Source organism: Panthera onca, chromosome E2, assembly GCF_046562875.1.
Source record: "Panthera onca isolate mPanOnc1 chromosome E2, mPanOnc1 haplotype 2, whole genome shotgun sequence".
NCBI lineage: Eukaryota > Metazoa > Chordata > Mammalia > Carnivora > Felidae > Panthera > Panthera onca.
Genome location: NC_138353.1, coordinates 4,280,121 through 4,341,068, shown reverse-complemented (window position 1 = coordinate 4,341,068; position 60,948 = coordinate 4,280,121). Strand labels below are relative to the sequence as shown.

Genomic DNA, 60,948 nt, shown 5'->3' with positions numbered 1-60,948 from the left:
GGCACAGTGTGGCTTTTGGGGGGGCTGGTAAATTCCTCCTGTGGGAAAGAGAGTCGATTTAATGCCGATGTAATTTCTGTCTCCGTGCTTTAATGTGTCTATTCTCCAGGGAAGAAGGGGAACTGGAAGAACTGGTCTGGGAACCTGTTCTTACTGCTGCCCACTCTGCTCTGAATTACTTCGGCCTGCTCTGACACGCCATAGTGTGCAGTCCCCTTGGGAACCCAAAGGGGGAGTGGTGGGCCCTGGGAGCCCGCACCGGGTCTCACTCCTCAGTTTCCCACGCTAGAACCTGGGACCCTAGACAACCGCTTGGGGTTACTACCCTCTTTAACTGGCTTGGGATTTAAACTGGCCTTCACTGTAACTGCCAGCTCTCTTTACCCAGGCTTTGGGACAATTTCTAGGTTGTTAGTTGGCATGAGAGACTGAGTCACTCAGCTCCGAAGAAATGGGACACTTGCTCCTTCCCACCAAAAAGGTGTTCATAGGTGACTAAGGAACCAAGGGAAAGTGTCTGAGGTTATTCCTTGATGCACAGGGAAATCCCCCCCCCGCCATGAAAATTAATTTCTGGATCACCAGTGGATGCACACGTAAGACGTGTTCGTTTTGTGCTCTGAGCCCTCACATCATGTCGGAGAAGTCACTGTCCCAATTTCTATTGGACAGAAAAAAAAAGAAGTTCAATAAGGAGAGGACTTGAACCGTAATATACAACAATTAGCTATAACAGACATAAACCGAGGACGCCACTAAACTACACTAGAATATATCATGTCCTCAATCAGACATGGAACAACATTCTCCAGTATAGATAACCTGTTTGTTCACAAAACAAGTTAGTTTTTGTTTGTTTGTTTGTTTGTTTTTGGTGCAAAAAGGTGATTTTATTAAAGCATGGGAACAGGACCCCAAGGCAGAAAAGAGCTGCCTACAGGGGCATCTGGGTGGCTCAGTTGGTTCGTTCAGCATCCGACTTTGGCTCAGGTCACGATCTCGAGGTTTGTAAGTTTGAGTCCTACATCGGGTTCTGTGCTGACAGCTTGGAGCCTGGAGCCTGCTTCAGAATCTGTGACTGCCTCTCCCTCTGCCCCTCTCCCACTCATACTCTGTCTCTGCCACTCAAAAAATAAATCTTAAAAAAAATTTTTTTTTTAAAAAGAAAGAGCTGCCTACAAAGCAAGTATTAACACATTTAAGAAGATTGAAATCATATACTTCTCTTTTATGGCCACAGTTGAATGAATCCAAAAATCAAGAGCAGATGGAAATCTAGAAACTCCCCAAATATGTGAAACCTGAACAACACATTCTTGCCCAATCAATGGGTCGAAAAAGAAATAAAAAAGGAGGGGCACCTAGGTGGCTCAGTTAGTTGAACATCTAACTTTTGATTTCAGCTCAGGTCATGATCCCAGGGTGGAGGGATCATGCTGGGTGTAGAGCCAGCTTGAGGTTCTCTCTCCCCTCCTCTCTCTGCCCCTCCCCTGCTTCATGTACATGTGCCCAGGTGCACGTTCTCCCTCTAAAAATAAATAAGAAATAAAAATAAATAAAATAGGATATAAATAAAAATAAATAAGAAATCAAAAAATATGTTGAGATGCTTGAAATGAAACACAATATACCAAAACTTATGGGATTCAGAGAAAGTAATAATAAGGGTGAAGTTTGAAGTAACATATGATGGGGTGTCTGGGTGGCTCAGTCGGTGCAGCGTCTGACTTCAGCTCAGGTCATGATCTCACAGTCTGTGAGTTCGAGCCCCGCGTCGGACTCTGTACTGACAGCTCAGAGCCTGGAGCCTGCTTTGGATTCTGTGACTCCCTTTCTCTCTGCCCCTGCCCCGCTCATACTCTGTCTCTCTCAAAAATAAACATTAAAAAAAAAATTAATAAAAAGTTTAAAAAATTATGGGGCGCCTGGGTGGCTCAGTCGGTTAAGCGGCCGACTTCGGCTCAGGTCATGATCTCGCGGTCCGTGAGTTCAAGCCCCGCGTCGGGCTCTGTGCTGACGGCTCAGAGCCTGGAGCCTGTTTCGGATTCTGTATCTCCCTCTCTCTGACCCTCCCCCATTCATGCTTTGTCTCTCTCTGTCTCAAAAATAAATAAACGTTAAAAAAAAAAAAATTAAAAAAAAAAAAAATTAAATGACATATGCTTACATCAAAAGATATCTCAAGTGAACAACATAAACTTTTATCTCAAGGGAGTAGAAAAATAAGAACAATCTAAGTCCAAAATTAGCAGGAAGAACATAATTTTAAAATACAGCAGAAAAAAAAAAATAAAATGGGGTATGGCAAAAATAGCAAAATAGCAATAAAAGTTTTTTTTTAAGATCAAAATTGACACACCCTCATCTAGATTAAGAATAAATGAGAGAAGACTCACCTAAAATCAAAAGTAAAAACAGACACGTTATAAATGATGCCATAGAAATAAAATAATTTTGAGGGAAGATGAACAATTATATGTCAACAAATGGATATTAAAAAAGTATGTAAAAATTTCTAGAAAGATACAACCTATCCTGGACTCTGTCTTGACGAAATTAAAACAAACAAAAAATCACAACAGATCTATATCTACTAGGAAGATTGAAAAAGTAATTAAAAAAAAAAAAACTTCCAACAAAGAAAAGTCCTGAGCCAGATGAATTCACTAGATAAGTCAAGCAAACAGTAAGTAATAATAACAATAAATAATAAGTAAATGATGTCACCTCTCATCAAAGACTTCCGGAAGTGGAGTGTAATTTTATAAGGCTAGTATCGGTTGATATCAAAGCCAAACAAAGACACTACAAAGAAAATTACAGACTACTACTCATGATGAATATTGATGCAAAAGTTCTCAAAAAATATATAACAAACTGAATTCAAAAGCACATTTTGAAATTATACACCACAAACATGTGGAAATTCTTTTTGGAATTCAAGGGGTGTGTTGATGTAGGGACATTAAGAAATCTAAGACTTAAGGGGTGCCTGGGTGGCTTAGTCAGTTAAGCATCCTACTTCAGCTCAGGTCATGATCTCATGGTTCATGAGTTCGAACCCCACGTGGAGCCTGCTTCAGATTCTGTGTCTCCCTCTCTCTCTGCCCTTACCTCCCTCTCTATCTCTTTCTCTCAAAAATAAACATTTAAAAAAAATTTTTTTTAAGAAATCTAAGACTTAACAGAATTAAGGTAAAAAAAAACCACGTGATCATATCAATGAATACAGAAAAGGAATTTGACAATATTCGACATCATTTAATGATACAAAAAAAACCACACACACACACACACTCCACAAATTAGAAATGGAAGGAAACCATATCAACATAGTAATGGCCATATATGGAGCACATGGGAAGACAGAGGAAAATCCTAGGCTCACCTCATCCCACAGGCACACCTAGATGACAGTCACATCAGTGTCAATAATCCAGAAAACAATCCTAAAACTGTTACAGCAGACTCTACAATTAATTAATTGTAGAGAGGAGGCCACATCAAAAAAGGTAGGAATGCAGGTGCCTGGGTGGCTCAGTCGGTTAAGCATCTGACATCAGCTCAGGACATGATTTCATGGCTTGTGGGTTGGAGCACTGCTTGGGATTCTGTCTCCCTCTCTCTCTCTGAGCCTCTTCCCCCCCAGCTCACACTCACTCTCTCTCTCAAAAATAAATAAACATTAAAAAAAAAAAAAAAGAAAGGGTAAGGAAGGGTGGAGTCCTGGGTGGTGGGTAACCAAACTAGCCAGCCAGATCAACAACAAAAGGGAGGAAGACCACACACATAGAGGAAGGAGAGGCACAGACCCCACACCGGGCACACCAGACACAGCGGACCTGCACTGAGAAGATGAGTCCCCTGACGTCTGGCTTTGAAAACCAGACGGGCATAACATCACAAGTTTTTACAGTCAGCGGGGCTTAACACTGGGAACTTTAAAAATTGGCAGGCTGGGCTCTGGGACAGCCGGAGGGCAAAACAACAAACAATCCTGCTGAAGCAGCATCGTAGGAACAGTTTGAAGAGCAACTAAGGTGTAAGGGAAGGAAGTTTATTTACTAAGCTCAGAATCTTTAGGAAACTTCTCCAAGATGTAAAGTATGATGTCATATACATAAAACATGGGGAGGTGGGTAAAAATTTAGTGCTTTTATTTTTTTTCATTTTTTTTTAACGTTTATTTACTTTTGAGAGAGCGAGAGAGAGACAGAGTGGGAATGGGGAGGGGGGAGACAGAGAGGGAGACACAGAATCCGAAGCAGGCTCCAGGCTCCGAGCTGTCAGCACAGAGCCTGATGTGGGACTGGAACCCATGAAACGTGAGATCATGACCTGGGCTGCAGTTGGACATTTAATCGACTGAGCCACCCGGGCGTCCCCAAAATTTAGTGCTTTTAGAATGGGGGGCGCCCGGGGGACTCAGTCGGGTAAGTGTCCGACTTCAGCTCAGGTCATGATCTCACAGTTCGTGAGTTCAAGCCCCACATCTGGCTCTGTGCTGACAGCTCAGAGCCTGGAGCCTGCTTCGGATTCTGTGTCTCCCTCTCTCTCTGCCCCTCCCCTGCTCATGCTCTGTCTCTCTCTCTCTGTCTCTCAAAAAATAAACATTAAAAAAAAAATTTAGAGGGGCACCTGGGTGGCTCAGTCGGTTAAGTGACCGACTTTGGCTCAGGTCATGATCTCACGGTTCATGAGTTCAAGCCCCACTTCAGGCTCTGTGCTGACAGCTCAGAGCCTGGAGCCTGTTTCAGATTCTGTGTCTCCTTCTCTCTGTGACCCTCCCCCGTTCATGCTCTGTCTCTCTCTGTCTCAAAAATAAATAAACGTTAAAAAAAAAAAAATTAAAAAAAAAAAAGACCTGGAATAGATATGTGAAAACTAAAGAGAAAGGAATTCAAGCATATGACTAAAGTCAATCAAGACACACAAATGCCGGGCGCCTGGGTGGCTCAGTCGGTTAAGCGTCTGACTTCGGTTCAGGTCGTGATCTCACACTCTGTGAGTTCAAGCCCCACGTCAGGCTTTGTGCTGACTGCTCAGAGCCTGGAGCCTGTTTCAGATTCTGTGTCTCCCTCTCTCTCTGACCCTCCCCCATTCATGCTCTGTCTCTCTGTCTCAAAAATAAATAAACGCTAAAAAAAATTTTTTTAATAAAAAAAAAATAAAAATAAAAAAAGACACACAAATGCCATAGCAATCCACTTATGTGAATAATCATATGTAGTCACCCTCATAGGTAGAGAAATAACAATGATACTTGCCAGGGGCTTAGAGTAGAGGGAAATGAAGAAGTGATTGTTTTGTTTGTTTGTTTGGTTGGTTGGTTGGTTGGTTGGTTGGTTTTTTAATGTTTATTTTAAGAAAGAGTGTGAGCAGGGGAGGGGCAGAGAGACTGGGAACAGAGGATCTGAAGGGGCCTCTGTGCTGACTGCAGAAAGCCCAATGTGGGGCTTGAACTCAGGAACCATGAGACCATGACCTAAGCTAAAGTTGAATGCTTAGCCAACTGAGCCACCCAGGCACCCCAGGAAGTGGTTGTTTAACAGGTTTTGGGTTTCCGGGCACCTGGGTGGCTCAGTGTGTTAAGCATCCAACTCTTAGCTCAGGTCATGATCTCATGGTTCAGGGGAATGGAGCTCGACATTGGGCTCTGCGCTGACAGCACGGAGCTTGCTTGGGATTCTCTCTCCCCCTCCCTCAGTCCCTCTCCTGTTCACATACATGTCCTCTCTCTCTCTCTTTCTCTCTCTCTCTCTCTCTCTCCATCCCTCCCTCCCTCCCTCTCAAAAATAAATAAACATTTGGGGCACTTGGGTGGCTCAGTTGGTGAAGCATCCAAGTTCGGCTCAGGTCATGATCTCATGGTTGGTGAGTTCAAGCCCTGTGTCAAGCAACTCTGTGCTAATAGCTCAGAGCCTAGAGCCCGCTTTGGATTCGAAGTCTCCCTCTCTCTCATTGCCAACCCCTGCTTGCACTCTCTCTCTCTCTCTCTCTCTCTCTCTCTCTCTCTCTCATAAATAAATACATAAATAAACAAAAATTTTTAAAATTAAAAAAAAAATAAACATTTAAAGAAAGAAAAAGACAATTTTCATGACTACTCACCTAAGCAGGATAAATAAAGCAACCTTTGACCATTAACCAAGAAGAGAAATAAGCAAGATAAGTCATGAACACAGTAGGGATAATACTTATACAGGCAGACACAGACATAGCTTTGTTTGCAACAGACACAGGACTGATACACATTTGAATTAATCCCCACATTGTCTTTAAGGATACCAAATTGGTGATCCAAAATCTTAATATATATGTAAAAACCTAAAGCGCAATTCTCTAAGGCTGGGGATCCTTCCACAAAACAAGGAAACACATTGTTAGGGAATTGCAAAACAAGAATAAGAAAATCTAACCATCAAAATTCTGAATACAACATAAATATATTATCTCGATATCGCTTCACACACTTCCAACATGAAAGAGAAAAAGGACATAAGACAAGGCTTAGCACAGTGTTCCTCAGAAATATGCAGACTTCCCCCAGACACCCAGGAGCAACAAAGAGCAGCCAGATCATGTAATCTCTCATGGCCCACAGGGAGACCCTGGTCCTCACTGTGGATGCGATGAAAAACTCTAGAGCTGAAGGAGAATCCTTAAAAAACTATACATACAAGGGGCGCCTGGGTGGCTCAGTCGGTTGGGCGTCCAACTTCGGCTCAGGTCACGATCTCGCGGTCTGTGAGTTCGAGCCCCGCATCAGGCTCTGGGCTGATGGCTCGGAGCCTGGAGCCTGCTTCCGATTCTGTGTCTCCTTCTCTCTCTGCCCCTCCCCCGTTCATGCTCTGTCTCTCTCTGTCTCAAAAATAAATAAATGTTAAAAAAAAAAAAAACTATATATACAAGCACAATAAGTGTTGGGCAGATGTCCCTCTGTGACAGCAAGAGACATGAACTTAGTGTTCTCAAAAATCATGTTACTGAAGCAAAGCTGCTCAAACCACATTTTAAGGTGGGGCTTTCTCCCTGACCTTGGACCTCACCTCCATCATCCACTTCATTCATGCCCAGCTACCTGGGTGTGTGGCTACTGTCTCCTTTCTCTTCCCATTCCAGGGCTCCTGCTTTTGCTCCAAAAAGATGACCAGGTCTGGCTTAGAGACAGCAAGTCCTGTTTCTAAGAAAACAAAGAAACAAACAAACAAACAAAAACAAAACATGACTCTCATGACTCTTGCTGGGGATTCTCCAGTTTCTAATCCAGTATTTTGCTCAGGAGAGAAGAGAGGATGTTGTAGAAGGTTCTCAAAAGTGATTCCCCAAAATACTGTTTTCTGACAGCATCTTTAGTACGTTAGAGGAACATTTAAAATTTTCATACCCTGAGTTCCACTTTTGAGTACTAATGAGTTAAAAAAAAAAAAAAAAGGTAAAAAACTAGTGAGTAAAAAACAAAACAAAACAAAACAAAACACTGGACTTTAAGAGGCGGACAACAATAGGGGCGCCTGGATGGCTCAGTCAGTTAAGCGGCCAACTTTGGCTCAGGTCATGATCTCACGGGTTTGAGCCCTGAATCAGGCTCTGCACTGCTGGTGTGGAGCCTGCTTGGGATTCTCTCTCTCTGCCCCTTCCTTGTGTGCACTCTCTCTCTCTCCCTCTCAAAAATAAACAAACTTTGGGGCGCCTGGGTGGCTCAGTCGGTTAAACGTCCGACTTCGGCTCAGGTCACGACCTCGCGGTCCGTGAGTTTGAGCCCCGCATCGGGCTCTGTGCTGACCACTCAGAGCCTGGAGCCTGTTTCAGATTCTGTGTCTCCCTCTCTCTCTGACCCTCCCCCGTTCATGCTCTGTCTCTCTCTGTCTCAAAAATAAATAAAACGTTAAAAAAAATTTTTTTTTTAATAAAATAAAAAAATAAAAAATAAATAAACAAACTTAAAAACAAAAAAGAGAATTTAACTTAGTATTACTCTCTATTATAGTTTCTAACTCTGAGGAAAGGTGATATAAGATCCACAGAAATACTGTAGATACTATATTTTTATGAAACATAAACTATAAAATTAAGGCACCAACACAGACATATACACTTTGAGTGCATGAAAAGTGTGTATGATTCTCAAGTGAGAAAGTCGTGAGGAGTTAGAAGTGTACTTCTCCAATGTTATATGTATAACAACGAACTGGAGACCTTGTTAATACTTATATTCTGATTCACAAATTTTGAGGTGGTTCCTGAGTTTCCACATTTTTTTTTGTATTTTTTTTTAATTTTAATGTTTTTATTTATTTTTGAGACAGAGAGAGACAGAGCATGAGCAGGGTAGGAGCAGAGAGAGAGGGAGACACAGAATCCGAAGCAGGCTCCAGGCTCTGAGCTGTCAGCACAGAGCCCGACGCGGGGCTCGAACTCACGAACGGTGAGATCGTGACCTGAGCCGAAGTCGGACGCCAAACCAACTGAGCCACCCAGGCGCCCCTAACATTTTTTTAAATCTTATTGAAGTAATCTCTACACCCAACATGGGGCTTGAACTCAGCACACTGAGACCAAGAGTCACATGCTCCACTGAGGCAACCAGGTGCCCCTCCACATTTCTACTTCTGGTCCAAGAGCCACACTTTTGAATAACAAAGAGATCAGAGAATCATGGATGACTTTCAAGTGAAAGGGTACTGTGAAAATTAAAAGTTCTTTTTTTTTTTAACGTTTTTATTTTATTTTTTGAGAGACAGCGTGAGCAGGGGTACAGGCAGAGAGAGAGGAAAACACAGACTTCAAAGCAGGCTCCAGGTTCTGACCTGTCAGCACTGAGCCCAACAAGGGCTGGAACCCACAAATGCAAGATCATGACGTGAGCTGAAGTCAGACCACTCAACCGAGCCACCCAGGTGTCCCCCCTTTTTTTTCTTTTAAAGTAGGCTCCACGCCCAACATGGAGCTTGAACTCACAACCCTGAGCTGAAGAGTCGCACACTCTACCAACTGAGCCAGTCAGGTGTCCTGGAAATTACAAGTTCTAATATCAAGAATGGAAACAACAATCCTTCTTGAACATGTACTATGTACTAGATATCGTTCTAACAGCTTTTCATAAATTAAGCCATAAAACCACAAAAATGATCTATGAGAGCAATAGTGGTATTATTCTTCATGACTCAAAAGAATATCTTGGCAAACTGTCAGTAATTGTAGAACCTGAGCATTACCCCAGATTATCTGACCTTGAATTTGTCTAAGTGGAGCATACAACTATAGAGGACGACCCTAAAATAATGTTCGTAACAGGTTTTGAAACTGAGTAAAGTATTGGAAAAAATTTAAGAAGGTACCAATACAGAATTGATCAATTAAAAAGAGATAAAAGACACTAAAAGTTAAATTTTTAAAGATTAAAAATGGCTGGCTGTCTCACTTGGTAGAGCATGCAATTCTTGATCTGGAGATCGTGACTTCCAGCCCCACATTGGGGGTAGAGATGACATAAAAAATAAAATATTCTTCAAAAATTAAAAAATATATATGGGCCTATGTGGCTTACTTGGTTAAGTGTCCAACTTTTGATTTTGGCTGAGGTCATGATCTCACTATCATGAGACTGAGCCCCACATCAGGCCCAGTGTGGAGCTCAGAGCCTGATTGGGATTCTCTCTCTCTCCCACTTTCTCTCTGCCCTTCCCCTGCTTGTGCACTCTCTCCCTCTCCAAATAAATAAATAAACCTTTTAAAAAATATATTAATTAAAAAATTTAAAATATATTAAAAAGGGATGGTGTCAAAAATTTTCATTGTCATTGAAATAAAGAATTTTTTTTAATTTTATTTTTTATTTTTTAAAATTTACATCCAAATTAGTTAGCATATAGTGCAACAATGATTTCAGGAGTAGATTCCTTAGTGCCCCTTACCCATTTAGCCCATTCCCCCACCCACAACCCCTCTCGTAACCCTCAGTTTGTTCTCCATATTTATGAGTCTCTTCTGTTTTGTCCCCCTCCCTGTTTTTATATTATTTTTGTTTTCTTTCCCTTATATTCATCTTTTTTGTCTCTTAAAGTCCTCATATGAATGAAGCCATATGATTTTTGTCTTTCTCTGACTAATTTCACTTAGCATAATACCCTCCAGTTCCATCCACATACTTGCAAATGGCAAGATTTCATTCTTTTTGATTGCCCAGTAATACTCTGTTGTATATATATGCCACACCTTCTTTATCCATTCATCCATCGATGGACATTTGGGCTCTTTCCATACTCTGGCTATTGTTGATAGTGCTGCTGTAAACATGGGGGTGCATGTGTCCCTACGAAACAGCACACCTGTATCCTGTGGATAAATGCTTAGTAGTGCAATTGCTGCGTCGTAGGGTAGTTCTATTTTTAGTTTTTTGAGGAACCTCCATACTGTTTTCCAGAGTGGCTGCACCAGCTTGCATTCCCAAAAGTAAAGAAATATTTTTAATTGCTTGAAACTTATACATCTATTTCTGGATGATGATTTTTTTTTTTTTTTTGGTCTAATAAACACACTCTGGAGACACACATTGATAGAACTAAAACAGCTATTGTTTCTGAGTCTTGTGTTTCTTTGAAAGTTTTTGTTTCATTTATCCTTTGTGCTAAGCTATATTTTACAGTTTTAAGACAGTAGAGCTTATATTAATTATACAATTCTTGTTTTTGTTTTCTGCAGCAAAGGAGAAGTGATAAAGAAGAGGAGGTCTCTGACATGAGTGCGGAATACAACGGAAACTTAGACCTGATTAAAGACCAAGACCTGATTAAAACCTTCACTTGTGGGATGGAGCACCTGGGTGGCTCAGTCGGTTAAGCGTCTGACTCCAGCTCAGGTCATGATCTCACGGTTTGTGGGTTGGAGCCCCATGTCAGGCTCTATGTTGACAGCTCAGAGCCTGGAGCCTTCTTCGGATTCTGTGTCTCCCTCTCTCTCTGCCCCTCTGCCACTCATGCTCTGTCTCTTTCTCAAAAACAACAACAACAACAACAAAAAAAAACCCTTCACTTGCAAAAGCCAGTATGTCTGGCCAACAGAGAAGGCATCCTTTATTAGCCAAAGCAAACTACAAGCAAGGTTTAACTGAGAAGAAATGGGAGTTTCCAGATTAAATGAGGTGATTTATGAGTACCTCATAGTATATCCCAAGATATTTATTTTTTAAATTTTTTTTTATTTATTTTGAGAGAAAGAGAGCAGAGGCGGGGCAGAGAGACAGAGAGAGACTGAGAATCCCAAGCAGTCTCTATGCTGTCAACACAGAACCTGAAGTGTCTCGACCTCATGAACCTCGAGATCATGACCTGAGCCAAAACCAAGAGTCAGACACTCAACTGAATGAGCTACCCAGGTGCCCCAGAAATGTTTAGTTTTAATGAAGTTTAGCTTATAAATTGGGGTGCCTCGGTAGTTCAGTCGGTTGAGCGTCTGTCTTCCGCTCAGGTCATGATCTCACAGTTTGTGAGTTCGAGCCCCACATCGAGCTGGCTGCTGTCAGACTGTCAGTGCAGAGCCTGCTTTGGATCCTCTGTTCCCCTCTCTCTCTCCCTCCCCCACTTGTGCTCTCCCAAAAATAAATAAATATTAATAAATAATTTCATTCATGCATTGTCTCTAGTGTTTTACTTAAAAAGCATTCATTATAGGGGCGCCTGGGTGGCTCAGTTGGTTAAGCGTCCGACTTCGGCTCAGGTCACGATCTCGCACTCTGTGAGTTCGGGCCCCGCATCGGGCTCTGGGCTGACAGCTCAGAGCCTGGAGCCTGTTTCGGATTCTGTGTCTTCCTCTCTCTCTGGCCCTCCCCTGCTCACACTCTGTCTCACTCTCTCTTAAAAATAAATAAACATTAAAAAAATTTAAAAAAAAAATAAATAAAAAAAATAAAAAGCATTCATTATATATCCAAGGTTATCAAGGTTTTCTCCAGTTATGTATGCAGAGTTTTGTTATTTTTCACTCTACATTTAGGTCTGTGTCCATTTTGAGTTAATTTTGGTTTTGCTATTGTTGTTGTTGTTTATTTATTTTGAGAAAGAAAGAGAGAGAGCAAGTAGGGGAGGGGCAGAGGAGGAGGGAGAGAGAATCCTAAGCAGCCTCCAAGCTGTCAGTGCTTGGAGCCAGCAGGACACGGGGCTCGAACTCACAAACTGTAAGATCATGACCTGAGCTGAAACCAAGAGTCAGATGCTTAACCAACTGAACCACCCAGGTGCCCTGTTGAATTCGTTTTTGTGAAGGGTGTAAGGTCAGTTTCTAGATTCATTTTCCTTCACACAGATATTCAGTTCTTTCAATACCATTTGCTCAAAAGACCATCTTTCCTCCACTGTTATTTTCTTTGCTTCATTGTGAAAGATGAGTTGACTGCATTTACAAGGGGTCTCTTTCTAGGTTCTCTATTCTGTTCCATTGATCTATCGGTCTATTCTTTTTTAAGTTTTTATTTTAGTTCCAGTTAGTTAACATACAGTGTTATGTTGGTTTCAGGTATACAATATTCAACACTTCCATACATCCCTGGGTACTCATCACAATAAGCTCATTCCTCTACCAGGTTGTTCTTCCACTAACATAGCCTTGTGTTGATTACTCCAGCTTTATAAGTCTTGAAGCCACATGGTGTCAGGCCTCCAACTTTGCTCTTCTCCTTCCATACTGCGTTGGCTATTCTGGGTCTGTTGTCTCCGCACCTGGGTGGCTCAGTCAGTTAAGCGGCCAACTTTAGCCCAGGTCATGATCTCACTGTTTGTGAGTTCAAGCCTCACGTTGGGCTCTGTGCTGACAGCTCAGAGCCTGGAGCGTGCTTCGGATTCTTTGTCTCCCTTTCTCTCTGCCCCTCCCCTGCTTGCACTCTGTCTCTGTTTCTCTCTCTCTCTCTCAAAAATAAAAATAAACATTAAATTTTTTTTTTTTTTTAAATGTGAGTATACTTAATGCCACCTAATTGCAAATTTGACAGGCTTTAGAATGGGGATTTGTGGTTTCCAGTTCCACATATAAGGATCTTCAAAGTTGCCATTTCATTCTAACAAAGGTAAAAAACTGAACAGATTAAAAATAACTCTTCTTGGACCCATAAAAGAAGGGAGGACATGGGGCAAACTGCTTTCCCCAAGACTGGATTGACAATTCCATATTTACATCATTTCTCTCTTCTCCCGTTCTATTAGAAGCAGCCAGGAGGAAACAGACTATTGTTTTGACACTTTGCTTACACCTTTCCTCGGCCAAAGATCCAATTCCATCGCTCCCAAGGTCTACCCTGTACAAAACACCAGGACAGGAACACAATTCAGCCAAGTGCTTTCCATATTGTAACAGCAACACCTCTCTTCCAGCTTCCAATAAAGCGTTCCTCATGTCTGTCTGGGACCCCGCCAGAACTGCCTCTGCTGTCTGTATTTCCACTGAGGTGTTCTCAAGAAGACTAAGGTCCCCTCTACAGTCTCCCCTTCTCTTTTGAGCTGTCACCAGAATCACCCTTCCTGGTCCTTTCGTGCTGATGCAGGCTTTTTCTACCCTGCTCTCCCACAGTCTTCCAGCCCCCATCCATCATGCTGTTCCCATGCCACAGGGTTAGGGATGTTTCACAGGTGTACCCCAATTCTCATTACCAATTTTTGTCTTAGTCTATTTCAGCTGCTAAAATGGAATGCCAGAGACTGGGTAGTTTATCAACAACAGACTTCTTTTTTTTTTTTGTCATAGGGGTAGAGGCCGGGAAGTCCGAGATCAAGACACCGGCAGATTCGGTGTCTGGTGAGAACCCATTTTCTGGTTTATAGACAGAATTTTCTGGCTAGGTACTCAAATGATGGAGGGGCAAGGGAGCTTCCCTAGGCCATTTTTATAAGGGTACTAATGCCACTCATGAGGTCTCTGCCCTCATGACCTAGTCACCTCCTAAAGGCTTCACCTCTTCATGTCATCAAGGTGGGAGTTAGGTTTTACCATATAAAATCAGGTGGGACACAAATATTCAGACCAGAGCAGGGTACCAAAGAGAAAATAGATTTTCCCTTTACTGCTGGAAGGTTCAAACACTGTAGGTTTTTACTTAGTCCCAATAACCTTTAATTGGTAACCAAGACTTTCAATTTTGCCATGTTTTACCGGCTACTCTACTGGCAGAGATGTCATAACATCCTAGACAGGGTATTGACTGAACCTCCAGAACTACCAACAAAGAGAAGATCATCTAAACAGTGAAAAATTTGCCTCTCAAAGGATGGAGGCACCCATGCTAAATTCTGCTGTGTCCATCACTGGCATGTGGCAGAAGATTTGGTCTTACCAACACTTCTCTCCTTGCACGTCTCTCTAATGAGAATACTTCCCTCTAAAACTTGTAAGACAGGGAAATATATAGTGCAACCCATCAATGTCTACTATAATTCTAAAGCAGGAACAGTAACAGGATGTTGAATGCATCCAAAGGATTCTGTCTATACTGTTATGGGAGCTTCCTTCCCAAACCCAATCACTCGAATTTGAGTTATTTTTTTCTAAGGGAGTGCGACGTATTTTAATGCACAGAGTCAGGTGCTGCAGCAATATTACACTTTCCCTTGGGCAAGTATTTGGGAGGGATTCAAGGGACTGTGTGAGGCTACCACAGGTCTGCCCAGGATGCTAGGGAGATTTCATTCTCCTTTGGCTCTTCACCCTAAGATCCCTGCTGCCTTCTTTATCTTACAGCTCCTCGTGTCTAGAGAGTAATCAGGACCACGGACTTTGCTCCATCCATGAAAGTAACCTGCAGACTTGGTGCTTCCAGACCCCCCTATACCTAATGTCCCCTCCCTCTGCAGCATCACAGAGAACAAGATGGTGACATGGGTACCTGTTGTGAAAAAAGAGACAAGAGGACCAAACTGGGGTCACTTATGCTCAGCCCCACATTCCCAAACCAAGGCTTAATCCCTAACTTAATTGCAGTTTCAGCCTCTCCCAGCAATGGGATCTGAAACCCGTCAGTGTGGAATCACTTGTTCGGCACTAGTGAAGTGCCCTACCGTTACTTAAAGAAAGGTGGCCTTGCCACACCAATCCACTCTGTGTTTGTACAACTTCCTTGTCCTGCTCTCTCCTGCCTAGAAGTCTTTTATTTTGTACAGCTCCTCAGCGCTCCTTTCTATTTGCTGGGTGATGATGCCCAATTCACGTACCATAAAATAATATCTTTTAAATTGTGTTTGAATGGTTGAATTGTGGTTTTTTTAAATTAATTTTGAGAGAGAGAGCGCGTGTGCACACGCACGAGCAAGGGAAGGACAGAAAGAGAGGGGCAGGGGAGAGAGCAAATCCCAAGCAGGCCCCATGCTGCCAGCACAGAGCCCGATGCAGGGCTTGAACTCATGAACCGTGAGATCATGACTTGAGCCGAAATCAAGAGTCAGACACGGGGCGCCTGGGTGGCTCAGTCAGTTAAGCGTCTGACTTCAGCTCAGGTCATGATCTCATGGTTTATGGGTTCCAGCCTCACATTGGGCTCTGTGCTGACAGCTCGGAGCCTGGAGCCTGCTTCGGATTGTGTCTCCCTCTCTCTGCCCCTCCCCCACTCGTGTGCCATCTCAAAAACAAATAAACATGAAAAAAAGAGAGAGAGAAGCTTAAACCAACTGAGTCACCCAGGTGCCCCTGAATTTTGTTTTTTAACAGTACAGATGGCAGTAATAGGACCATAGGAAAGTTCTGACAGCTTTGGGGACAATGAGAAACACAGGCATGGGTCCCTGCGAACCCTCTGACCTCTCTCTCTTCCTGACCATTTTCGAGGGCCGTAGATAAATTCTCTCGGTTCTGAGCTCCTCCCTCTGCATCAAGCTCTCATTCTAATTGGCTTCCTTGTTCAGGGAAGGCGAACTTGAGTTAGCAAATTGTTTCACCCAGAACCCAAGCCCCCAAGGCTTGGTTCAGTCCACAGTGTCCCATTTGATTGGAATCCTGGTCCACAAATATTTGGCAGTGTCTAAGAGAAATGAAAAGATGAAAATCTATGACCCAAAGATTTCACTACTATTCCTACTACTATGTACTGAATATAGATTCATACGTGTATCAATGTCTCACCAAAACACAAGTTCTAGGATTTACATACCAGCACTATTTCTAACAGCCACAAGCTGGAAACAACTCACTTGCCCATAAACGGTAGAATAATTACTTTTTTAATATTTATTTATTTTTGGGAGAGTGCAAGCCAGGGAGGGGCAGGGTGAGAGGGACAGAGGATCCAAAGCAGGCTCTGAACCGTCAGACCAGAGGCTGATGTGGGGCTCAAACTCACAAACTGCAAGATCATGACCTGAGCCAAAGTCGGATGCTCAACCGACTGAGCCACCCAGGCACCCCACAGAATAATTAAATCAATAGTTTAATGTTCACACAATGGAATACTACACAATAATGGCAATGCAAGGTCCATGCAATGGTATAGATAAATTCACAAACACCATATTGAATAAAAAAAGATAAATAGAAAAGAGTTCATGCTGTACCATACCATTTATATAAAATGAAACACAGGAGAAACTGATCTGTGTTTTTAGAGGCTAGAATAGTGTTCACCCTTGGGGTGGTGACTGAGAAGGAGAACCAGGGACTTCTGAGTGTTAACAATTTTCTGTATCTTTATCTGGGAGTTACATACAGAAGCATATGCAGATTCTGGAATTTCTTATATTTGCTGCGTACTTAGGACCTGTGCGCATGTCTTTGTTTTTTAACAGGTATCACAAATTCTAAAAAACGGGTCTGGGAGAAGTACCTGTGTGACTTAGTAGGTGGAGCATGTGACTCTTGATCTCAGAGTTGTGAGTTCAAGTCCCAGGTTGGATGTAGAAATTACTTAAAAATAAAATCTTAAAAAAAGAAAGAAATCAATGTAGAAGAGTTAAGATAGAAAAACAAGACGGGGTGCCTAGGCAGCTGAGTCTGTTAAGTGTCCAATGTTGGCTCAGGTCATGATCTCACAACTTGTGAGTTCAAGCCCTGTGTTGGAGCCTGGAGCCTGCTTTGGATTCTGTGTCTCCCTCTCTCTCTCTGTCCCTCCCCCACTCACTCTCTGTCTCTCTCTGTCTCTCTCTCTCTCTCTCAAAAATAAATAAATTTTTTAAAAAAGATAGAAAAACAAGACAATAGACTAGATTCAATGTAAAGCACACAATAAGAAGGTAATTCTAAACCTATACATGTATATCCATTACCATATGAAACACAGGAATTGCTCCTGTTAAAGTCAAACTTTTAAAAAAAAATTTTTTTTTAACGTTTATTTATTTTTGAGACAGAGAGAGACAGAGCATGAATGGGGGAGGGTCAGAGAGAGGGAGACACAGAATCTGAAACAGGCTCCAGGATCTGAGCTGTCAGCACAGACCCCAACGCGGGGCTCGAACTCACAAACTGCGAGATCATGACCTGAGCCGAAGTCGGCCGCTTAACCGACTGAGCCACCCAGGTGCCCCTAAACTTTTTAAAAATTATATGCAATTAGATTTTTTTCATGGATATAAATTATAAGAATTAAACTAGAGAAATGGAAAATAGGTTCTACATAATTTTAAACAGTGAAACAATTAGCATAGATTTTAAGATGAAAGCATTTTGCCATTATTGAAATCAGTATTATTTTTAAATTCCTTAATGAATAATACTGCAATACTATTGAGTGATAGGAAACAATTATATGCATACGTATATGTGTGTATGTATATACGTGTGTATATACACATGATTACATTTATATGAATACCATGTATATATATATTTATATATACATATACACAAAAACATATATATACTAACATAGTATATATGTATATATTTTCTCCCTTGTGATCTAATATATGGTAGGTATTTTGGTGCTCATGTGAGCTGAAAATATCTTTATTTTGTAGCACAAAGTTCACTATCTATAAGGTCAAATTAACCCTACTGCTTTTAAAAGTGTAGAATCCTTGATACTTTGCATCAGTTTCATAATGTAAAGAGAAGTATATGAAAATATTTCCAAAATTAGAAATATCCATTTTTGAAATCTGCAAGCCACACACTCCCCATTTAAAAAACAAAAAACAAAAAAACAGAGGGGTGCCTGGGTGGCTCAGTTGGTTAGGTGTCCGAATTCAGCTCAGGTCATGATCTCATGGTTCATGGTTTCGAGCCCCACATTGGGCTCTGTGCTGACAGCTCGGAGCCTGGAGCCTGCTTCAGATTCTGTGTCACCCTCTCTCTCTCCCCCTCCCCTGCTCCCACTCTGTCTCTCTCTCTCTCTAAAAAATAAATAAACATTAAAATTAATTTTTAAAAATTAAAAAATTCTAAAAAGAAAACAATAGATTCATGGGGTGCCTGTCAGTTAAGCATCTGATTCTTGACTTCAGCTCAGGTCATGATCTCACCATTTGTGAGGGCTCCATGAGTTCAAGCCCTGAGTTAGGCTCTACATTGATAGTGCACAGTCTGCTTAGGATTCTCTCTCTCCTGGGGCGCCTGGGTGGCTCAGTCGGTTAAGTGTCCAACCTCGGCTCAGGTCATGATCTCACATTTCGTGGGTTGGAACCTTGCATTGGGCTCTGTGCTGACAGCTCAGAGCCTGGAGCCTGCTTCAAATTCTGTGTCTCCCTCTTTCTCTGCCTCTCTCCTGCTCATAATCTGTCTCTCAAAAATAAATAAATGTTAAAAAATGTTTAAAAAAAGAAAAAGGATTTTCTCTCTCTCCTTCTCTCTCTGCCCCTCCCCTGCTCATGCACACATGCCCTCCCTCTCCCTCTCAAAATAAACAAATAAACTATATATTAAAAAATAGTGCCTTGCCAGGATTTCTCACACCTGTCAAGGTCCTGAAAACCAAGGAAAGACTCAGAGAGTGTCATAGAGAAGACTGGGGAGACACAATGACAAAGTCTACTGTGATATTCCACACTGGACCTTGGAAGAGAAAAAAGACCAAATGCACCACGGTAACATCCAATGGTAACATTACAGGAGACTGGATAGAAGGCATTTGAGACATCTCTGTATTATCTTCACAACTTTTCTGCAAATCTAAAAGTAAATAAATAAATAAATTAGGGGGGCCCTGGGTGGTTCAGTCAGTTAAGTGTCTGACTTCGTCTTGGGTCATGATCTCATTGTTCATGAATTCGAGCCCCGCATCGGGTTCTGTGCTGACAGCTCAGAGCCTGGAGCCTGCTTTGGATTCTGTGTCTCCCTCTCTCTGCCCCTCCCCCACTCAGGCACTGTTCTCTCCCTCTCTCTCTCTCTCTCTCTTTCAAAAATAAATGAACCTAAAAAACTTTTTTAGTGAAAATAAATAAATAAATAAATACTTTTTTTTTTTTTAGAGTAAGCTCTGTGCCCAGCATGGGGCTTGAGCTCACGACCCCAAGATCAAGAGGCACACGCTCTACCAACTAAGCCAGCCGAGCCCCTACAAATGTAAAATTATAAAAAAAAATTTTTTTAACGTTTATTTATTTTTGAGAAAGAGAGAGACAGAGCATGAACAGGGGAGGATCAGAGAGAGAAGGAGACACAGAATCTGAAGCAGGCTCCAGGTTCCAAGCTGTCAGCACAGAGCTTGACGCAGGGCTCGAACTCACGGACCTCCAACTCACGGAGCATGAGATCATGACCTGAGCCAAAGTTGGACGCTTAACTGACTGAGCCACCCAGGCACCCCTAAAATTATTTTAAAATAGAACATTTACTTTAAAACTTTGCAGCTTATAATTACAGATAGCTACATTACAATATTTCCCATGTTTGAGACCATAGCCATTTTTTCCTTGAAGGTATTTTAATGCCCTTTGTGATTTCAAAAACAAAATTCATCCTTAACCAGACTCATATCTTTTGCCTCCTCTATTTCTTCAAGCTTAATAGAAAATTCCTCCACAAATGTGTTTCCTCAGGTTGAAAATTCAGGAGTCCATCTTGAAACCTTTTTCTTGTCAACACAGCCAATTGGCATCAAGGTTTTACAGGGCAATCTTCCTTCTACAGACCCTAGAAATGCCTTTATTTTCCCCATGTACCAAATCTCTATTTAATTGTTGCTTCCCACCTGCTGTTCTTTTAAACTTCAGCATCTTTCTGTCTCTTCTTAGTGACCCTATTGCTCATTCTTCCACTGTTTACCTGAAAACATTTTCATATGCTAATCTACACCATAACCACGACTGTGTTTCAAACCACCATGTACCTTAGGAGGTGAGGGACAGAATTTAAAACAAGGCTTTTAATTTCTGCAAGAGCTGAAATGTAACGTTTCTCCTGCTTCACACCCGGCCATTGGCATTAACATCCAGGCCTCTCTTCCTTCTGGATGGATCACCCCACATGCAATTCCTTTTTTAGGGAACTGTCCTTACAATTCCATGCCCAGTTAAGTTTTAGGAAAATTTAATACATCAGATTGAAACTGACACTCAAAAACATTTTCAGTATCTCACATACCTTCACGACTATTTTATCATTGCACGGACTCTGAATTTCTCCACAGCAGTTTTCGATGAACCGCACTTATGTAAGTAAGTACATAACACTTTATTTACTACCACTACTAACATTTACTTCTTATTATTAGGACAGAGTCACAGTCTGTCTTATTTACTAGTCTATCTACGATGACACTGGTTTATAATTGTGCTTGAGGGTTTGGGTGAGAGGATTTCATCAATGACTAAACACAGCCCCAAACAAACCATTTTATATTTTTCTGATGAGATCAGGGAATTCTGTCTTTCTTCCACAGCAGAAAGAGCAGAGCCTGTACACAGTGGGATTACGGCTCATGAGAACAAAGGGCGTGACGGTCGGGAATCCTGTGGTGATTAGTATAGAGGTGGTCACCACCCACCAATTGGGATTATCACAAAGAGCCAGATAAACATAAAACATGAAGGAGAGGGTGTAAAAAGATACAAAGGCGCTTACCAGAACAAGGACAGTGTGGATGCCTCTGGTCTTGGAGGAGGATCTTGGGGAGGCCTTGGTCCTATGAATGTGTTGGACCCGCTGCCTGTGCCTGTTCAGGATGAACACCATTGAGCCGCTGGCCCAGGACATGAGCCCCAAACATAAAACATCATGAAAGGCTATCAATGCTGTATACGTGGAGTCTGAGACTTTGTCGTGAAGCGGAGTAGGACAAAACATCATTGTGATGGTTTTGTTACTCTATCTGCCAGTCGCAAACACTGGAAAAATAAAATTTACCAGCATGTGGAGGACCCAGCAGAGGGTATTGAAGGACCCGATGTACTTCAGGGCTTTGGCTTTAAGCTCCGCCCACCTGGACTTTCTGGGGCTGATGGTGATGGCCTGGAAGACACTCAGGAGACAGATGGTGCCAATGGTCACACCACTGGCCACTCTGTGAATGTATAAAACAAGTTTGCATCCAAAATAATTGAGGAAATGTCTTAACCCAAAAGCTGCCATTGTCCTTGGGATTCCTCTGGAGAGAAGGACCAAGGAGTTGGCTACAGTCAGGTGCCTGAGAATTAAATCGGTTGACCTTGGTTTGCATCCACTGAAGGCAAGGGTCACAGAATGATATAAGAGCGAGAAATTTCCCCAAACTCCAACGACTATCTGGAACAGGAAGATCATTGCAAATTTCAAATCCGCGAAGGCCATTCTGTCATTTTCCAAGAATTTGACATCAAAATGCACACGCAGAGCTTTTCTGTAAAAACATGAGTTGTGGGCTACATTTTTCATGGAAACAGAAATCCCCAAATCTCCATGTCTAGTTATTCCTCCAAAAAATCCACATCTGTAATGTATTTTCTTGTGGAGAGATTTACCAACTTTGATTTGTATCTTGCCAGAGCACCTGCATGAGCCACTGTTATTAATGCTTCGCATAGCCTAATATTTAATACTCACAAATTTGTGAGCTAGAAACTAAAATTATTCTCCTTTTACAGACAAGGGGAATTTAGGTATGGGGAAGTTGTAGTGAGGGATCAAACCAAGGAAGCCTCATTACAGTGACATTGGTACTTAATATCATACCACACTCTGTCACAGCTACCTCATTTTGTTTTTTAATATTATGCCATCTATAATATTTCCACATTATTTTGTAGTTGTAGTTAAATACAGTCACATTTTAAATTTACTTTAAGAGTGCCTGGGTGGCTCAGTCAGTTAAGCATCCAACATTTGATTTTGGCTCAGATCATAATCTTGTGGTTCATGAGACTGAGCTCTATGTTGGGCTCTGCACTGACAGTACGGAGCCTGCTTGGAATTCTCTCTCTCCCTCTCTGCACCCCCCTTTTCAAAATAACTATATAAACATTAAAAAAATTGTTTTGTATAAACTTTGTTGTAATAATTTGCCATTTGGTTATGTATTTATTTTATATTCTAACACTTTTGAATGAAAATTCAGTACTCTTAATGAGAGTAGATGCATTGAATGATTTTCCACATTTTGATTGGATTTATTTATTTATTTTTGATGTTTATTTATTTATTTTTGAGAGAGAGACAATGCAAGAGCGAGGGAGGGGCAGAGAGACAGGGAGACAGAGGATCTGAAGCAGGCTCAGTGCTGAGAGTGCAGAGCCTGATGCAGGGCTCAAACTCATGAACAGTGAGATCATGACCTGAGCCAAAGTTGGATGCTTAACCAACTGAGCCACCCAGGCATCCCCTTTTTAAAAAAATATTGATAGATTGATTGATTGATTGATTGGATTTATTGAACATGGAAAAATATAAAGACATTAAGAGGAAAAACTTCATTTTTTGTCAGGGACTAAGTACAATGGCAGTAATCACAGAAATTATTGCACAAAATTATAGTGTGCCCTAAATCATAGAACATGATATTACTGTAAGTGACAAAACATGTTAGGGTAGAAAGTAATTTAATACTCATTAGAGTATAGACGACTATAACTTTATTACATTAGAAAAACTAATTGAGGGGCACCTGGGTGGCTCAGTCGGTTGGGCAACCAGCTTTGGCTCAGGTCATGATCTCGAGGTCTGTGAGTTCGAGCCCCGCGTCGGGCTCTGGGCTGACAGCTCAGAGCCTGGAGCCTGTTTCAGATTCTGTGTCTCCCTCTCTCTCTGACCTTCCCCCATTCATGCTCTGTCTCTAAAATGAATAAACGTTAAAAAAAAAATTAAAAAAAAAAAAAGAAAAACTAATTGAAACTTTAACATTTGATTTGGGAAAGATATTAAAATGCAAAAAAAATTATGTGAAATGTGATTTGGGGTCATGAAATCTTTTGCATTCAATAAATTGAAATGGATGAGAGATGAGCAGAGAGAGCCTGGTAATAATATGGAATGGTTTTAAGCCAGAAAAAAATAACACAAGAAATATTTATGCTTTAAAATTGCTGAAGCCCCAATTGTTTTCCTGCTGTCTGAAACCTTCAACTCTGGCATTAAAGGACCTTTCTTAATTTCAGGTGACAAAATCATCTCATCTTGATCAAAAGACCACAGATAGCTTCAGTAGACACACATTTTGCCATCTCCATTAAGGACATCACACACAAATTACAGAGAAAATAATTCTGTTTTAGCAATTGCAATTCAGCCACGCTGCTTCTGCTGGGAATTGAGCAAATAAACTAGCTCCATCATACTTATTATGAAGGTATTCTGAACAAGCCTCCCCAAAATGTGCTACTTTGGCATATGGATTAGTTGGAGCCAGAGTCTATAAAACCCAAAGACACAGAAGAGCTTTTACCTTCTCCTTAATGACCTGAAAGAATTTAGATAGGGAGCCTGGCCCAGTAAGGGAACTTTTGTCCAAGAGATCTTTTTTTCTGGAAATCCTATCTGTATGGCAGGGTGAACATCTGCTTACCGAACATCTGCTCTTGTCATTGTCCTATTACTCTCCTCCCTTTGGAAGCCTCAGGCTCCTATCTCATTCCTTGGCTCAGAGTGGTAAATAAACCTCCATTGCCTGACTTGTTCCCGGAGTCTCATATTCTTAGGGGGCCCGTGTCTGTAACTAAATTTGTTTTCCTTCGGGTGCCTGGGTGGCTCAGCCAGTTAAGCATCCCACTTTGGCTCAGGTCATGATTTCACAGTTTGTGAGTTCAAGCCCCACATCAGGCTCTCTGCTGTCAGCACAAGCCTGCTTTGGATCCTCTGACCTCCTCTCCCTCTGCCCCTCCCTCATTTTCTTGCGCTCTCTCTCTCTCTCTCTCTCCCCCACTCTGTCTCTCAAAAACAAATAGACATTAAAAAAAATTTTCTCCTGTTAATCTGTCATGTTCATGTGATTATTAGATCAGCCAAAGAACCTAGAAGGGTAGAAGAAATTTTTTCCTCTCCTCCCCAACAATCATATGCACAGACTTTTCCTGATGTAAGTATGGTCTTTTTGAAGTATTCTCTGTGAACTTTGTACATCATATTAATTATTAGATTAATTTCCAAATTACAGTCTTTGACTACATTAAAATAAAGATTTTTTTTTGTAAGTAGGCTCCATGCCCACTGTGGAGCCCAATGTGGGGCTTGAACTCATGACCCTGAGATCAACACCTGAGCTGAGATCAAGAGTCAGATGCTTAACATACTGAGCCACCCAGGCACCCCCCAAAATGAGGATTTTAATGCCACTTGGTCAAATCCCAAGAACCACTTTCAGTGAGGATTTCATTAACTTACATCAGCAGCTGTCTGGGGTTGCTATTGTAGGACCTGCAGCCTCCAGTCTCCCCACAAATTCAGCCCATGCCTCAGGACTTACCTTCCTTCTAGTGGCTTTGGCACTGGCTCAGTTTTTAGCCCCAAAGAACTGCTTTTTGAGACATGAGCTCCTACGCAGATTTGTGATTCATCATCTTTCCTAGCAGATTCTGCCTCTCAGCTGGAAATTGGAAGTCCTCAACTGACTCCCTCCTGCTACCAAGAACGTGGGCTCCATGTGAAGGTCCTGGCAGCCAGTACACGCAGGAGTGGGGCAGCCAACCCCTGAGATATGTGTAGTGATCCTGAGACCTCCCCTCCCCGCAGCACTGCAATTACCACTTCACCTGTAGTGGCAGCTATGGTTCCCACGTGGGGAGCTGAGAATAATTCTGAAAAACATTGCCCTGGTTTTCAGTTCCTGGCAATGATTACAAGTTTCTAGTAAGCATTTCTAATGAGACCATTGGAGAGTTTGAGAGAGGCTCCCCCTGTGTCATGATTCTTGGGGGCAGACAAAGGCTCACTTGAAGCGGACAGGATATGTTGAAGTCTGAAGCATGAGGAACTGGCAGAGAAATATATGTGTGTGTGTGTGTGTGTGTGTGTGTGTGTGTGTGTGTGTGTGTGTCTCATTGGAGTGCATACTTCCCTAGGGAAATAGTCTATCCAAAATATAATTCTTTATTAATCTGCAGACCCCTGAGTACCACCATTATTTAATTTTAGGCAGAGAAATAGAATCTCACAAAGCACCTGAGAAGGGTTTTCCATTTGGCATGTGCAAAAGGAAGAACATTATACCAATAACTGACTTGAAAAACAAAAACAAGGGGTGCCTGGGTGGCTCAGTCGGTTAAGCGTCCATGTCCGACTCCTGATTTTGGCTCAGGTCATGATCTCATGGTTTGTGAGAGTGAGCCTCATGTCAGGCTCTGAGCTGACAGTGTGGAGCCTGCTTGGGATTCTCTCTCTCCTTCTCTCTCTCTCTGCCCCTCACCCCCTCTCAGAAATAATATAAACAAACATTAAAACAAAACCAAAAACATTTGCTTCATTTGGCCAATTCAATACAAATTAACTAAATGAAATAAAAATTTTCTGGGAAAATATGCTTTGCCATTTTTAAGTAGAGATAGAACTTTTTTTAAATGTTTATTTATTTGTTTTTGAGAGAGAGGGAGAGAGCACAAGTAGGGGAGACGCAGAGAAAGAGAGGGGGGAGGGGAAACACAGAACACTAAGCAGGCTCCAGGCTCTGAGCTATCAGCACAGAGGCTCGAAACCACCGATCACGAGATCATGACCTGAGCCGAAGTAGGACTCGTAACCGACTGAGCCACCAAGGCCCCCTAGAGATAGAACTTCTAAATAATAAAATATCCATAGAGGAATGAGAGTTTATAAAGCAGTTTCTCACAAACAAACAAACAACAACAACAACAACAACAAAAAAGGATAGGTTGTTTAACAGAAAGTTCTGCAACACATTTAAATATCAAGATGTTGCTATTTATTTAAGAGCATTGCAGAGGAATTAAATTTTCCAAACGAATTTTATAAATCAAATAGAATACCGACACTAATATGTCACAAAGTTTGTAGCAATACAGGACTACAAAAAGATTCTACATAGGACTACATAGAAACAAGTAAAATATAGCAAACATACTACTACTAATATAATATAAAAATAATATATGGTTTCCTAGGACTTCTATAACAAATTGCCACAAAATTTGGTGGCATAAAACAACAGAAATTTGATCTGGAGTCCTGAGGTTCAAAGCCTAAGTGGCCAGTGGACCATGCCTTTTTTTGTTTTGTTTTGTTTTGTTTTGTTTTGTTTTGTTTTGGACCGTGCTTTATCTGAAGGATCTAAGGGGGAATACTTTCTTGCCTCTTTCTAGCTTCTGTTGGCTGCCAGAAAACCTTGGAGTTCCTTGGCCGACAGCTCCACAGCTCTAATCTTTGTATATGTTATCACATGACCTTCTTCCCTCTGTGCCTTTACTTAGCCTTCTTACGAGACACCAGTCATTGGACCTCTGTCTATCTGAATTCAGTATGACCTCATCTTACCTTGATTTCATCTGCAAAGACCCTATTTCTAAATAAGGTCACATTCACAGGTTGATGGGGATTGAACTTGAAATATTCCTGGGGACACAATTCAAACCACAACTGTGATTAAGTGCATTTTATGTACTGAATTCAGGAACGATTAAATATGAGACAATCTACTAATAAAATTCCTTGTATTTATAGATAGAAAAATAAAATCAGGAGATCATGTTCATAGACACAAAAGCATCCCTTGGCAGAATTCAACAAGTGCTCAATTAAAACACTCAAAATTAGGAACTGATGGATCTTTGCTAACTTGACAAAACTAAACATTCATTGTTCTCATGAGAATGAATTAGTAAGATTCCCACTAAGGTCAGGAATAAGACTAAAACAGAAACAATTACTTTATAGTCATTTGATATTGCATTGAAGGGTTAGCCAAGGACATGTTACATAAGAACTGAAACAAAGAGGGGCGCCTAGGTGGCTCAGTCGGTCAAGCGACCCACTTCTGCTCAGGTCATTATCTCACTGTTTGTGAGTTCAAACCCCACCTCAGGCTCTGCACTGACATTTCAGAACCTGGAGCTTGCTTTGACTTCTGTGTCTCCCTCTCTCTCTGCCCTTCCCCTGCTGGTGCTCTGTCTCTCTCTCTCAAAAATAAATAAACATTAAAAAAATCTTTTTAAAAGAACTGAAACGAATATATAAAAGTCTGTTACCAAAAGATATAATTGTATATTTGGAAACACAAAAGGAATTGATAGGAAAAAAAATAATTTGGTAAACTAATATATTATTGACATACAAAAAAACAGGTATCTACAAATGTACAAAAAATAATAATTTACAAGTTACAATTGAGATGGGAATTACAGTTATTTAAAGAATAAAATAACACAATAAAATAAACTAGGAATAGAGGCACATGGCTGGTTCAGTCAGTAGAGTGTGAGACTCTTGATCTCACCCTGGGTGTAGAGCTTACTTAAAAATAAATAAATAGGGGTGCTTGGGTGGCTCAGTTGGTTAAGTGTCTGACTTTGGTTCAGGTCATGATCTTGTAGCTCATGAATTCGAGCCCCACATCAGGCTCTGTGCTGACAGTGTGGAGCCTGCTTGGGATTCTCTCTCTCCCTCTCTCTCTCTGCCCCTACCCCATTCATGTGCACACTCTCTCTCTCTCAAAAAAAAAAATATATATATATACATTTATATATTATTATATATATTATATTATTATATATAATATATATATAGTGTTTAAGTACTCAATGTGTTTTTAAAAATAATAATAAATACAAATTAAACTAGGAGTAAATCTAACAAAATACTTTTAGTATATGTGAGAAAAACCATAGAAAATTCCTGAAATAGATGCATGTAGACATAAGCAAATAGAAAAATTACATCACACTCTTGGGTAGAAAAACTCAATGTTATAAAAATCATCAGTTGTCCTTAAGCTGATTAAAAATGTAATTTTACCTCAGTACAGATACCATCAGTTAGTTCTTAGAACTAGGCATGTTACTGCAAAACTCTTATGGATGAAAATACAAATAAGGGTAGCCAAGAGAACTCTAAAAAAAAAAAAAAAGAGGGGCGCCTGGGTGACTCAGTCGGTTGAGTGTCCGACTCTTGATTTTGGCTCAGGTCATGGTCTGAGGGTTATGGGATCGAGCCCTGAGCTGGGCTCTGCATGGAGCATGGAGCCTGCTTAAGAGTCTCCCTCTGCCCCTCCTCCACTCACACTCTCTAAAATTAAACAAACAAACAAATAAATAAATAAAAAGAGGGTAGCCAGCCCTATGAAATTCTATGTTGATCCTGAATAGACTAACAGACAAATATTCAGAAATATAACAACATGCATAATATGAGCCAAGAAACAACAAAACTACATTGTAGTTGGCATCATTAATATTTTTTTTTGCCTCAGAACTTGATGTTTCAAGGAAAAGTAAAATTCGATTTATTCTTCACATCCTGTAGCAAGACAAAGGCCCAATGACAGATAAACCTAACACAGCAAAAGAAAAAAGAAGTTTTTTACAAGGTAAATTATGACAAGTTTTGCCAGGATTTTAGTGTTTCTGAGAGTGGGCGTGCCCCCAGACCTCTCTACTCCTGTACTGTCACTGTGTCATTCCCCTCGATTCTTGCTTTGGAAGTGGATAAAAAATGTTTTCTCTGATTCCTTCTTTTTTTTTTAAGTGTTCTTTTTTTTAAGTTTATTTATTTTGAGAGGGGGAGGGGCAGAGAGAGGGAGAGAAAGAGAATCCCAAGTGACGCAGGGCTTGATCCCACAAACCCTGAGATCATGACCTGAGCTGAAATCAAGAGTTGGATGCTCAACCAACTGACTGAGCCACCCAGGCACCCTGCTTACTTCTTTGATAGACTCAAAGAAACCTATATGCACATGATCCTCAAATGATCAGTCAATGGTCTTCTGCTGAGGAAAGGCACACAATCTCATACTCCCGGAAGCACAATGTCTCTTGAGATAGGACACTTCTTCCTGAGGACACAGGTTCTATCTCACGTGTGATCAGAGGCTTTCACAGGCTCTACATGACTCTTCAGACCAGCCCTACCACAGAGGCTGAGCCTTGAAAATCTGACATTAGAAGGTGACTGATGAACACCAGTCATGGGTACACTCATCTCCTACAGGGATTCTGTTCTCCCTTAAGAATCCCTCCAGATCCACTCAAATACAATGAATTTTCCTGGAGATATCTACCTCTTGGAGATAGATTGGTAGGTTTGGACAGAAGCTTTCATTCCTACCTGGGACACCTGCTCTTTCCACCCATCCTATCTAAAAGTATGATGTTCTAATCTTTCCCAAGAGCCCTCATCTCAAGGAATCTCTTTGTGTTGGTTTGAAACCTCAAGAGCTTCCTGGGTGGCATCTGAAACCAGACCCTGTGCACAGAGGGCAAGGATGGATGGAAGAAAAAGGCAGGCCACTCCAGTTTGGTAGGTGGCAGATATAATAAGCAAGTGAGAATTTGCACACAAGGTTTGTCTTGTGCACCATAAAGTGAGTAGGCCTCTGCTCCTACCCACCAGAATCTTTCAAGCTTGGACAGAGACCTTAATAGGATTCAGTCACATACACCATCCAGATGGTCTCAACGACACATTGCCTCCTCAAGGCTGCATCCTTGAAAATGGTTCCTAGTACAGCGGGTTGAACATACATTCCAAGGACAAGGGAAGGGGTTAGAAGCCTCTGGTCACTGAGGGCCTGCCAGCTCTCATGTCAACCAGTGGTCACATCTTTTCCATGACCTCCCCCAACACTCTGTGACCATGTAATTGATTTAGTAAGGTGGGAAGAGCAAAGTGCAAGAGGCACCTTATGCTGGGTCATGGGTCTGGGGTTCCCTTGCCTGACTTAGGTCTCTGATTTACCCAAATATTGATAAATATAGCTTCCTCTCTAGGTGGTGGTAAGACCGTAGGAGGCTCAGTTTACACAAGAAGTAGAAAATGGAATCAGTGATGCATGGAAGCATGGAATCCAGCTTAAACTCGGCCATGAGGTACTAGGTCTCTTTGGAAAGGAAACAAAGAGTCCTCCATCATCTGAAGCACACTGTGGCCTTGGACAGCTGGACACCGCTGATCTAATTCCACGCCTGCATCACAGAGCAACAGAGCAGACCCGAAGGATTCTTATGGGTGAGGTAGGGGACCAAAAGAGAAAATGATCCCACAGCCCCTGCCCTTCCATCCGCTCTTACAGATACTGCCACCATCCTGGCCCAGCACAATTGCCCCACCCTTCTCCAGGACTCCCTACGTCCCATCCCCTTCCTCCTGCCATGTCTTACCTACACTTTGGAATAACTTTCTAGTTATTCCACTGATGTTAATCCTCACATAACCCAAACATCACCTGCATAACCCTTCAGCCTTTAGAAACCTCAGGTCTGACCACACCAGATCCGAGGTCATGAAAGTCTGAAGTTTTTCCAGGAATTTTTGCCAGTTCCCATGGATTGGCAGGATCTCCACCATCCTTCATTTAGTTTTCCCTGAAAAACCTGTGAACCCAGGTACAGAATTCAGTCTCCCCTCTAATTATCTCACAAAAATAAAAGGCTTTTTTAAAAAGCCTCGGTGAGCCCTTGAACTTTATACACTGTAAGATGGCACAAAGGGAAACATCAGCATACTCCGTAGAAAATGATTTCATACACTCTTACGGTGATTTTTTCTTCCTTCCAAAGTTGCTTTTGCACTGCCAAGCCAGTGAGAACTCTCAGCTCTCCCCTTTCCACCTATGCAATGTCCCCCATGCTGACCACTCTGCTCTCCCAGACCCAATGTTTTAATTCATTACCATTTTTACAGTGATCAATTTGCTTCTCCCAAATCATACCCAACCTACACACCCAAACTCATCCTGATTTGGAGACTGAGGGAAGCTTCTCTTAGCATAACACAATCTGTTAGAGGGGAGGGAAATGTGTGAATACAAACACCATACGATCACTTTCTGAAACTAAAAAGAGTCCAAAATTTTAGCCAAATGGCAGGTGAACAAGTTAGTCTTCAAAGGTTTCATGGATGTGGGTAGAAGACACAAGACTCCTAGATCAGAGACAAGGGCTTTATTATTCACAGTACCACAGGTAACATAAGCTTGATATGTGCATTGGTTCCCTTTGGCCCCCAAGTTTCAAACCGATCCAGCTTTTGCCTGGAAACATTACCTTAATTTTCCTGCATGACAAATAAATCTGTTCTATGACCCAAAAGGAGAAACCATCTGTTTTCTAAGGCTGTTTTCTATATAGACACCTTTGGGAAAATAGAAATAAAATCTATCAACAACTCTGCCCACAAGACACACAGAAACTTGAAAATCCCATGAGTATCAGCTCCTTCTTTCAAAGCATCATTATTTTTTTAAGATTTATTTTTATTTTTAAGTAATCTTTACACCCAACATGGGACTCAAACCCACAACCCCAAGGTCAAGAGTCATATACTCTATCAACTGAGGCAACCTGGTACCCCACAGCTCCTTATTTCTGTATAGTTGACTTCTGGTAAATTTTCCCATGAGTATACCCCGCCATTGGACAGTGGCAAATCATAGAGAATAGGCTGATACCAAATTCATTAATCATTTGATTAAAGTTACTATCATCAGGGCCCCATGCAGTCAGATCAGGGAAGCCTGACCTCAGAATACACTCAAAGTCCCAGATTCAACCACCTGAAAAATTTCATAAGCCATCAGGACATGCTTTGGGGAGCCAGGTGGTTTTCTCCTTAAGTGTTTGCATTGACCTTTATATTGAAGCTGTATCAGGGATTTGTTCTAATCAAGTATGGTGAGGTGACAGAAATGGAAATGAATGCCTTTGAAAAAAGAGTTTACTACTTACAGCTCCTGGGGAAAAGGAACATTTCACACCACACAAGACCCACAGGGAAGTACCAGGCAGGGTCAGTAGGAGTCTGAAGGAGCAAAGGGAAAGCACCGCCCAGAGCATTTAGTGCGCTTTCTGTGGGAAGAAAGAAGAGAGGGAAATCAAACCACTTAAGATTGGCTGGTTTGAATAATTTCAGTGGACTCTGGACAGTAGGTGTGGTCCCCAGTCATTCAGTACCTGGCCCAGGGGTGATTTAGGGCAAGGGTAAATATTGGTTTGGTATGTGAGAGTTGGTTAGGGCTCTGGGCTCTGGAATGGCCGGTGGGTTTACACAGATGATTGTCACAATGTGAGGCAGTGGTTAGCTATCTCTAGGCGTTAACTAGCACAGAGCAGGGCAGTCTCTCTAGAATTAGGAAAGCCTCCAAGATGCCAAAGTATCATAAAGCACAGAAAATAATAATAATTTTTAAAACCTTGATTAATACATTTCACTTGGCCAGGGTTATTAATCTAGGTACACACTACTCTGGCCTGTAAGGAAGAAGTCTAGAACTATTTCTTCACTCATAATAACCATGATCGGTGAGTTGAGGCTGATTTGAATACCTTCCAGGGCCAGTATGTTGTTTCCTTAAATACTGGCAAAGTCTCTTATGACCACCTCTAAGGTTCATGTCAGCCTATGCTCAGGGGTGAGGGATGTCAATGAATGGTTTCCACATAAGAAGAAGAATCCCACGGATGTACACAGCGTATGCACTTAACAAGTGTTTTTTTGTTTTTTTTTTTTAATGTTTGTTTATTTTTGAGAGAGAGAGAGCCAGCAGGTGAGGGGCAAAGAGAGAGAGAGAGAGAAACAGAACCCAAAGCAGGCTCCAGGCTCTGAGCTGTCAGCACAGAGCCTGACATGGGGCTTGAACTCACAAACTGTGAGATCATGACCTGAGTGAAGTCGGATGTTCAACCAACTGAGCCACCCAGGCACCCCAACAAGTGTTGTTTTTAAGGCTGGGTCCTACCGGTGGATCCCATGTCAATCAGAGTGCATGGGCTGAGAGCACCTAAAACATGCCATCCCTCTAGGCTGGCAAAACTTCGAACTCTGTGTTGTCCTGTAACTTTTACCCCTTCCATCCCTATCCTGGAAACAGTCAAGAAGAGAACATCTGCTCTTGAAGACGGCTACATTCAATCACCAAATGGCCAAGCCAAGTTGTGTGGGCCAGGAGGAGGACAAGATAGAGGCAGAATTAGACAGGTGACCCATTTTTAGATTTGGTGATAAAACGCATAACACGGTGGGAGTGCAAATGATCCAGAAAGGGTAAACAGTGACACGGCTTGCAGGGTCACAATGATGTGGCTGGAGTCGGCTAACTGACATGCTGGAGGCATCAACAGTGTGAGGCATGATGGCCTGGAGTCATTCTGCCTGGAAGGGTTGGGAGCCTCCCCAGCCGTGAGACGAACAGGTCAACTTTCTCCCAGAACCACAGGTCTGGCACGCAGTGATGGCCTCTGCATCAACACAGAGCTGATGTGAAATGCTCTGAGCTCCATCATCAGATCTGAGATCCATCATCAGAGCTGAGCTCCATCGTCAATCGCATGATCAATCAGTGCTTAGTGATCAGTCCCTTATGACAACAAGCCCTTAACACGGGTTTCCAAGGGAGCAGCAGCTGAGATGTGTTCCCAGGTCCCAGCCCCACCACAGTAATCAGAAGATCTACAGTTTTCAACATGGAAGGTCAAGAGCTAGAACATAGGCAACAACCCCAAACCCTGAATTCTGACCACCGATCTTTGGGTGGAGCCACCATGCCCGCTTTGGGTTCTGCGTGGCTGGCACTGAGGCTGGGCAGCCACAGCACCCTAGGGAACACCATTAGGTGTCACTTTTCCCAAGCTGTCACTAAACCCTTGGCCATGCAGTCAGGAATGCTCGGTGAACCAAAGGCCTCACCGAAGAAGGAAATTTGCTTCAGACACTTGAGAAGGTATTGCAGACAGGGAGTCTGGAGTTCTCTCTTGTCCAGCAAGGCAGAGGATGCAGGATTAAATATGAGAGAGGCTAGTGTCCAGGAAGAGACAAGAGCCAGGAATAGTGGTTTTGTCTCCATATTTATTGAGCTCACAAGATATTACCCACGTGATGAACGTGAAGAAAACAAGATGAACATGAATGTGGAGAAAACAATCAGAAAGTAATCTTTAACTTGTGTGTGTAAGAAGCAAGGCATGTGGAGTTTGCAATCAAGGTACATTAGTATATTGGCACCAGATGGACAGTAATTTCCTGCAGGTGATACAAGTTACTCATGATCCCATTACACTAGCTCACTAGCTAACCTCAGGCATTTTTGCCCCATGGTGGTGGCTTTCCACTGTAAGCTTTTTTCTAACTCATTTATGTAAGTAGAAACTATTTCCTCACAGGAAGGCATAAAATTTCCACCAAAGATAGCTCCCAATCTTTCCTTTAGACCTGAGATGTGCATGCACCAGTGTATTTTCCCTCTTGTATATACAATTTCTACATGACAAGCAAGGCTTCTGGGGCCTTTCAAGGAGCTTGCATTGACCCAACTCAAAGCTGGAGGGGTCTGGGGGTCTCAAGCCCTAGATGGGAAAGGATTCAGTCTGACAAGAGCCCCATAGGAAGAAAAGAACTGACCTTCAGGATCAGTACAACCAGTAATTATGTCCAAGTAGCTATGAATCTAAAACCCCAAGGCGGGGCGCCTGGGTGGCTCAGTCGGTTGGGTGTCCAACTTCGGCTCAGGTCATGATCTCGCGGTCCGTTAGTTCGAGCCCCGCGTCGGGCTCTGTGCTGACAGCTCAGAGCCTGGAGCCTGTTTCAGATTCTGTGTCTCCCTCTCTCTCTGACCCTCCCCCGTTCATGCTCTGTCTCTCTCTGTCTCAAAAAAAACGTTAAAACCCCAAGGCACTTCCAGGTGGCGCCTTTGCCAACTGGCCCCAGACGACAAAATCACCAAATTCTCTTCACCAGTGGAAGAACTGAGCATTGTAAATACGACCACACATTTCCAGGAAACCTCAACTGGAGAAAGGACTATGAATTTCAACCACCCTTACTGATAGAGAGGCGGTAACAACCCAGGCAGGGCTATGGAGACCACCCTTCTGACTTGTCGACGAACAAACACAGTACTATCCACACAGGGGAAAGTTTGGACATAGAAGGGTAGAGACACTCATGATAAGACCTATCGTGCCTCCCTAATACTTTTCTACCTGCACTTCATCCAGATTGGCATGATTCACTCTGGCACTAATGGGACCTGGAAGCCCAAACATACAACAGGTGGATTCCAGCTACTGACTGATGGAGAATCAGCCACAACTCACAAACTTCCATTGTTCACTTCTCTTCCTTCCCTCACTGTGGACCCTGTCCAAACCCTATCAGCTGAGTTTGAGTTTGGGTGCTTCATAATTATTTTTTCTATGTAAGTAGAGGCTAATGAGTTTAACACTTACTTGAGTCAGGGGCCAAGCAAGGTTATGCTATCCCCTGGGCATGTGAATGCAACAGGTCAGGAGAAGCTAATATGGGAGGAGACAGGGAAAAGGGGGAGGTTGTATTTATATTTTTAGTTTTTCCCCAGTTTTATTGAGACATAATTGACCTATGATATTGTATAAGCTTAAGGTGTACAATGTAATGATTTCTATGTGCATAGGTAAATGACTACCTCAATAAGCTTAAGTAACATCCAGGTACTATTCTCTTTTCCCTTTTCACACTAAGGTCTGTGCTGCCTTCTCACTGTGGTACATTCCAGGGCTTGGGAGCACAGCAGTCCCCCCCCCCCCCCATTCCACAGGGGATACATTCCAAGACTTTAGATATATATCTTTAGAATGGTTAGTTGGAAACACCAATGATTGGTTGATATGCATATTTTATACTTCTTCACTAATCACTAAAGTAATGAATACTTGTTACAGAAAATGAGTAAACATAAGTGTAGAAGACTGGCAATTCTTCAAAGCTCTTGAACTAAAAAAGGATAATTTAATTATCTCTTCTTTTAAAAATGGTAGAATCCACCCATCAAACCATGCGATGAAGGTGATTTTATCTGTTTATTTACAAAGATATCTCTTTCTTCTGTGTATACGTCTTCTACTTAGGCTTCCTATCATTACTGGAGTCAATATTCCTCAATTACTCTTTACTACAAAATTCCATGTCATCTAACTTTCAACTTAATTGGCATTGAGTAGGTCAAACATGTGCAATAATTCCTAATGCACATTAGCGGTTTCATGTTCTTTCTTTTACTTGTATTCCACTGAATATCCTTATCAGGTATTTTGTCAGATTCCATATTTCTTTTTTTTTATGTTTATTTATTTTTGAGAGAGAGAGAGAGAGAGAGAGCGAGACATATCGTGAGCGGGGGAGGGGCTGAGACAGAAGGAGACACAGAATCCGAACCAGGCTATAGGCTCCACACTGTCAGCACGGAGCCTGACTCAGGGCTCAAACTCATGAAAGGTGAAATCATGACCTGAGCCAAAGTCAGATGTTTAACTGACTGAGCCACCCGGGTGCCCCTCAGGTTCCATATTTCTGCTTATAACTTCAAGGCGGTGCACCCCAGTGGTCTGAAAATTAATAAGAAACCTGTTTTTAGGCAGAAAATCTTCTCTGGGAAGCGGAAGATCCAGTAAGACACAGGTGCTTCACCTCCAGTTCCTCATCTGTCAGACCACAGCATTTCCTGCTTCTTCCCTGTCTGCCTCCAGGGATCCCAGAAAAGAAAGTACTGTTCACAAAGGCAACCAACTGAATGGGAGAGGATATTTGCAAATGACATGTCAGATAAAGGGTTAGTACCCAAAATCTATAAATAACTTATCAAACTCAAAAAACAAATAATCCAGTGAAGAAATGGGCAAAAGACATGAATAAACACTTCTCCAAAGAAGACATCCAGATGGCCAACTGACACATGAAAAAATGCTCAACATCACTCATCATCAGGGAAATACAAGTCAAAACCACATTGAGATACCACCTCATACCTGTCAGAATGGCTAACATTAACAACTCAGCACACAAGAGATATTGGCAAGGATACCAAGAAAAAGGATCTCTTTTGCACTGTTGGTGGGAATGGAAGCTGGTGCAGCCACTCTGGAAAACAGTATGGAGGTTCCTCAAAAAATTAAAAATAGCACTGCCCTATGACTCAGCAATTGCACTACTAGGTATTTATCCAAGGGATACAGTAATGCTGTGTTGAAGGGGCACATGCACCCCTACGTTTATAGCAGCACAATCCACATTAGCCAAAGTATGGAAAGAGCCCAAATGTCCATCGATGGATGAATGGATAAAGAAGATGTGGTATGTATATGCAATGGAGTGTTACTCGGCAATCACAAAGAATGAAATCTTGCATTTGCAACTACGTGGGTGGAACTAGACAGTATTATGCTAAGCAAAATTAGTCAGTTAGAGAAAGACAAATATCATATGACTTCAGTCATATGAGGACTTTAGGACGCAGAACAGATGAACGCAAGGGAAGGGAGGCAAAAATAATATAAAAACAGGGAGGGAGACAAAACATAAGAGACTCTTAAGTATGGAGAACAAACAGGGTTACTGGAGGGGTTGTGGGAGGGGGGATGGGCTAAACGGGTAAGGGGCATTAAGGAATCTACTCCTGAAATCACTATTGCACAATATGCTAACTTGGATGTAAATTAAAACAATAAAAAATTAAATTAAATTAAATTAAATTTAATTTAATTTAATTTAATTTAATTTAATTTAATTTAATTTAATTTAATTTAATTAAAAAGAAAGTACTGCTCACATACGCTCCAAAGGACTCTTCAGAGATATGAACCAGAAGGTTGTAATTGTTTTTGGTAACTGGCAACTAGGAAAAACTTTTTTTCAGAAACGTTCCCAGGTCTCCAAGTCTGCACTGTCACTGCCAGTACATGTGAAATGGTAATTGTGGGTCTAAGGGGAGGTGAGGACACAGGACCACAAACCCATAGTTTACAGTATGGCTGCCCCCCAAGCCTCCTGCCCCCCCCTCCACACAAACACACAAGCAAAGGCTGTTGCAACCTTCACACTCAGTCCACCAGCCTGGCAGCAGAAAGTATTCAAGTAAGGGTTTTCTCTTTCAGGCTGAAGAGCAGAGTCCCTAACGAAAGGAGGTGTTTCAGGAGCCTGTGTAAGTGATGTCAGAAAAGGAATACTTCTGGGGTGGAGCCTGCTCCGGTACCAAAGCTATATGGGGATGAGGGAAATTCCTAAGGCATGGGCTGAGCTGGTAAAGAAAACTGGGAGTACTAGACCTACACCAACCCCTGATGATTCTTTTTCTTTTCTTTTTTTTTTTAAGTAGGCTCTGCACCCAATGTGGGGCTTGAACTCATAACCCTGAGACCAAGAGTCACATATTTTACCGACTGAGCCAGCCAGGTGCCCCAATCTTTGATGATTCTTAACATAACCTAATACAATCCTTACTCACAGTGTTTGCTCGTGTTTAAGCCAAGCGATTATGGAATTTGATTTTTAAGGTGTTTAAGGATTATAGTTCTTAAACCATCTTCTGTTCCATATAACTTATAGAAATCCAAGACTAAAATTTTAGGTTTATTAGAGGTGCATCTATAATGCACAAGGTGCCATGCTTTTAACAAAAAGTAAGATGGGTCCATAGGAATCACCCAATCCTTGGCAGAAAAAGTACGTCTGAACAGCCATTGCTGGAACAGAAATATATTTCTCTAACTTGGGTTATGACACAACTCAAGGGAATTAATCCTGCCCCACTGAAAACATCCATTTCCGATGATAATGGCGAGGACAGTTTTCTCTCTTGAGGTTAGGAAAACAGCATTTAATTTTTTAATTTTTTTTAATATATTTTTTTTCATTTGTATTTATTTTTGAGACAGGGAGAGACAGAGCATGAATAGGGGAGGGTCAGAGAGAGGGAGACACAGAATCTGAAACAGGCTCCAGGCTCTGAGCGGTCAGCACAGAGCCCGACGCGGGACTCGAACTCATGGACCGCGAGATCATGCCCTGAGCCGAAGTCGGACACTTAACCGACTGAGCCACCCAGGCGCCCCGGAAAACATTTAAAGAAAGGTAATTTAGGATTTGTGTTTCAGACAGTGGTGGTGAGGCTCAAATGTGTCCTGTGATATTTTCTCTGGTTGAAAAATATTGTGATATCCCAAACTCAATGCACATTCCTCTTTGACTTTAATACCATGCACAAGTTTCACAAATCTCATTTCTAATATTTTCACTTAACTGAGGTTTGAAAATTATGTGATCAGAAAATAGGTACGATTTTATTTCTATACATTTTATTATTTATTAAGCTTTCATGACCCATAGTTGATGGCATGGCATAAATTGTTTAATTCGGTGATATTAGTGTTCAATTACTATAATATAGACACAGCACTCTCATCCTGGTGTAAAAGCAAATGAGTCTTTCTGCAAACATCCTAACATTGAGCCAATTGTGCATTCATTAAACCCAAACTTGGTAATGGGGCAGATTCCTTTCATATGACATTGCTATCTGTACTGCATATAAATTTTATTAGAATCTCTAAAGCCTTATTCTTTAAGATTTTATTTTTTTAAGAAATCTCTACCCCAATTCATAACCGCAAGATTAAGCATCACAGACGCTGAGCCAACCAGACACCCCTCTAAAGTTTCATTCTTAACTGTGTTGACTTATAGAATGAATCTTTATACATAAAGAAAAGGTTTTAGGGGTGCCTGGGTGGCTCAGTCCGTTAAGCATCTGACTTCGGCTCAGGTCATCATCTCACGGTTTGGGAGTTCGAGCCCCACATCTGGCTCTGTGCTGACAGCTCAGAGCCTGGAGCCTGCTTCGGATTCTGTGTCTCCCTCTCTCTCTGCCCCTCCCCCACTCACGTTCTGTCTCCCTCTCTCAAAAATAAACACACATTATGTCCATCAATTGATGAATGGGTAAAGAAATTGTGGTTTATATACACAATGGAGTACTATGTGGCAATGAGAAAGAATGAAATATGGCCTTTTGTAGCAACGTGGATGGAACTGGAGAGTGTGATGCTAAGTGAAATAAGCCATACAGAGAAAGACAGATACCATATGGTTTCACTCTTATGTGGATCCTGAGAAACGTAACAGAAACCCATGGGGGAGGGGAAGGAAAAAAAAAAAAAAAAGAGGTTAGAGCGGGAGAGAGCCAAAGCATAAGAGACTGTTAAAAACTGAGAACAAACTGAGGGTTGATGGGGGGTGGGAGGGAGGGGAGGGTGGGGGATGGGTATTGAGGAGGACACCTTTTGGGATGAGCACTGGGTGTTGTATGGAATCCAATTTGACAATAAATTTCATATATTGAAAAAAAAATAAACACACATTAAAAAATTTTTTTTTATGAAATACTACCAATCTAAGGTAAAATGTTGGGGCACCTGGCTGGCTCAGTGAGTTCGAGCCCCATGTTGGGGGCAGAGATTACTAAAAATAAATAAATAAAGCTAAAATGAATGAATGAATGAATGAATGAATGAATGGATAAATAAATAAAGTAGGGATGCCTGGATGACTCCATTGGTTAGGCATGTGACTTTTTTTTTTTAATGTTTATTTTTGAGAGAGAGACACAAAATCTGAAGCAGGCTCCAGGTTCCAAGTTCTGAGCTGTCAGCACAGAGCGTGACCCGGGGCTCAAACCCATGAACCATGAGATCATGACCTGAGCTGAAGTTGGAAGGTTAACCAACTGAGCTGCCCAGGCGCCTCTAGGCAGCTGACTCTTGATATCAGCTCAGGTCATGATCGCACAGTTTGTGGGACTGAGCCCCATCTGGCTCTGCACTGATGGCACAAAGGCAGAGGGAAAAACAACAACAACAAGAAAAATACATGTTTCCGATAAGATGAGGGAATTTTTTTATTCTTATCCAGGCAAAGCTGGACCTGGACACACTGGGGTCACAGTTCATCAGCATAAAGGGGCTGAGAGTAGGAAAACATACAGCAAAGAGAGCTGACATGGCCACCAGCAACTGGCTGGGTTATTTATTTTAAATTTTTTTTTTAACATTTATTTATTTTTGAGACAGAGAGAGACAGAGCATGAACGGGGAAGGGTCAGAGAGAGAGGGAGACACAGAATCCAAAACAGGCTCCAGGCTCTGAGCTGTCAGCACAGAGTCCAACGGAGGGCTTGAACTCACGAACCGCGAGATCACGACCTGAGCTGAAGTCGGACGCTTAACCAACTGAGCCACCCAGGCGCCCTGGCTGGGTTATTTAAACAAGCCACACAAACTTGACAAATGGAGGAGAGTCTATGACAAAACACAAAGGTGTTCACCAGAACGAGGATGCTCTGGGTGGCTCTGGAACCAGCGGAGAATCTGGGGGAGACACTGGTTGCATGAATGTACCAGACTCTGCTTGTGCCTGTGCAGGATGGAGACCATGTAGCCCCTGGCCCAGAGCATGAGCCCCAGAGAGAAAACATCAGTGAGCGATAGCCACACCACAAACAGAGAGACTCCGATATTATTGTGAAAGACCCCACAACAGTATCCATAACTCCTTTTCCACGTGATGTTTGTGCTGATCCACTGGCCAGTCTCATAAAGCGGGAAAATGTCGTTTATCATCACGTCCGGCATCCAGCAGAGGGCGGTGGAGGGGCCGATGTACTTTGCAACTTTCCCTTTTTTTTTTCTTTTTTTTTAACGTTTATTTATTTATTTATTTATTTATTTTTAATATATGAAATTTACTGTCAAATTGGTTTCCATACAACACCCAGTGCTCATCCCAAAAGGTGCCCTCCTCAATACCCATCACCCACCCTCCCCTCCCTCCCACCCCCCATCTACCCTCAGTTTGTTCTCAGTCTTTAAGAGTCTCTTATGCTTTGGCTCTCTCCCTCTCTAACCTCTTTTTTTTTTTCCTCCCCCTCCCCCATGGGTTTCTGTTACGTTTCTCAGGATCCACATAAGAGTGAAACCATATGGTATCTGTCTTTCTCTGTATGGCTTATTTCACTTAGCATCACACTCTCCAGTTCCATCCACGTTGCTACAAAAGGCCATATTTCATTTTTTCTCATTGCCACGTAGTACTCCATTGTGTATATAAACCACAATTTCTTTATCCATTCATCAGTTGATGGACATTTAGGCTCTTTCCATAATTTGGCTATTGTTGAGAGTGCTGCTATAAACATTGGGGTACAAGTGCCCCTATGCATCAGTACTCCTGTATCCCTTGGATAAATTCCTAGCAGTGCTATTGCTGGGTCATAGGGTAGCGCTATTTTTAATTTTCTGAGGAACCTCCACACTGCTTTCCAGAGCGGCTGGACCAGTTTGCATTCCCACCAACAGTGCAAGAGGGTTCCCGTTTCTCCACATCCTCTCCAGCATCTATAGTCTCCTGATTTGTTCATTTTGGCCACTCTGACTGGCATGAGGTGATATCTGAGTGTGGTTTTGATTTGTATTTCCCTGATAAGGAGCGACGTTGAGCATCTTTTCATGTGCCTGTTGGCCATCAGGATGTCTTCTTTAGAGAAGTGTCTATTCATGTTTTCTGCCCATTTCTTCACTGGGTTCTTTGTTTTTCGGGTGTGGAGTTTGGTGAGCTCTTTATGGATTTTGGATACTAGCCCTTTGTCTGATATGTCATTTGCAAATATCTTTTCCCATTCCGTTGGTTGCCTTTTAGTTTTGTTGGTTGTTTCCTTGGCTGTGCAGAAGCTTTTTATCTTCATAAGGTCCCAGTAATTCACTTTTGCTTTTAATTCCCTTGCCTTTGGGGATGTGTCGAGTAAGAGATTGCTACGGCTGAGGTCAGAGAGGTCTTTTCCTTCTTTCTCCTCTAAGGTTTTGATGGTTTCCTGTCTCACATTCAGGTCCTTTATCCATTTTGAGTTTATTTTTGTGAATGGTGTGAGAAAGTGGTCTAGTTTCAACCTTCTGCATGTTGCTGTCCAGTTCTCCCAGCACCATTTGTTAAAGAGACTGTCTTTTTTCCATTGGATGTTCTTTCCTGCTTTGTCAAAGATGAGTTGGCCATACGTTTGTGGGTCTAGTTCTGGGGTTTCTATTCTATTCCATTGGTCTATGTGTCTGTTTTTGTGCCAGCAACTTTCCCTTTAAGCACTGCCCACCTGGAGTTCTGGGGGCTGATGGTGATGGCCTGGAAGATACTCAACAGGCAGGTGATCTCAATGGACACACCCCTGGCCACTCTCTGAACATAGAAGAGAAGGACACATCTAAAATCGTCAGCACACGGGGCACCTGGGTGGCTCAGTCGGTTAAGCATCCGACTTTGGCTCAGGTCATGATCTCGTGGTCCGTGAGTTCAAGCCCCGCATCGGGCTCTGTGCTGACCGCTCAGAGCCTGGAGCCTGCTTCGGATTCTGTGACTCCCTCTCTTTCTGCCCCTCCCCCACTCACACTCTGTCTCTCTCTGTCCCTCAAAAATGAATAAATGTTAAAAAAAATAAAATGAGGGGCGTCTGGGTGGTTTGGTCGGTTAAGCATCTGACTTCGGCTCAGGTCATGATCTCACGGTCTGTGAGTTCAAGCCCCGCATCGGGCTCTGTGCTGACCGCTCAGAGCCTGGAGCCTGTTTCAGACTCTGTGTCTCCCTCTCTTTCTGACCCTCCCCCATTCATGCTCTGTCTCAAAAATAAATAAACGTTAAAAAAAATTTTTTTTTTAATCATTGGCGCACTGCCTCCCCCCAAAATCTGCCATCATGTGGGGGACTCCTTTAGAGAGAATGACCAAAGCGTTGGCTACAGTCAGGTGCCTGGGAATCAAATCTGCACACTTCGCCCCCAGTGAAAGAAAGGAGGAGGTAAGGGTGAAGAAGAGACAAGTTCCCCAGGATTCCGACCACAGTCTGTGATAAGATCACTCCGACTGCCAGATCCCTGGTGGCCTTCCTGCCAGTCCTCAGTGACTGATGCTTGCCTTCAAAGCCATTGGATCCTGTGTAGGAACTGGGGGCGGGAACCACATCCAGAGTGTCAACTGAATCCCAACATTCTCCATTTACTCTGTGGGTTCTAAGATATTTCTAACTTCATTTTTTCGGTCTTTTCTTAAGAGATTTTTCAAGAGTTAGGGGCGCCTGGGTGGCTCAGAGGGTTTAGTGAGAGACTCCAGCTCAGCTCATGATTTCACAGTTCATGGGTTCAAGCCCCGCATCAGGTTCTGTGCTGACAGCTCAGAGCCTGGAGCCTGCGTCCGATTCTGTGTCTCCCTCTCTCCCTCTTTCTCTCTGCCCCTCCCCCACTTGCTCTCTGTGTGTCTCTCTCTCAAAAAATGAATAAACATTTTAGGGGCACCTGGGTGGCTCGGTCGGTAAAGCGTCCGACTTCAGCCAGGTCACGATCTCGCGGTCCGTGAGTTCGAGCCCTGCGTCGGGCTCTGTGCTGACTGCTCGGAGCCTGGAGCCTGTTTCAGATTCTGTGTCTCCCTCTCTCTCTGCCCCTCCCCTGTTTACGCTCTGTCTCTGTCTCAAAAATAAATAAACGTTAAAAAAATTTTTTTTTAATGAATAAACATTTTAAAAATATAAAAAAATATATTTTTTTTTTCAGGGGGCACAGTCAGTTAAGTGTCCAGCTTTGGCTCATATCATGATCCCAAGGTTCGTGGGTTTGAGCCTTGTGTTGGGCTCTGCACTGACAGCTCAGAGCCCGGAGTCTACTTCAGATTCTGTGTCTCCCTCCCTCTCTCTCTGTCTCTCTCTCTCTCTGCTACTCCCCCACTTGTGTGCATGCACACGCTCTTTCTCTCTCAAAAATAAACATTTTTGGGGCGCCTGGGTGGCTCAGTCACCCAGTTGAAGTTGAACATTCAACTTCAGCTCAGGTCATGATCTCACAGTTCATGAGTTCGAGCCCCGCATCAGGCTCTGTGCTGACAGCTCGGAGCCTGGAGCCTGCTTCGTACTCTGTTTCTCTCTCTCTCTCTCTCTCTCTCTGCCCCTCACCTGCTTGATCTCTCTCTCTCTCAAAAATAAACTTAAAAAAAATAAAACATTTTTTAAATGAAAAATAAATATATTTTCACTGGTATAAAAGTATACATCTATTTGTGGATGATGCTTTTTGTGTCTTTTGAACACACCACAGAGACATGCACACAGACTAAAATAAAAGCTATTGTTTATGAGTTGTGTGTTAAACTGAAAATTTGTTCTGTTGGGGCACCTGGGTGGCTAAGTTGGTTAAGTGTCCAACTTCAGCTCAGGTCATAAGCTCTCGGCTCGTGAGTTCAAGCCCTGCATCGGGCTCTGTGCTGACAGTTCAGAGCCTCGAGCCTGTTTTCAGATTCGGTGTCACCTTCCCTCTCTGTCCCTCCTCAGCTCTCACTCTGTTTCTCTCGCTCTCTCTCTCTCAAAAATGAATAAATGTCAAAAAATTCTTTTAAAAAGAAACAAAATTTCTTTTGCTGATCATTTAGGAGTTGTATTTTAGAATTTTGAGACACTTGAACATACATTGATATGAGTGTTACAAAGCAATGAGTATGTCTGTGACATGATTGTGGAATGAATGGAAATTTGCAGGACCGATGCCTGAACAATTTAGAACCTTCACCCGCAAAAATGAGTATCTCCAAGTAAGTAAAGGTGAGAGCCTCCATTTCCCAAAGCAAACTGTAAGCAAAGACAAAGAAGAGAGGGGTCTTTCCAGATGAAATATGACGCTTTATGCAGAACTCTCAGTAAATCACTCCAGATCCATATTAACGACAAAGAAAAAACTTTACTAACCTTAAAATTGTATTGGCTTCAGAGTGGAGGGCTCTGCCAGAGAACTGAACCAAGAAGGTAAAGTTGGTTGTAATGGAACAAGCTGATGTCAGGTCCCTGACGCACCCTGGTCATATCACTGCTGTGGTATTGTTGGAGGGGGAAAAAAAACAGTCAATTATACACCATGCCTCCAGCCCGTATCAGTGTCTGCCTTTGTCACCGGCTTTGGACCTCTATCGTCACCTTGGTTCCAAACGGACCCCAAGTTCTCATGCTCCACGGGTGGCTCCTGCACCAGCCCCTGCGAATGCAAGGTATGAATGCGCCCCCTGCAGGAAGAGCCAGGTGTGCGAGGAGGCATCAGACAAGTGAACCTGATGCGGAGGAGAGAGCCTGCTCCGGATGTAGAGAGCAAAGCAGGAGCTTTAAAACATTTTTTGCATATTACTCTGAGCTGTTTGCTACATTCTTGTTTCCATGAAATATGTGAATTATACTAAAAGTTGTTGACTTTTAAAAAAAAATTTTAATGCTTATTTTATTTTTGAGAGAGAGTGAGACAGGCAGAGTGTGAGTGGGGGAGGGCAGAGAAAGGGAGACACAGATTCCCAAGCAGGCTCCAGGCTCTGAGCTCTCAGCACAGAGCCCGATGCAGAGCTTGAGCCCACGAGCCAAGAGATCATGACCTGAGCCAAAGTCAAGAGGCTCAACCGACTGAGCCACCCAGGTGCCCCTATAATTTACTGTTTTTAATCAACAACGTTTAGGGGCGCTTGGGTGGCTCAGTCGGTTGAAAATCCGACTCTTGATTTCAGCTCACGTCGTGATCCCAGGGTCTCGGGATGGAGCCCCATGTCGGGTTACATGCTAAGCATGGAGCCTGCTTGGGATTCTCTCTCTGCCCTTCCCCCGCTCACACTCTTTCTCTCTCTCAAAAATAAATTAAAAAAAAAAACTTAAAATATAAATTTAAAAAAACCAAATTATCATCAGAATCTAATCAGGAGAAAGCATCAGTTTTATGCAAATTTCGAGCCATCTATAGCTTCCAAGTCCCATAATCTCCAGTGTATTTAAACTGTTTCCTTAGCAATCTAGACAACAAGGTTCTCTTTTTCAGAAAATTCTGAATGATTTTAGACCACGAATGCCATCCTGTTTATTTGTGCATTTCCTCATCCTGGTCCATACAGAGCCGATGGAACCTCTGGATGAAACCTATACGTTAAATGTTCTTCCACATGGATATCCCAGGACCCGAGCTCATCCCTAATCCTGGGTATCAACAGGTCGCTCTGTCACCAAGGGAACATTTCCAACGGCTAAAGGCCATTCCTTCACGGTGGGAATTGCTCAAGGCATAACAGCAGCCAGGCTGCAGAGGGTTGAGAGAAAGCTCTGGGACACAGGGAGAAGGGTGTAAAGACCAAACCCTGACCCTCATGAGAAAAACAGGAAAAATAGAAGATGAAAATAAGCCTGTCAGACAGGACCATCAGAGGCAGAGAAATAAACGTTTCCATGTTCTAAAGCCACATACTTCAGGGGCACCTGGGTGGCTCAGTCGGTTAAGTGGCTAACTCTTGATTTCAGCTCACGTCATGATCTCGTGGTTCATGAGATTGAGTCCTGCATTGGGCTCTGTGCTAAGGGTTCAGATCCTGCTTGGGATTCTTTCCCTCTCTCTCTCTCTCTTTCTGCCCCTCCCCCATTCTCTCTCTTTCTCTCTCTCTCTCAAAAATAAATGTAAAAAAAAAAAATCCATGGTATTTCAGAAGAAGACAAGGACACCACCTGACCCGGGACTCAACATTTACCTGAGAACTTGCCTGTTGCCTTCTCTTCCTTCTCTGGGTTTCTTCTTTAAGTGAGATTATATGAAGGAGCGATGTGTGCATCTTGAGACTATGCCTTAAATGTGCCAGCCCAGCCCCTTCACCTGCTGCCACTACGTCGCAGGCAGAGGGACCCTGAACTGCAAAAAAGTGCCTGGCTGGCTCAGTGGGAGGGGCATACGAGTCTGCATCTCAGGGGTCATGAGTTCAAGCTCATGTTGGAGGTAAAATTTATGTAAACAACAGCAACAACAAGGACAAAAAAACAAAATGTGACCTTCTCCCGACTTTTGTTGCAGGTAAGAACCAGGGTTAATAAGCTCCCACATGGAGATCAGCACGTGACTCTCTCCTTTCCTGTGTTCACATGACCTCCCCTCCCACAACTCTGGCAACAGCATGGGGATGGTAGCTGCTCCAACCTGTTCCTTCCAAATTCACCTAGAGCGGACCCTCGTTACCTCCCCTTAAACCAAAGCCCGCACTCAACTCTCATAAGTGCACCTGGGAGCCCTCGTGATCAACCCCAGCCTCACCTTAGAATCACCTGGAGCACGTTATTAAAGTGACATGGAGGGGCGCCGGGGTGGCTCAGGTGGTTAAGCGTCCGACTTCGGCTCAGGTCGTGATCTCACGGCTGGTGGATCCGTGGTTCTCATCTTGTACAGACATGAGCAGCGGGTCCACCACGTTCACAGAACCAGCGTCTTCCCCAGATCCTCTGCCGAGGCCAGAGCCATCTGTAGACTCCTCGTATCTGTTTTCATCCTCTCTTTTCTCTTTTCAGTGTATGTGATGCCTCTAGTCCATCCCCACTGGTGGCTGATGAAACGGCGCTGCCCTCATTGATCTCTGCTTCCCGACAGTTAGCACCTTTGTTCTCTTGAACGAGGACAGCCGGGTATCCAGGCTCTGCTCTGCCTGCTGCACACAGAAGAGCCAGTGCCCCAATCTGGTGATCAGCTCTAAATGCTAGATTAGTCTTTGCAAATGCAAAGTCCCATCACTTATCCATTTGATTCTTTTTATAATGGTTTCGATGAGATATAATTCATGTGTAAAATCTTCCTTTGGGAAGTGTGCAATTCCATTGATATGTGTGTGTGTGACAAAAGAGTGCAATCATCACAATCTAGATTTATTTTTTTTTATGTTTATTTATTTTTGAGACAGAGCATGAGCAGGGGAGGGGCAGAGAGAGAGGGACACAGGATCCAAAGCAGACTCCATCCATGCTGTCAGTGCAAAGACCATCACAAGGCTTGAACCCACAAACTGTGAGATCGTGACCTGAGTTGAAGTCGGGCGCTCACCTGACTGAGCCACCCAGGTGCCCCCACAATCTTCCCTACAAGGGAATCTTCCCTACAACCCCTGCTCCCTGCTACATCTCCCTAACCCAAATATTAGTACATTCTCTGCTTCTATTTTTGACATTCCATATACATGATATTATACAATCTGTGCTCCTTGAGATCTGGCTTATTTACTTAGCATTATGTCTAAAAGATTCGTCTCTGTTGTAGCGTGTAATGGTGCCTCATTCTTTTTAAATTTCTGAAGATAAGTCTATGAATACACTACATTTTATTTCCCCACGAATCTGTTTACAGATAGTGGGTTGTTTCTACTTTTCAACAGTTAGGAATGATGTCATGAACTTGTTGCACCAATTTTTTTGTGTGTACCTATGTCGATTCATTCATCCGAGCTTTGAATCATATCAAATGTGTGCATACCATGGGAATGCTAGTTTGGGTAAAATATTGACTCTGCTGTGCTAATGGGGGTCTCTGCAGGGTTATGGAGGAGCCAGCGCTACCCTCCGGCTGTGAGGCTAATGGGTGTTCATGGCGGTGGCATCACTGACCTGGGGGTGGAAGTGTGACGGACATACCTCCACGACATGACACTGGAGATATCGCTGTCCTGCTGAACTCCTGCGGTCTCTCTTGGCCAGAAGATTCTCCGCTCATGCGGAGAATGGAGTTTCAGAAAACTGCCAAATCTGCTGAAATGTTTGCTAGTATTTTTATCATTTTGGAGGGAGAGTTGATTAACTGTGGTCTCTCCCTGCAGTTCCCGTCCATATCTCTTCGCTGGATCCTGGAGTGGTTCACGCACAGCCTTGCGCAGCCACAGGACAGTTTTGAGACTGAGTCTGCATTTACAGAGCTCAGAATTCAATAGGCATGGCAGGCACCCAACAGACCATTACAAAATATGCATGCGTGGTTCCTTTCTCTTTATTTCAATGGGGAAGTTCTGGGTCTATGTTAAGGAACTTTTCAGGGAATTTAGAGGAGACCTGGGAAATACAACTTGGAAAAAAATGGACTGAATTTTGATATATTCAGAATGTTTCTTTTTTTCTTAAGATTTTGGTGGGGGGCATCTGCATGGCTCAGTGTGACTGTTGATTTTGACTCACATCATGGTCTCATGATTGTGGAATGGGGCCCCACCTCAGGCTCCGTGCTGAGCATGGAACCCGCTTGGGATTCCATCTCTCTCTCTCTCTCTCTCTCTCTCTCTCTCTCTCTCTCTCCCTCTGCCCCTCTCCCTGACTTGCACACTCTCTCTGTCACTAGAATAATTAAATAAAAAAACCAGATATTTTAAATTTTTAAGTAATCTCCACACCCAACACGGGGCTTAAACTCACGACCATGAGATTAAGAGTTGCACACTCTTCCAACCGAGCCAGCCAGGTGCCCTTGTTTTTTTTTGAAGATTATTTTAGGGGCACCTACGTGGCTCAGTCAGCTGAGCATCTGACTTCAACTCAGGTCATGATCACACATTTGTGGGTTTGAGCCCCGTGTCAGATTCTGTGCTGACAGTTCAAAGACTGGAAACTGCTTTGGATTCTGTGTCTTCCTCCCTCTCTCTGCCCCTTCCCCACTCACACTATGTCTCCCTCTTTCTCTCAAAAATAAATAAACATTAAAAAAAATGTTTTTAAGAATAATATAAAATTTTTAAAAGATTTTACTTTTTTAGACTTTTTTTCAAAGTTCATTTATTTTTGAGAGAGTATGTGCACACACGCACAAGCACGGGAGGGGCAGAGAGACAGGGGGACAGAGGATCCAAAACAGGCTCTAAGATGATAGCAGAGAGCCCAATGCAGGGACTCAAACAGCCCAATATGGGACTCAAACTCACGATCCGTGAGATCACGTCACCAGACCTGAGCCGAAGTTGGATGCTTAACTGACTAAGCCACCCAGATGCTCTGATTTTATTTCATTTTTTAAGTAAGCTCTACAACCAACATGGGGCTTGAACTCACAACCTGAAATCAAGAGTCACATGCTCAACCAACTGAGCCAGGCAGGTGCTCCCATGTTTTCTATATTTTCATATTAGTGTTTTCTATATTTTCAAGGGATAGTTCAGTTTCCTTCACTAAACACTATTTTTCTAAATTTTTTTTTTTTTTTAGTGTTTATTTATTTTTGAGACAGAGACAGAGCATGAACAGGGAAGGGTCAGAGAGAGAGGGACACACAGAATCGGAAGCAGGCTCCAGGCTCTGAGCCATCAGCCCAGAGCCCGACGCGGGGCTCGAACTCATGGACCATGAGATCGTGACCTGAGCTGAAGTCGGAGGCTTAACCGACTGAGCCACCCAGGCGCCCCTAAACACTATTTTTCAAAACAGAGGAAAAGAGGCACTGAATATATCTTATTTAATTAATATATCTTGATATTAAAGTTTTTGGGTTTTTTTTGTTTTTTGGGGGTTTTTTTTGTTTGGATCATTTTTTGGTTTTTGTGAGTTTTTCTTTTTTTTTTTCTTTTGATATTAAAACTTTTAAAAGAACCAACAACTGATGAATTTGTGTTTAAAATGGATAACACAACTGCATGGATTTTTTTTTTTGAAGAATAGAGGACTTGTGACTATGCATTTTGCAGAGCATTTGTGACTGATGCACCATATTACTAATAGATGTTTGAATAGTCTCAGCAAACTACTTGATAATTGTTAACAGTTGTTCATATTTTATTTTTTTTTCAACGTTTTTTATTTATTTTTTTGGGACAGAGAGAGACAGAGCATGAACGGGGGAGGGTCAGAGAGAGAGGGAGACACAGAATCGGAAACAGGCTCCAGGCTCCGAGCCATCAGCCCAGAGCTGACGCGGGGCTCGAACTCACGGACCGCGAGATCGTGACCTGGCTGAAGTCAGACGCTTAACCGACTGCGCCACCCAGGCGTCCCTGCAGTTGTTCATATTTTATAATGCAGATGTATCCAGCCTCTTAGGTTCAGCATGATCCCAGTCAACAAGCACTAGTAAATTTCATGTCGATGCTCAGACATTAGAGCAGTCCCATAAGTCACAAACGAATCTCAATTAATCTTCAGTATCACCACTTGTACTCAGGAATATACTGGGATTTGTAGCCATAAAATAAGATGATAAAATACAAAAGATGAATCTTAATAAAAACAGGGATGGGGGGGTACCTGGCTGGCTCAGTCGGTAGAGCATGTGACTCTTGATCTCAGGGTCGTGAGTTTGAGCCCCACGTTGGGCGTAGAGATTACTTAAAATCTGTTTTTTAATGTTTATTTATTTATTTTGAGAGAGAACAAGATAGAGAGCAACTGGGGGAGGGGCAGAGAGAGAGTGAGACAGAGAATCCCAAGCAGGCTCCATGTTGTCAGCACAGAGCCTAACACAGGGCTCCATCCCATGAACCGAAAGATCATGACCTGAGCCAAAATCAGGAGTCGGTTGCTTAACTGACGGAGCCACCCAGGCATCCCCCAAAATAAAATCTTTAAAAAATAATAATAATAATAAAGTTTCATGCAATACTGGATGTGTGTGCATGTATGTGTGACTGGGTACAATGACAATATAAATGACAATGTAAGAGATCAATGGACGGTTTTTTTTTTATTTTTTTTTTAATGTTTATTTTTCAGAGAGAGAGAGAGAGAGTGCAAGCAGGGGAGGGGCAGAGAGAGAGGGAGACACAGAATGTGAAGCAGGCTCCAGGCTCTGAGCTGTCAGCACAGAGCCCGACGCGGGGCTCCAACCCACACTGTGAGATCATGACCTGAGCCGAAGTCAGACTCTTACCCAACTGAGCCATCAAGGCACTGCAGACAGTTTTAATAGCAAGAGTGTCACTAAGGTGAGGGAACTGAAGAATATGGACACAAAAAGGTTGAGGGACCGACCATATACAGCCACGCATTAAAAATGAAAAATCATCCTGATGGATCTGGCTCTGAAATGAAAAATAGGCTAGAAGGAAAAATAGGCTAGACACGTATATGTGGAGACATGGTTTTTGAATATGTGACAGGTGTGGTATACAAAAGAAAGAAGGAAAAAGTAAATTGGGCTTTACCAAAATTAATTTATGCAGGGGTGCCTGGATGGCTCAGTCAGTTAAGCATCTGACTCTTGATTTCGGCTCATGCCATGATCTCATGGTTCATGAGAGTGAGCCCCGTGCTGGGTGTGGAGCCTGTTTGCAATTCTCTCTCCCTCTGTTCCTCCCCTATTCATGTGTATGCACACACGTGCATGCATTCTCTCTCACAAAAAGAAAATATATATATATGCATTGAGGGATACTATCAAGGAAGTGAAAAGACAACCTATCTGGGAGAAAACATCGGTGAGTTATATAACTGATAAGGTTCTGATGTCCAAAATATATAAAGAACTCTTATAACTCAAAACAAGCAAACAACAAAAAAAAAAAACTTTAAGATAAGCAAAATAATTGAATAAATATTTTCAGAAATAGAAAAACCCATCCTAAAACTAATAAGGAATGTCAAGAGTCCCCAAATAACCAAAACAATCCTAAAAAAAGAGCAAAGCTGGAGGATTTACACTTTCTGATTTCAAAACTTACTGCAAAGTTAGAGTAATCAAAAAAGTGTGTTGTGGGCCATACATAATACGCAGGCCATATGCTAATGGAATAAAACAGAGAACCCAGAAATAGCCCTTGTATATATGTCAGAATATTTTTGACAAGGGTGCCAGGACAGACTTTTTAGCAAGTGGTGCCAGGAAAACTTGATATCCACAGGCAGAAGAATGAACCTGGATCCTTACTTCACACTAAACACAAAAAACTAATCCAAGAAGGATCAAATACCTAAACATAAAAGCTAAAACAATAAAGCTCTTACAAGGAAACATAATGAAAAAGTTACATGACCTTGGACATGGCGATTATCTCTTGGATTTGACACCAAAAGCACAGGCAGCAAAAGAAAAAAAAGAAACAGATAAAATACACTTTATCAAAAGTAAAAGCTTTTGTGCATCCTAGTACATTATTAAACGAGTACAAAGGCAACCCAAAGAATGGAAGAAAATATTTGCAGATCAGGTATCTGATGAAGAGTTAATAGCCAGAATACATAAAGAACTCTTACAATTCAACAACAAGCCCAATTAAAAAAGAGTCGTAGGACTTGAACACACATTTCTCTGAAAAAGAGACACAAATGATGTTCAACATCATTAAACAACACATTAAAAAATATTCAACATCACTAATCATTACAGAAATGAAAATCAAAACCTCAATGGTACACCACTTCACACCCATTAGGATGATGATTACTTAGAGACAAAAAAACAAACAAAAACAAGAAATAACAAAGCATCGGTGAGGATAGGAAGAAGTTGTAACTCTTGGGCATTCCCAGAACAAAGGCAAAATGGTGCAGTTGCTATGCTTTTCCTCAAACAGTTAAACACATGGGGGCGCCTGGCTGGCTCAGTCAGAAGAGCCTGTGACTGTTGATCTCAGAGTTGTGAGTTCGAGCCCCACACTGGGTGAAGAGATTGCTTAAAAAAATAAAATCTTGGGGAAAAAGAAAAACATTAAACACATGATTACCATATGATCCAGAAATTCCACCTGTAGGTATATGCTCATGAGGACTGAAGTGAGGGACTCAAACAGATTTCAATACTCTTGTGTGATAATCACCTGCAAGTGTTATGTTGTTTTCTCATTACAGAGTTGATTTTTTTTTAATTTTTAAATATTTATTTTTGAGAGAGAGAGAGACAGAGCACGAGCAGGGGAGGGGCAGAGAGAGAGGGAGACACAGAATCCGAAGCAGGCTCCAGGCTCTGAGCCATCAGCACAGAGCCCCAGGCGGGGCTCGAATCCACGGACCGTGAGATCATGACCTGAGCCGAAGTCGGACGCCCAGCCAACTGAGCCACCCAGGCGCCCCTAATTTTGTAAATGTTTTAAATTCCTACTTTGAATAATATGGAAAGGAAACAAAGCATTGATGCATCACTATGAAATATGTGTACAAGAAATTGTTTTAATTCATTGCTGACTTCATTTTGATTAAAAAGGTAATATTTGCCACCTATATTCACAGGTAAAAGGAGCTTGTAAACTGTCCTACAGTAAAATCCAGCTATTTCAGATCCAGGACAGAGTTTTCTCTGTATGTTATTAAGGAAGGGAGCATGTGAGTGAAAGATAGACTTTGGTCAATGATTCTCACCTCTGGAATGACTGAAATCTACATTAAAAAAAATTTTTTTTAATGGTTATTTATTTTTGAGAGAGAGAGAGACAGACAGAGGATGATCAGGGGAGGGACAGAGAGAGAAGGAGACACAGAATCTGAAGCAGGCTCCGGGCTCTGAGCTGTCAGCCCAGAGCCCGACGCGGGGCTCGAACTCACAAACTGTGAGATCATGACCTGAGCTGAAACCAAGAGTTGGATCCTTAACCGACTGAGCCACCCAGGCACCGCCTTTCTCTCATGCTTCTAATCCATCTCGTATGCCAACTGAAGGCTTCTCTTCTCTGAACTATTACTGCACATTGTTTAAAAACCTCTTTATCTTAATTTTTTTTAATTTATTTTTTCTTTAGGGTGAGAGACAGCAAGGGAGGGGCAGAAGGAGAGAGAATCTTAAGCTTACACAGGGCTCGAGCTTATGACCCTGATATCATGACCTGAGCTGAAATCAAGAGTAGATGCTTAACCGACTGAGCCACTCAGGGGCCTGGAAAACCTTTTTTTTTTTTTAATTAAAAAAAATTTTTTTTAATGTTTTTATTTATTTTTGAGACAGAGAGACAGAGCATGAGCAGGGGAGGGGCAGAGAGAGGGAGACACAGAATCTGAAGCAGGCTCCAGGCTCTGAGCTGTCAGCACAGAGCCCGACGCGGGGCTCGAACTCACAAACTGTGAGATCATGACCTGAGCTGAAGTCAGATGCCTAACCGACTGAGCCACCCAGGCACCCCTGAAATCTACATTTTGAAAAAATGTTTATTTATTTAATTTAGAGAGAGAAAGAGAGAGCATGAGCAGGGAGAGGTGCGGAGAGAGGGTGAGGGAGAGCAAGAGAGCGAGAGAGGGAGAGAATCCAAGCAGACTCCCTGTTAACAGTACATAGAGCTGGATCTCACGACCCATGAGGTCATGACCTGAGCTGACATCAAGAGTCAGCTGTTCAACCGACTGAGCCACCCAGGCACCCCTGGAACCTAAAAATTTAAGCTGAAGAGTTAATGATTGTAAAATCTACATTTTTCAGAATACCTCAAATATTTACACGTAAAAGATTTTAAAATTACATCACCAAAAAATACATCTATGGAGTATTTATGCATTATAGTGTAATTGGCAAAGTTGAAACAACCCAAATGTTTAATAACTAATTGTTGGATTAACAAACTGGGGCATATCAGGATGCTTGAGTGGCCCAGTCAGTTAGGCATCTGACTTCAGCTCAGGTCATGATCTCACAGTTCGTGAGTTCGAGCCCCGCGTCGGGCTCTGGGCTGACGGCTCAGAGCCTGGAGCCTGCTTCGGATTCTGTGTCTCCCTCTCTCTCTCTGCCCCTCCCCCAGTCACTCTCTGTCTCTCAAATATGAATAAACATTAAAAAAAAAATTTTAGGGGCGCCTGGGTGGCTCAGTCGGTTGGGCGTCCGACTTCAGCTCAGGTCACGATCTCGCGGTCCGTGAGTTCGAGCCCTGCGTCGGGCTCTGGGCTGATGGCTCAGAGCCTGGAGCCTGCTTCCGATTCTGTGTCTCCCTCTCTCTCTGCCCCTGCCCCGTTCATGCTCCGTCTCTCTCTGTCTCAAAAATAAATAAACATTAAAAAAAAAAAAAGTCAAAAAAAAATTTTTAAATAAAATTTTTTTTAAAAACTGTGGCATATCCATACAATGAAATGTCACTCAGGAATAAAAAGGAATGAACTATTAATCTACAGCACAGCATGGTTTAATATCAAAGGCATTACGCTGAGTGAAAGAAACCAGTTTCAAAAGGTTATATAATGTATGGTTCCAATTATATGATATTATGAAAAATGTAAAAATCTGACAGAAATTAGATTGGAGAATCCAGGTGTGAGCCTGGGGGAGATATGATTTCAGAGAGGCATGAGGAAATAATCTCTGCAGTGATGGCTAATCTCGGTACCTGATCACGCACAGGGCTTCTAAGAGGTGGGCGACATGAACAGGACCCAAGAGCAACCAATGACAGCTCTGTCTCCAGCATGGTCCACCTCCATCCTGGAAAATTCTGGGCTTGCAGGGTTCTAGCAGCGTCTGCTGCATGAGGCCTCTTTCGCTCAATATTCCCAGGAAGGGTATGACATCATATGGTCAACATGCCCAAGTTTGTGATTCTACCTCCATGACAATATTGGACGTGTGAGCCCCCCAAGGAAATGAAATCAAGTATGAGTCAGAGTGAAATGAAATACACTTTATTAAATAGTCTCTCCCTTCTGATGATTCTACCCTAAATAAAGTCTAAGGGACATTAGTTAAAAAAAATAAGTGTAGTTGGGAATGCAAGCGGGTGCCACCACTCTGGAAAACAGTATGGAGGTTCCTCAAAAAACTAAAAATAGAACTACCCTACGACCCAGCAATTGCACTACTAGGTATTTATCCAAGGGATACAGGTGTGCTGTTTCGAAGGGGCACATGCACCCCAATGTTTATAGCAGCACTAACAACAATAGCCAAAGTATGGAAAGAGCCCAAATGTCCATCGATGGATGAATGGATAAAGAAGGCTGTGGTATAATAAACGATGGAGTATTACTCGGCAATCAAAAAGATTGAAATCTTGCCATTTGCAACTATGTAGATGGAACTGGAGGGTATTATGCTAAGTGAAATTAGTCAGTCAAAGAAAGACAAAAATCATATGACTTCACTCATATGAGGACTTCAGGAGACAAAACAGATGAACAAAAGGGAAGGGAAACAAAAATAATATAAAAACAGGGAGGGGGACAAAACAGAAGAGACTCATAAATATGGAGAACAAACTGAGGGTTATGGGAGGAGTGGTGGGAGGGGGGATGGGCTAAATGGGTAAGGGGCATTAAGGAATCTACTCCTGAAATCATTGTTTCACTATATGCTAATTTGGATGTAAATTTTAGAAAAATAAAAAATAAAATTGAAATGTATGAATGAATGAATGAATGAATGAATGTAGGGGTACCTGGGTGGCTCAGTTGGTTAAGCGTCCAACTCTTGATTTTGGCTCAGGTCATGATATCCCAGTTCATGAGTTCAAGCCCCTCACTAGGCTCTGAACTGACAGCACAGAGCCTGCTTGGGATTCTCTCTCTCCTTCTCTCTCTGCTCCTCTCCTGATCTCTCTCTCAAAGAAATAAAAATTTAAAAAATAAATATCAACAAGTAAATTTTTAGGTTCCATCTGAAATGAGGTCATAGACTTTTGTAATGATCTTTATGATGTGCCATAAAAATGTTTTTGAAGACGCTTATGTATCACAAAATCCCAAAATTCTCAGATGAAAGTTGAAGCTATAAATATCTGCTAAGACCAGAGAATAGAAACAAACACTATGAACTAGTTCTATAAGGACCCTCTGGATCCCTTGCCTGTTCTCAGTCCTGATGCAATGATCCTGGCACTAATAGTAACTTTGGACTCATGAAGGGAAGAATGAGCACTTTGTTAGGTTATTTTTTTGCCCTTTAGCAGAACTCAGTGTGCATGTTGAGGCCAATACAAACATGTGACATGGGCATACAAAATACTGCTTGTTTGACCTCATAAACTGGGGAATTCCTGATGCCCTCCAGGAATTTTTATCCCACAAAGCAAATTTAATAGGGCAAAAGGGAACATTAACTAGTTTTCTCAATGTACCTTATATTTCAATGATACAAATAAAAATGGAACAAATAAATGAGGGAGAAGAGACAAATATTTCTTGCAGAAGAATGCTAAATAGTATACACGGATATTCCTCTTTCCAAGAGGTAGAGATTAGTTCACCTGCTCTTTCCAAGAGGTGGAGATCAGTTCACCCGCTCCCACACCATTGTGTTTGGGCTAAACCTATCAACTCCCTTCCAATCAATACACAATGGGAGTAGACAAATAGAAATTTTATAGTGGAAAAACTGGAAAACACTACCAACACTTGATAACCAAGTGGTCGAGATCGACATAGCCGGTGATAAGTAAAGATTAATGATTAATGAATAATTCATTTCCAGTGATATGATGTGATGAGATGTTTTTTCTAAGTAAGCATTGTCTAATCAAAGAAAAACATCAGACAAAACACATTTTAGAGGTATTCTAGACAGTACCTGAACAGTCCTCCACATACCTGTCAAGTTCATCAAATTCTAGGAGACTGAGAATCAGACAGAGAGCAGAGGAAGTTGGAGACACATGTCGGCTGAATGTAATGTGGTATTCTGGACTGGATCCTGGAATAAAAAAAAAAAAAAGACATTCGTGTTAAAACTGATGAAATAAGAATAAAGTCTACAATTCAATTTACAGTGCGGTGCCAGGGCTGGTTTCTTAGTTTTCCAAAATGTACCATGGAAACCATGGAAATGTAAGATGTTAACAACAGGAGAGACAGGGGGAGGGGAAGATGGGAATTCTATGTTCTTTGCTACTTTCCTGCAAATTTAGACAGATTCCAAAGTAAAAAAATTACATTAAAATTGCAACCATTTATAAGTTAATTACAGATATTTACATTAAATTATGTTGGGGTGCCCGGGTGACTGGTTCGATTGAGCATCTGACTTTGGCTCGGGTCATGATTTTGCAGTTCATGAGTTCGAGGCCACGTCAGGCTCTGTGCTGACAGCTCAGAGCCTGGAGCCTGCTTGAGATTCTGTGTCTCCCTCTCTCTCTGCTGTTCCCCCACTCTCACACACACACTCTCTCTCTCTCTCTCTCAAAAACAAAAAGTACATTAAATTATGTCTGAGTTGATATCTACTGTTTTCTTTTGAATGTGTCCATTTGCTCTGTTGGGTGATTTCAAAAGCAGGAAAGCTCATTAAGCAAAATGGATTCAATAGATTCACGTCTTTGGTCTCCAGATGGCTACTCCTCTGCTAATCCAAGCTTAATGAAGAGTTCCTCTATAAGCTTGTCTCCCCAACTTGGAAATGCAGGCACCCTCCTTGGAATCGACTTCTCATCAACCAGCCTGTTGGCACCAAGACCGATCCCAGAACAACTGACCTTCCAAAGACCCTGAATATTAATTCATTCTCATCACAGACATAAAATGTCTACTTAATGTTAGCCTTCTACCTCCACTCTTTTTACATCTCAGCTAACATATCATCCTGCCTTGGCCTTTGTCTCCTCAGAGTTCCAAGGTTCCACTGAAAATATTTTTAACATGCTCATCTTTCTCCACACACGTTTTCTTTTTTCTTTTTTTTAATTTTTATTTACTTTTGAAAGAGAGCAAGAGACAAAGTGCGAGCAGGGGAGGGGAGGGGCAGAGAGAGAGGGAGACACAGAATGTGAAGCAGGCTCCAGGCTCTGAGCTGTCAGCACAGAGCCCAACGCGGGGCTCGAACCCATGAACCGTGAGATCATGACCTGAGCTGAAGTCAGATGCTTAACTGACTGAGCCACCCAGGCGCCCCAACACGCATGTTTTCTAATTTCAAACTACTACTGTTCTCTAAGAATGTGAGACACAATATTCACAACCTGGTTGTCATTGTCCTTAACAATGAAAACCTAATTTTACCTCCAGCTTCACCTCAGGACACTTGCA

At 42.3% G+C, this 60,948-nt stretch overlaps 1 protein-coding gene and 1 pseudogene across 1 annotated transcript; both read right to left on the bottom strand.

Moving 5' to 3' along the window:
• Window positions 1–20,742: 20,742 nt before the first annotated feature.
• LOC132689968 (vomeronasal type-1 receptor 2-like) lies at window positions 20,743–21,675 on the bottom strand. Its single transcript, XM_060649849.2, is given in 1 exon segment — window positions 20,743–21,675. A coding segment is annotated over 1 exon segment (933 nt).
• A 9,677-nt stretch (window positions 21,676–31,352) lies between these two features.
• LOC144614674 (vomeronasal type-1 receptor 4-like) lies at window positions 31,353–50,294 on the bottom strand (annotated as a pseudogene).
• Window positions 50,295–60,948: the final 10,654 nt, after the last annotated feature.